The 69259-nt window shown below is 50.3% G+C and overlaps 4 protein-coding genes across 7 annotated transcripts in view; all 4 read right to left on the bottom strand.

Moving 5' to 3' along the window:
* The window catches only part of LOC118580104 (sperm motility kinase-like), a 1950-nt gene extending 1030 nt beyond the window's left edge, over window positions 1-920 (bottom strand). Inside the window, 2 exon segments of the mRNA XM_036181901.1 lie at window positions 31-82; window positions 84-920. Coding sequence (XP_036037794.1) covers window positions 31-82; window positions 84-920 — 889 coding nt within the window.
* A 13489-nt stretch (window positions 921-14409) lies between these two features.
* Abtb1 (ankyrin repeat and BTB domain containing 1) lies at window positions 14410-20890 on the bottom strand. Of its 3 annotated transcripts, XM_036182487.1 has the most exons (13): window positions 20214-20889; window positions 19774-19859; window positions 19457-19519; window positions 19327-19382; window positions 18157-18301; window positions 17863-18022; window positions 17716-17761; window positions 17335-17451; window positions 17129-17247; window positions 16870-16968; window positions 16616-16783; window positions 15086-15286; window positions 14410-14997 (listed from the first exon to the last, which is right to left on the bottom strand). In XM_036182487.1, exons 6-13 carry the CDS (start codon window positions 17914-17916, stop codon window positions 14791-14793), a joined length of 1011 nt encoding a protein of 336 aa, XP_036038380.1. In that variant the 5' UTR covers window positions 17917-18022; window positions 18157-18301; window positions 19327-19382; window positions 19457-19519; window positions 19774-19859; window positions 20214-20889; the 3' UTR covers window positions 14410-14790. The 3 variants fall into 3 exon arrangements, with proteins under 3 accessions (XP_036038380.1, XP_036038378.1, XP_036038379.1); XM_036182485.1 differs by lacking the exon at window positions 19774-19859 and having other exon boundaries at window positions 20214-20890; XM_036182486.1 differs by having other exon boundaries at window positions 19457-19859; window positions 20214-20274.
* Window positions 20891-21012: 122 nt separating this feature from the next.
* On the bottom strand, window positions 21013-54348 carry Podxl2 (podocalyxin like 2). Of its 2 annotated transcripts, none has more exons than XM_036182016.1 (8): window positions 54212-54348; window positions 45088-45360; window positions 28706-29505; window positions 28225-28299; window positions 24067-24223; window positions 23620-23681; window positions 21972-22151; window positions 21013-21431 (listed from the first exon to the last, which is right to left on the bottom strand). In XM_036182016.1, the coding sequence occupies exons 1-8, from the start codon at window positions 54270-54272 to the stop codon at window positions 21219-21221; spliced, it is 1821 nt and encodes a 606-aa protein (XP_036037909.1). In that variant the 5' UTR covers window positions 54273-54348; the 3' UTR covers window positions 21013-21218. The 2 variants fall into 2 exon arrangements, with proteins under 2 accessions (XP_036037909.1, XP_036037910.1); XM_036182017.1 differs by lacking the exon at window positions 54212-54348 and adding an exon at window positions 53941-54057.
* An 8075-nt stretch (window positions 54349-62423) lies between these two features.
* Window positions 62424-69259, bottom strand: part of Mcm2 (minichromosome maintenance complex component 2) — a 16764-nt gene continuing 9928 nt past the window's right edge. Inside the window, exons 7-16 of the mRNA XM_036181321.1 lie at window positions 68706-68840; window positions 67859-68050; window positions 67106-67199; window positions 66400-66650; window positions 66173-66299; window positions 65795-65907; window positions 64452-64700; window positions 63582-63764; window positions 63268-63423; window positions 62424-63024 (exon numbers count right to left, since the gene is read on the bottom strand). Of these exons, the coding sequence (XP_036037214.1) occupies window positions 62914-63024; window positions 63268-63423; window positions 63582-63764; window positions 64452-64700; window positions 65795-65907; window positions 66173-66299; window positions 66400-66650; window positions 67106-67199; window positions 67859-68050; window positions 68706-68840 (1611 nt within the window). The 3' untranslated portion in view covers window positions 62424-62913. The remainder of the gene's footprint in view (window positions 63025-63267; window positions 63424-63581; window positions 63765-64451; window positions 64701-65794; window positions 65908-66172; window positions 66300-66399; window positions 66651-67105; window positions 67200-67858; window positions 68051-68705; window positions 68841-69259) is intronic.

The following is a 69259-nucleotide window of genomic DNA, read 5'->3' as shown; positions in this document are numbered from 1 at the left end:
AGAGACTCAGTGATTTCCTCAGATTTATACCCCATGACTGCCATGGGCCTGACAATGCCAGGGCTCGGGGTGCCTGGTAGAGAATGTGGGGAAGTAGGTGGTAAACAAGCCTCACTGTTCCTGACCATGGGGTGCCTCATGATTTGGCCTATGGTGAGCCTCCTGTAAGGGTTTATAATCAGCAGTTTCAAGATGAGATCTCGAATATCAACGGAAACATGGGGAGGCACCCTGAAGTTTGCAGTTAGGATCTGCTGTATCACCCTCACAGCAGAGTAAGCTTTGAAGGGAAAGCGCCCAGTCACCATGAAGAAGAGGAGCACACCTAAACTCCAAATATCAGTGGTGCGGCCATCATATGCCTCCTTTCCAAAGAGTTCCGGAGCACAGTAATTTAGAGTGCCACAAAACCCACTAAGCTTCTGCCCAGGGATGACCTTAGCAGAGATCCCGAAATCACAGAGCTTGGCATTACCCCTGTGGTCGAGGAGGATGTTATCGGCCTTTATGTCTCTGTGGATGATAAATTTATCATGGCAATACTGCACTGCATGCAGTATCTGAGTAAACAGCCTTCGAGCCTCGCTCTCCTCTAAGGACCCCAGTTCCAGGACGTGATGCAGCAGGTCTCCCTCGGACGCATGCTCCATCACCAGGTAGGTGGTCTCTCTGGTCTGGACCACATGAAACAATTTAATTATGTTGGGATGGGCAAGGGATTTCATGATGTTGATTTCACTCTTGATAAGCGAGGCGTATTTCTGATTTCTACAAATTTTTACAGCCACACAGGATACAGTGGGGATATGAAAGGCCAGTTTGACCTCTGAAAACTGTCCTTGGCCCAGGGTCATCATCATCTTATACTCAGCAGTGAAGGTCTCCTCAGTAGAGCAGTGGGCCTCCCTGCCCTGCTCCATGGTCAGGTCCTCGTTGATATGGCTAGAACCAAACTCTCAACGGGAAATTTAAACAGTCCCAATCAAGCCCATGAGACTGTTTATCAATACGAATTCCTACATCGAAAAGGAAAAGAAAGTCAGAGATACTTCAGACAACCTAACAGGGACTCAATGCTCAGGAAGAGAAGAAAGCACCTTCCAAAGCAGCAGACAGCACAAGAAGACAGAGATCCAGTAAGTAGGTATCAGGCAGAAACAGAGAATAAAAAAAAGGGTCACAGAAGCTAAGAGCTGCTTCTTGGGAAGGATAATTAGCCTCTTACCCGAGCTCAGCACTCACTGAGAGAGAAGGCACTAATAAAATCAGAGGCAAGAGCAGTTGATAAGACAACAGACACCCCCAAACCTGAGTGCCTGGGTGGGGAGATGGCTCAGGAGTTCATAAGACCTGTATGTGGTCCTCAGGACCCAGGTCAGGTGGCTCACAACTGTCCTAACTCTAGATACTACACCTCTGGCCTCTGAAGGCATCCATAAATATGTGTGCATGTGCTCATGTGAGGACACATGAACACTCACAGGCACTAATGATAAAATAGTGATAAAAGTCTTTTTGTATTATTTCTTTTCTATGACCTAGAGGTCAGAAGAGGGCATCAGATGCCCTAGAAGTGGAGTTTCAGGCAGTTATGATGTGTCATGGGAGTGCTGGGAGGCAAACCTAGGTCTTCTGCAAGAACAGTACATGCTCCTACCTGCTGGGCCATCTCTCTAACCTACCCCACCCCCAAATTAATCTGGTTTTTTTTTTTTAAAGATTTACTTATTTACTATATGTATACAGTGAGTGTTCAGCCTGCAGGCCAGAAGAGGGCACCAGAACTCTTATTGTAGATGGTAGTGAGCCACCATCTCACAGTTCAGTTGCTGGGAACTGAACTCAGGACCTCTGGAAGAACAGCCAGTGCTCTTAACCTCTGAGCCATCTCTCCAGCCCCCATTTAATCTGTTTTTTAAACCCACAGGGTCATTCTTGTTGACTGGAAAATGTGCATGAAATTTAGAAACTTCTAGATACAAATTCAACTTGAGATGAGATGGTAAACAACAAGACTGAAATATTTATGAAAAAAGATTGCACAGAAAAGCCCAGGACCAGGCACTTGCTCAGGAGTCATTCCAGCCCCTAAAGAATAAATGTCACAAAATAGAAAGGACTAAACAGTTCCAAATTCATTCATGCCAAAGCCAGAAAAGGACACTATTAAGAAAAAAAAAAAAGGCTGTTTCCATAATGAACATGGACGTGAAAGTCATTAATAATAGTACTAACACTTCTCACCAAATTCCACAGCACATTAATAAGGCCATACTTGATGGTTAAAACACACTCACAAGGATCCGTGCAAGGATTGCTCTGCATGCTTAGAGGACAAACAACACAATATAGAAACAGAATGAAGGGCAAGAGTGCCACAGTCAACCCATGGGAAGCCATACAGGATGCAACTGGGGCTCTCAACAAGGACAGACTGGAGCAGATGCTTTACAGGGAAAGCCAGTCCTTCAAATGTGTCACTTGTTTCCTCTCCTATGTGGGACTGGGGAGCAGGAGGGGATTGTCAACTTAAAAAGGGGCCATTAGGAAAGAGGAGGAGGAAGAGGGAGAAGAAAGCATAACAGCACCAGTTAATAACATGATTAATGTGATCAAAATACATTACGGGTGTTCCTGTGATTGTCATAACTAAATTGCTTATGTGTGCCATATTCCGTACCAAGAAAAGGCTTTAAACAGGAGAAATAAACCAAGGAAAACATGATGAAAATAAGTGCAGAGGTAAAGAGAAACACAGAAGGGCTGGAGAGATGATTTAGTCTCAGAGCACCTCCTGCTCTTTCATAGAACCCCGGTTAGATACCCAACAGCCACATGGTGGCTCACAACCACCTGTTCCTTGAGTTTCAGCTAATCTGTCTCCCTCTTGTGACCTCCACAGGTACCAGGCTAGTGGTGCACAGACATACATGGAGACAAAATACTCATACCCATAAAATAAAAATATCAAAATATTCTTCCACAGTAAACATAGCCTAAAAATGAATAAAAACTGGTGGACAGTGGTGGTACATGCCTTTATTCCCAGCACTCAGGAGGCAGAGGCAGAGGCAGGCAGATCTCTGAGTTCAAGGAGAGTGTGGTTTATAGATTGAATTCCAGGAAGGCCAGAGCTACACAGAGAAACCCTGTCTTGAATTACCCACACATACCAAAAACTATAGAAATTTAAATAAAAGATAATAACACGAAAAAGTAAGTGCAAAAATAAAGAAAGCCAATAGACAAATTCACTGAGAACAAAAAACCAAATAAAGTCAACAAACTTGGAGAGAAACTCACAATGTCGGGGTCCTAAAGCTCCCGAAAATCTAAGTAGACTGTTTCTTTCACCAACGCAGAAGACCACGTCTCTCCAACCAACCAACAGCTCCTGCACTGGAAGGACAGGAGGCAGTCTCAGCCAGAGCTGTGAGTGCACAGGTGTCTCTCATTGTGACATCACAGCAAGACATGGACCAATGAGGGCTCGGCACAGCTCACTGGTCTGGCCAGTGGGGCAGTAGGGGCCTGAGGAGCCTGGTTACACTCAAATAACTGTCACTGTTGCCCAGTGACCCACCTCTTCCTGCTAGGCCCACTTTCGGAGGTCCAAAAATTCCCCAAATGGTGTCACCTGGTGGGATTCTTTGTGGGGCATTGACACCCAAACCTTAACAAGGACCCTTCCACTTTAATAATCAAACAAGGAGTCATAAGAAAGACAGCGGCTCCAGAGCACTGGCCCTGCCTCGGTTACAGACTGATGTTGTCTCCTAGTAGGTGGAGAGTATTTTGCTCTTCATTTGGACCCTAGCCTTCCGTGACAAGTTTGTAATAACTCATCATGTCACACTCAAAGAATTCAACTTATTCTCTTTAAATTCAGATTTATGGGTCCTATAGGATGACAGCTCCTGACTACATTGGGATGTTGTGATAAAATACTGTGTTCCATGGCACCCCAGGACCTAGGACTAACATCTGTGGGGCTGAGAGAAAGTTGACACCATTTGTCACATGGTCCCCATTGTTCCTGAGATTTCTCACCAAAGTCCACGATCCCAGAAGACAGTGACCTGATATGTTCAAAATGACCAAGAAAGTGCTTGTCATCCAGAACCCTAGAGACAACATGAGAAGGAGATGGAGGCCTATCCTGGCATCCGAAAGCCTTCTGCTCTCCAACAAAATGCCTTAGTTTGTCCCTTATAAACAACAGAAATCGGTTGCTTATGTCTCTGGACATTGACAAAGATCAAGATACCAACAGACTGACTGTGTAACAGGGCTGCTTCTAACTCTAATTGGTACTTTGTATGTATTCCCACTTGGTCAAGGAAAAGCATGAGCTCAGTCTCTCAAGCCCCTTTCTAGAGGCCACATGTTCTGCTGTGTGGCAAGTCTTTAGTGCTGTGAGTCCCCAGATCTTAATACTGATGTTTTATGACTGACATTTCAACAGAGACCTGGCAGGTCACAGACACAGACTCACACTTACACACACACACACACACACACACACACACACACACACACACACCTCACAATTAGACATGATACAACCAGCTGTGTCCAGCCCGAGAGGAGTCCTTCATGGCAACTCATGAACATTATATACGAGCTCAATGGGAACGGCAGGGAATTCTGTTATGGGATATTTGATGGCACTGAGAAACTCAAAGACTGGTAATAAAATTAACGTTGGGTCAGGTGGTGGAGCCAGCAACTAGTTGACAGGAATTAGCCATAAAGATAAAGGAGGAACCAGGAATACGGATAGAGAGATGCACAGGAAGGAGGAATCTCATCTCTGATCTGTTTGGCGCCATGACTTTTGACCTGCCAGACTAAGTTAACCACCTAGGAGGAGTCTTTTACTAAAGCACAGACACAGTGGATATCCTTCCTCAAACACCTTCTACCTAGGCAGTGGGGATGCCCGCCTTTAACCCAGCACTAGGGAGGCAGAGCCTCTCTGATTTCTGAATTTGTGGTTAACCTGGTCTACAGAATGAGTTCCAGGACACCAGTGCTACACAGTGAAATCTTGTCTTGAAAAACCAACTCCCTCCCCCCAGAAAAAAGAACAAAAAAGGAAAAAGAATCCAATGTGGCCTCTCAGTCCTTGGAGTAGGGGTCCACAAAACATAGAAAGGAAGAGCCTGACATTAAAAGGAAACACTAGAGACTTGAATCAATGGGCGGAGTGAGTGAGATGAGAGGAATGTGTTCCAAGTTCATGTGTATGTATGGGAAGGTCACTGTGAGATTACACACTCAAGATGACAGCTAATATAAACTAATGCATGTTTTTTAATTGTGGAAAAGGATAAATCAAAGTGAAAATGACATAGATCAAGAAAGAATACAAAAATAAAGTGGGAGATTATCAAGAAAAGTAAGAGTAAGGACAATCATTCCTGAAACCAATAAATGAATAGATAAACAGGAAGCCACAAAAGCAGTGGCCTCAGAAGGGAACTGGGAACTCACTCTGATGAGGTTCAGCTGCTGTGCAGAGTCCTCGTGTCGCTCACCAGTGTGGAGATCCACCAACCAACAGCTACCACACTGTATGGACAGAAACCAGCCCTAGTGTGTTCTGTATATGGCCAGATGTCTGTCATTCTTCACAATGGCTCCTTGTAACATTGTAGCAAAAGATGCACTAACCATGTCTGGGAACAAATCATGCTGATTTCCTCAGTTTCTGCACTCCAGAACAGGGAAGACATGGAAACAGGAAAGGCAGGTACCTAGGGCAGTAGGGACCTGAGGAGGCCGGTTACATCCAGTTCTCTCCTGTTGCCAGTGACCAAATTCTTCTGGCAAGGCCCCCATTCCTAAGGTCCACACCTTCCCCAAACAGTGACTCCTGTTCAAACACATGATTCTTTGTGGGACATCTGCCATTGAAACCATAGGAAGGAGACTTTCCACTTTAGTATAATAGAAGGAATGGTGGCCATGCCAGCAACAGGCTCCAGAGTGTTGTCCTTCAGTGGGTTGTGGACACTGATATTCAGCTATCAGTGGACAGGCAGCATGGTTCCTCTTCTACTTGCTCCCTAACACTTTAAAAACTATCCGCTTATAAAGCTCTTCATATACACGCTCAAGAAAGTCAATCCCTTCTCATTAGACTCAGATTATTGAGAAATGGATGGTCGTCTCTGGTTGACGTTGGGAGGCTGTGATGGCTAACCTTGTCAATTTGAGTATATTAGAAATTAACTGAAACCCAGGCAATTGGGTACACCTAAGAGGAATTTTCCTTGGCTGAATGATTTGAGGTGGAGACTCCCCCTAATTCTGGATCCTAAGAGTCAGCAGATCCACCCTACATCTGGGCCACACCTTCAGCTGGCAGAAGGAAGCTTGTACTTTTTCTGTCTGCTTGCCCTCACTCTCACTGGCAAGTTCATCTAGTCTGAGCCCTTCCTTGCCAGTGTTAGAACCTACTTCTTCTGGACTCCAGTGTGACTGAAAACTGGAAACTCCTTAGGATATTCCTGGGACTCCAGCTCCAGACTGGGTTCTGCTAAGTCAGCCAGTGTCTTAGTTATTGTTCTATTGCTGTGAAGAGACACTATGACCAAGGCAGTCTGTAAATGAAAAGCATTTAACTGGGGATTTGCTTACAGTTTCAGAGGGTTGGCCCATGACTCTCATGGCAGGGAACATGGCAGCAGGCAGGTATGGCGCTAAGAGCTTACATCCTGATCTGCAGAGCAGGGAGGCGAGAGCGAGATTGAGCCTGGCCTGCACTTTTGAAACCTCAAAACACATCCCCAGTGACAAACCTCCTCCAACAATGCCACACCTCCTAATCCTTACTAAACAAGAACTTGGAACCAAATACAAAACCTCAAACATATGAGTCCCTGGTGGGCACCTGCTCCCTCATCCAAATAATCATTCTTAGTATCCCAGTGAGTTGATAGTTGATATATTGAAAATAAGCAAGAAAAACAAAGTTGCTGAGTGGTGGTGTCCTGTCCCCCCTCATTTAATTCTAGCATTTGGGAAGCAGAGACTGGAGGATCTCTGAGTTCAAGGACAGCCAGGGCTACACAGAGAGACCCTGTTGAAAAACAAATACAAACAAACAGAAAAGAAAACCAGAGTTGTCTATACAGCAAATCATCCTTTCCATAGCTGTGGGTGATGGAGCCATATCCAGGCATTCTGTTTTCTTGCTGATCTCCAAAAATTCCTCAGTTTTGGTAAGTTATAAAAATAAAAATTGATTACTTGTGCTTTTGGAGGTTGGCAAGTCTAGATTAAGGCACCAGCAGATTGTGGGTGGAGTGAGGGCCGCTTTCTCCATCTACTGTGGTTCTGTGTTGTGTTTTCTCACATGGTTGAGAGAGGAATTGAATTCAGTCCTTCAAGATCTTTTTAAAGACTGCATATTCTAACTCTTCAAAAACTAGCGTCCTGTGAATGTGATGCTTCCCCCTCTAAAGCCCAAATCTCCTTCAAAAGGTCCAGTTCCTCTCTCTCTCTCTCTCTCTCTCTCTCTCTCTCTCTCTCTCTCTCTCTCTCTCTCTCTCGTTTTGTTTTGTTTTTCGAGATAGGGTTTCTCTGTGTAGCTTTGTGCCTTTCCTGGATCTCGCTCTGTAGACCAGGCTGGCCTTGAACTCACAAAGATCCACCTGCCTCTGCCTTCCAAGTGCTGGGATTAAAGGTGTGCACCACCACCGCCCGGCCAATTCCTGTGTCTTAATGCTAACCCCAAGCATAAGGAGCCTTTCTAGTCACTGTAAGAATGTTCCTTATCTTGGAAAACCCAACCATAAAACAACTGAGGGAATTCTTGGTCATGGAGGAACTTCTGGAATCTGGATTTCCCAGCTTAGCATGATAGCTAAATTCCTATGTAAGGCCTTGAACGAACCTGAGGATGAACCATTAGCTGGAACCCCAGAAAGTGACACAGGCCATAAACCTCCTAAAACAAGCATATCCCTGCACCTAGTGCTGGCAGCCCTGACTCTACTAACCCCTTTCTAGCACAGCAAGTTTATTATTTTAGGGGCTAGCACTGGGAGTTTATGATTTTAATTTATTTTTAGTTTATGTGTGTGAGTTGTCAGGTCCAAGGGAAACTCCATCTCCCCAAATTCCAGAAGGAACAAATGGCTATCTGTAGTGTCTATTAGTATACCCAAGGGCGTGCTGGCCTGCAGGGTCCCCCAGCATCGTGAGTACCTGTGACACATTTCAAAGTCCATGCATCCTCCTGGCCTTTTCACCTCCTCCCCTTCCCTATGCTCGTTCCAGCTCATGGGCTTCCTTCCCCTTGAAAGGACCAAGCAGATGCCATAACAGACTGCTCAGTCTCCTCTCAGAGATCAGTCTTCAATGTCAGTTTCCTGAAACTTAAGCAAGCAGTTTCTGGGAGGGCCATGACATAGTCCTTACAGTAGCTCCCTTTCTGCAGGTTCTCTGACTGCTCATTACTGTCTGGGACCCCTCACCAACTTAGAGCTATGTGCATGAGTCAAGGACAGAGCCTGGGCCACTGAATCAGCCCCCACAGTCAGCCTCCATGGCAACTCAAGGACAAAGGCTGGGACTTTTCAGGCCTGCCCAAAAATGATAACTATAACCTTCAACCAGTACATTCAAAGGCTACACACCCTCACCCAATTATATGATGCCAAGGCTTGTACCACCCTGCTTGCGGTTTTTCCCTTTAAAAACCCCTCACTCTGAGAATTCAGGCCTGTCCTCCTGCACCTGCTGCATCAGAGTGTTAGACAGGGATCAAGCCCAGGCTTGCTTGTTATCAATAAACCCCTGTGTATTTTGCATCAGATATTGGCTCTGTGGTGATCTTGCTTGGGGGTCTCGTGATGTGGGCACAACATTTGGGGGCTTGTCCAGGATCCCCCGTGATGCCCAGACCCCAATCCATAGGGTTCCTAACAGGCTGGTAAGTTCCTGTGTCTGTTTGTCTCTGTGTGGCTCTATATTTTCACTTTCTAAGGTGTGCTAGACCTGTGGTCTGGTCCAGTAATGATCAGTGCCTGTGGCAGGCAGCCAGAGGACATGCTGGAGGGCTGGGATCATGGAGTCCTTGAAGATGTTCTGGACCCTGGAGACAGCGACATGGAAGCCCCCGAGGTCTGTTTAATTGATGGGGATGTGGAAGTCCCCGTCTGGACAGTTTTTAGTATGAGCCTGGAGGGTCACGGCCCCCAGAGCACATCAGGCCGTCATTGTTCTGGAGCCTTGTTGGTTGTCCCATTGGGGCAAAGTTTTTTTCGTGTGCCCTTGGTCTTGTGTGTAGTATGTTAACTGTTCTCATTGTTGACTTGACTGTGATGGACGCTGTGGGACAGTTCCCCTCTTCTCCCCTACACCTTTGCCTAGCCCACTGGAAGGATGTGCAAGCCACTGCCCACAATAGAGGGTACTGGGTCTCCCTGACTGAACTGAGATAAGCAGGTAGCTCCTGCCAGGTGGGGCTTGTGTACTGCAAGAGGGGCCATCTGTTAGACGGCGCTCACTAGCTGTGAGGGTCTCAGTGCTGATGTACCAGTACTTGGATTGTCTGTGTAACTGTTATTTGTTTCTGTCTACTAACCTCCCTTATTTTCCTGGAAGAGAAGAGAGAGGCACAGCAAGGGCCACCTCCCTCCCTCCCTAGCTCTCTTACTAACAGACCTGCAGCCAGCCAGCCAGCTGCTCTCAGGAGGGTGAGGGTGCTCTCAGGAGGGTGAGGGTGCTCCTGTACAGTGCACAGAGACGGATGGGAGCTGTGGGCAGGGTGATGGAGAATTGACTGCTTGCAATTGACAAAAACTGTGTGAACACTGAACAGAGAATCGGACTTTAGTCAGAGGAATTGACAAAACATTTTTTCAGAAACACTGGCAGCCAAGCTCTGTGCCCACATCCCACTCCCTTCCTTCCTAAGCCAAGTTCTTCACTGTGATAACTTCAAGGCTCTTCTGCCGGCCAGCAGCTATCCCTGTTAACCCTTTTCTGTTCTGGTACTGCTTAAAAGAAATGTTGAATATCAATCAAGCCAAAGATATATTACATTTGGGGGAAATTATGCTTTTGTTTCCACAGGAAAAGAAAAATACATGGACTTTGGTGAATTGGTTACAAATTATTGTTGGTTAAGATAAGAAAAAAAGTATCAAATTCCAAGTAGAAGATAGCTCAATGAATTAAATTTTAAAGAAAGATATTTTAGGATGTAATATTTTTATAAGATATGAAGGCCTAAGGTAAGTTTGAGTTAATGATTTTTGGTTTGAGGAATTAGTTTAAGATGTAAAAATTTAAAAGCTTAAGTATGTCGTGAATGTTTGAGTATGTGATATTTTGGGTCTGAGGAATTAGTTTGAGGTATAAAAATGTGTAACTTTAAAGTTTAAGTACTTTAAAGCTTAAGTAAGTTGTGAGGTTTGAGTATAAGTAAAGTTTGTGTGGGGTCTAAGACGTAAAGGTTTTAGGTGTGGGAATATAAAATGAAAGTTTTGGAAAGAAGAAAGGTAACTTAAGATATGTAAAGTGCAAGTTATTGGGGTATGTTTAAGCAAGTTATGAAGGTCTGAGGATGAAAAGGCTTAAGTAATGATAAAAGAAAATGACTTGAGGTATATGAAAGAATGAAACATGTATCAGATTCCTTTCCCTTGCTAGTCTGCTGTTTCATTGAGACTCCAAAGGGTCATAGCTTTAAAAATGGCTGTCTACTCTGTAAGAATGGATGCAAATGTGGCCACATGTATGTTTGGTTTTGAATGTCTGAGTTTGCATGTCTGTAGCATGAATCTTAAAGGGTCTTATTAATTTAAAAAAAAACCAAGCAAGATATTGGGGTGAATGCTAGAAGATCAGAGAAGCCGAACAAGCCACAGCTTCCTCACCTTGCCAGTTCCTCAGCTGATCCTGTTTCCTCAGACTGGCCAGTCTCTGAGTCCTAATATCGGAATGGATCTCAGCTGAACTGCTGCTCAAAAACCTAAAAGCTTAACCAGGCTCTAGTCCCTCATCTTCACACCTTAAATACCTTTCTGCTTCTGCCATCACTTCCTGGGATTAAAGGAGTAAGTCACCATGCCTGGCTGTTTCCAGTGTGGCTTTAAACTCACAGAGTTCCAGATGGATTTCTGCCTCTGGAATGCTAGGATTAAAGGCGTGTGCTATCACTGCCTATCCTCTATGTTTAATATTGTGGCTGTTCAGTTCTCTGACCCCAGATAAGTTTATTAGAGTGCACAATATTTTTGGGAACACAATATCACCACATGTCCTCTGTGTTAAGGAATACAAGTTAATACTAGTCATCTGGCTATCCAGATACTCGTTTGAAGCGTAAACTGTTAACTCTTATTTAATTATAATCTACTTAAAGAAGAAATAAAACAGAACCTGAGAGGACTAATATAGCTGCAAGATAACAAATTAGCCTGGTTATTGTTACCAAACTTAGAGATGTTTTCAAGATTAGGTCTAGTTTGGCTCAGATATATTTAATAGATAATAGTCCTCAAACCTGTCAAAGATTGATGAATATGGCATTTAAATTATTTGATAAAAAGCTTACTATAGCCAGGTGGTGGTGGCTCACGCCTTTAATTCCAGCACTCAAGAGGCAGAGGCAGGCAGATCTCTGTGAGTTCAAGGCCGGCCTGATCTACAGAGTGAGTTCAACCCTGTCTCGAAAACCAAAAAAATAAAAACAAACAAAAAAACAAACAAAAGATAAAAGAGAGGCCAGGCCTGTCGGCAACACACACCTAAGGGGGAAAATGGCAATAGATACAGGTGTCACTACCCTAGAAAAACCTGTTAGCTAGTGGTTCATAGGTCCCAATACCCTTGCATCCCTGGACAGAGTCCTATCATTGGTACTTGTGAAATGGGGAATGTGAAGGAGCCTTAAAATAGCTTGATCACACAGCAGCCATGACAGGTTTAGGGGCCTGGATACAGTTTCTGTGACAGGCTTACTGACAGGCAACACCCAGATCCAGGAAAAGCCTTAAGCTGATACCACCCAGGGATCCACCCAGGGGTGAGGAAGTACCTGACATCCCAAACATTCCAACCATTAGATAAGGTGGCCAGGTATCCTAGAGTCTAGCACACACACACCCATTTCTGTTTTACAGATACCTAGTCGATTGTCAGCCAATCAGGGTCCTGGACCCTGGAAATCTCCTCACCCTAACCTCTGCTTTGATAAAAACTCTGCCCCACCTGAGCTCAGGCTCTCTACTCTCACCGCTGTGTCTGACAGACAGAGGGACCAAGCTCTGGAGCTTGAAATAAAGGCTGTTTGCTTTTACATGGGGTGGGGGGGGGACCTCTGTCAGCCATCGCAGGGCTTTTGGCCCTTTGCTTCTGCTAATCACTGTTGGCTCTTATGTCATTGACGCCTTAACTAAATGATGATTTCTGTCTGGGTACCACTAAACTGGGGATGCTAGAACCCCAGTATCAACCCCTGAACCAAACCCATGACACACTTGCAGATGGCAACCACTGACTAAGGGGAGGCTCACTTTGATGGTGAGATTGGGAAACCACTTACATCCTGGTCCAATTAGTCTCCAAAATAATCTACTACCCTGATGATAATAAAGTCTTTTACCAAAAAGAAACATCTCCAAAATTGGGGGATTAAAGACAAAGCAGATGCCATAACAGGCTGCTCAGTCTTGTCTCAGAGATCAGGCCTCAATGTCAGTTTCCTGAGATTTGAGCAAGCAGTTTCTGGGAGGGCCGTGAACAAAAGGCATAGTACCTGCAGTAGCTCCCTTTCTGCACATACTCTGACCACTCAAGGTTCAGTCAATTGTTTACTGTCTCAGACCCCTCCCCAACTTAGAGCTATGTGCACGGTTCAGTGTGAATGTGTGAGGCCAGCCAGCCTCCATGGCAGCTCAAGGACAGAGCCTGGGACTTGTCCAGGCTGCCCAAAAATAACGGTAACCCCCAACCAGTAAATTCAAAGGCTACACACCCTCACCCAATCATATGATGCAAAGGCTTATACCACCCTGCTTGCGGTTTTTCCCTTTAAACACTCCTCACTCCGAGAGCTCAGGGCCATCCTCCTCCACTGTTGTATTCGAGTGTTAGACATGAACCAACCCTGGGCTTGCTTGTTATCAATAAACCCCTGTGTGTTTTGCATCAGATATCGGCTCTGTGGTGGTCCCGCAATGCGGGCACATCTCCTACTTGCAACACTCAGGTTTCTGCCTTATGCTAAAATGAGGAACTGGGCGCGCGTGTGCTGTGTTTGGGGAACTCGTCACCACTCTAACCCACAGCCTGGCTCTCTGGAACCTGACTGCAGCATCAGTAAACCTGAAAATAGGGATCCCAGGGCACTTGGAATTCCTTCGCTTGTGTTATTAATATCTGATGGAAAATGGAAACTTTCTGATTTCAAATAACATCTGTTCAAAAGACGGACTTGACTGAATCATCACACATGGGAAGAAATGCATGCTGTTTTAAAGATTTCCCTTTACCTTGTGCAACCAAGGCCATACATCCTGACCTGGTGTGGCCTGAGTTCCCATCCTCCCTGTCTCAGTGGTTTCAAAGTACATGCTGAAAGATGCAAGTCACCGCCACACCCCTGCTTGGCTGGAACCTCCCAGCAGGTAGCTCCGGCGTGTGCTTCACAAACACCCAGTCGTGCCACAGTCCAGGGATGGCCCTAAGCCTCCTCAGATAAGCACACACTGAACTCATCTCCCCAGCTTGGAGCTCAGCAGCAGCCCAGGCCCTGGTAGGGACAGGTACAAAGGCAGAGCCAGTGAGACTCTGCCATCCATCTACTCCCCGCCTGCCCCCACCAACCCCTGCCTGTGGTGGGTTCTGGAACACCTGCCTTCCATCTTTGCAATACTCTGCTTGAAAACCTGACTGAAGGCAACTTGGCCCAGCTTGCGCTTCAGATCTTCATCCATGACCAACATACAAGAGCAAAACGTATGAAAAAACATTGGTGAAGGACAGGGGGAAAATCTAGAAAGTTCTGGAAACACAAAGATGGGCAATCTTTAACATTCTAGGGTAACAAGCACAGCTGGTTGTTCAGGACTAGAGCCAAAGCAGGGATCTATGTGGGTGAGGGAGGAGGGTCATGATCCATAGACCTGAGGGCATCTAGGGAATTGGTATCTGTCTAATGTCTTGGTCTGTGTCGTTAGGTCATGGAGTCAGACCTGCTGTGGTTAAGTGGCAGGGGGAAAGGCCTACTGGCTCGGAACCTGTTCTCTAAGCCTCTGGGTCACCCTTTGTGGAGTGTCCTGCTGAGACTGCCCAAACCCCCAACCTACAGTCCCCAGCTTCTCCTCCTTACCAGCCCCACACCCCAAAGCTGTTCTCCCAAGCTGTACCCCAACACAGGAACAGGTCTCCACAGTGAATTCAAGTTTATTGCCATACACACTTCCTGCTTCCTATCCAACTCTACATGGAAATAGTCAAAGCCAGTGAGGGCTGGGTGAGGGCCAGGAGGGAGTAGGTGGGGTGCTGGGCGAGAGGGGACTGAGTTCAAAGCCTACCATACCCCAGCTTTCCCTGAGTGGTGCCAGCCCCAAGTCTTGGAGCTTATTTGTGCACTAGAGGAGGAGGCTCATCCCAAGAACACCTTGTGAGGTTCCCAGGAGCCCAGTGAGTGCCCTCTGTCCACGGTAATGCCATCAAGCATGCAGGAGCAACAGTTGCTGCATGCACACACCGTACATGCTTGTCACCATGGGAGCCCTAGCTGCAGGGCTGCCAGATGGCAAGGGCTCAGCAGTCTAAGCCAATGGACACGAGCAGGTCCTCAAGTGCCCGCAGCCGCTGCTGCGCCTCTTCAATGGCACTGTAGGTCTGGACTGTGCTGGCCACATGGAAGCGGATGTCATCAACAAGTGGAATGGAGTCTGTTTCTTGCCGGGCGGCCACGGCTGCTGCCTCTTCCTGCACCGCCTCCACAAAGTCCTCTCGCTCCACCAGCTACAGAAGAACAGGCTCAAGGCAGGCTGTATCCCAGCACAGGCTGTATCCTACCCTCACAGCCTCCCTTCTCTGCACCCCTGCCCACCTTTTCAATGACCTTGGCCATGTACTCAGTACACTGGTCCTCCAGCCGGGCCAGGCGAAAGAGCTTGGCTATGCGCCAGACACCCACCACGTTGTCCTCCTCCAGCAGCTGGGCCAGGATGCGGCCACAAAGCCGCTTCAGGCCAGGTAGAAGGTACATGTCAGCCACACTGAGCACGTCATAGACCAACTCAGGGGGCAGCTGTGGAACAAAAAGGGACATAGAGACACCAGTGATCACCAAGGGCTCCAAGGGCCCAGGGTGGAGGCCCCAGTGGCAATACGAGTGACACAGCTCTGGAGCCTAGCCCAGGTCTTTGAGGGTACAATGCGGGGAGGAGATTGGGGGGAAGAGGGTCCCATGCCTAAGGCAGGCCAGTGCTTAGGGCTGGAGGCCTTCCAGGAGAAGCAGTGTGGGTTCAGTCCTAGACTTGAGCTCTTCACACCCAGCTGTGGGGTTCTAGTAAAGTGAGCTGGAGATTCCGGTTTCTAGTCTACAAGCGTGGGCATGGCTCCTTCCACTTGAGAGACCACACAGATGTGAGCAGGGGACAGCTAAGGCCTTGGCTGAGAAAGACCAAGGGTCCAGCTTCAGCCTGACCTTGGGTGGCTCGGGGATTGAGTAGAGGGAAAAAAGGACTATGCCAGTACACTTCAGAATGCCAGCCTGCCATCTAATTGACCTGTGGTCATATGGTCACATGCACAAACTTCAAGGAAATGCATTTATCTTCCATCTTCTTAGGGGATACACCAAAGCACTGAGCAGGTATGTAACTAAGATCACAGAGCTCCCAGATCACAATCTCCTGTTGGACTGTGTTCAGAAGCCAATCCCCACTCTGGGCTAGCACAAATGTTCTTGGGGAACAAAGCTCCTTGAGGGGGGAGCTTGTGACTCAGGATGACAGAGTCAACCACAGAGTGAGTGGCAGATGATGAGAAAGGAAGTGAGGAAGCAGGCAGAAGGGAGGCCAATGGCAGAACCTAACAGAGGGGCAGGCTGACGGGAGCTGGAGGGCCAGGACAGGGGTCAACAGGAAGTGATGCAGGTACACATATCCCTGTGGCTCCATCTCAATTGTAGAGGACAAAGCCAAGGTGATGGGAGCCATAGCCTGAGAGTCAGGGCCACCATTCCTACAAAGAACTTTCCTGGAGCAGAGAACGCCCAGCTGAGTAGCCCTGTAGATACCACATGGCCCACCTGGCCCAAAACATTACCTTCTGTGGAAAGGTCTGCAGGAATGCCCTGGAGAATCCAGACAGAGAGACACCTGGGTCCCCAACAAGCCACCTGGTCTCTCAAGACCAATGGAAAGTACACTTCTCTCCTGCATGCTGCCCTGCTACTGTGCTATGCACATATACACCAACACAGGGGACCTTGGCACTGTCCACTGCCACTCACAGGGCCTGAGTCAAGAACTCTAGGGCTGCTAAGGGCAGGGATGACCCAGGAGCCCAGAACCCCAAGGACCTTGACAGCCCAGGGCTCCATTCCCCACTGCCCTCCCACTGGGTGCCACACCTCAGTATGGTCACTGTATACATAGTACAGCACATGAGTGAAGATCTCTGGGGAGATGCCATGCAGGGTGACAACTGGGGGCTCCCCATGGGCCGTAGGTTCCTCGCTCTCTTGAAAGTGGTCATCCAGCAGGGCCCGGAAGTAATCGCTGCGGCCACAGAAGAAGGCCTGAGGGAAAAGAGTTCAGAAAGTAGCAGGGCTGGAACCTGTCCCCAGGGAGCTAACCCGAGTAGGGATAGGAGGAGGACAGGCACCTTGTGGCAGAGGAAGCTGGAGTCAGCCACTCGGAAGCAGATATCAGGGCAGCTGCTGAAGCCATCGGGACATGGGAAGGGCAGCTCTCCTAGGTCACCCTGGCAGAGGAAAGGCACCCATCAGAGCAAAGCTGGTTGTGAAAGGGAAGCAGCTTCCCAGGCTGGCCTAGGAGGGGAACCCAACTCTGTGGGGCTTACCCTTCACAGCCCCTTCCCTAGACACCCTTCCTGCCCATCAGGCCAGCATGCCCTTCAGTACCCGCAACTCAGGTGGCAGGGCACAGCCAGCCAGCAGTGCCATATCCTCCCGCAACCGGGGATCTGCTGGAGGGGGCTCAATAGTCAGCACCTTCACACATGTGCCAGGCTTGGAAGCCACTGAGGGAGAGGACAGCAGGGGTTTAGAGAGCTCCACCAGCACTACTGGCTGTAACCCAAGACCATGGCCTGAGACCCTGTACACACCGAATTCAGACACCTTCTCACATTTAGCCTCCAGGTCCTCGAGCAGGTCCCTCAGCTGGCACTGCTTGGCCAGGCGTTCACAATCACTAACATGCTCCACACCGATGTCTAGGCAGCCTGAGGGTACAGGGGGCTGGGTCAGGACTCAAGAGTGATTCCTACTCAATGCCCTGGTTTCTTTATCCAGGAGGACCTAAGACCTGTTCAGTCTGTGGATGGGATGTGTTCTTTCCAAGCAAGCGAGTCAGTGCACCCTGCCGGAGTCAGGATGCTTGCATGCCAGGCACACCCCTCCTCCCCAACGATGAGTAGCTTAGAAGGGGCACATCAGCTCAGGGCCACCTTGGGTGTACTGCTGTCCCAACTCAGGGGGTCAGTCACCTGTGTACAGGTACTGCAGCAGAGCCCCAAAGGCCACGGGGTTGATCTGTGGGCAGAGCAGAAATCAGAGATCAGAGGCCACCACCCAGCACGAGCTAACTGCTCACCCAGAAGTCAGCACTCTCCCATCAAGGCGGACAGACGCACCAGCGGGTGCTTGAGAACCACAACGCTCTTGCCCTTCCACTTGGTGTCCAGCATGTTGGCGAAGTAAGTACTTCGGGCACCTAGGACACAGCGATGCGCTCGGAACGGCTTTCCGTGTACTACGAAGACCACATCACTGTGGATGCCCTGTTCCAGAAGCCTGGGGAAAGCCAGGAAGGGACGAATCACTCAGGCAAATGCAGGTGCATTAAGACCACTCAACACACCCCGCCCACCCGAACCCACTGGGTGCGCAGCAACCCCACCAATGCTGCAAGCTCCGCCCCAGCTCACCGCTGCAGGAAATCGTCGTAGTAATCCCGCCTCCTGCAGGATGAGGTGACCTGTTTGTAGTCTCGCAGTGCACGGCGAATGGGGTCACTCAGCGCCCCATAGAGGCACCGCTCTCCATCAAAGGTGTTGGCCTCACAGCGGGCTCCTATGATGCAATGCTCACCAGTCAAAGTTAAGAGGCACTGATCTCTGGCTTCCCCCACCTCCCCCTGGTAGAGTCCAGAAGTCCTAGAGGCCCTCCTTCCTTCCCAAGGTATCCCAGGCAACCCTTGAGTCCTTGTGAAGGCCAAGGGCACACTTAGATGTAGGCATATTGACGAGTACATATCAGACGATTCGCAGCCTAAGTACAGACTGGATGGCGGGTCGGGTATACATCCATCTCGATGACTAGCAGATCTCTGCCCCGACTGAACACTAGTGGTGCACATGAGCACCTTAGTATGCGACAGGGGCCATTATTACAAAACAGAACCAAGGGTGGCAATGCCGGTGGCTGCTACATGGGGAGGCTGTGCAGGCCAGTCAGGTGGCTGAGTACAGGGACCTGAATTAAGTGAGAGGTGCACAGATCTAGGTAGGAACTCCAGTCTAAGCAGGAGATACTATAACTGTAAAGACCTGAGGGAGGAGATGGCTCAGTCCAGTGGGGCACTAAGGGACCAGGTGTTGGCGGGCAGCCAGCAGGTGGGAGACCTAAGGAGAAGGTCCTGTGGAGTTTCACAGGCAAGTCCAGTTTTATCCTTTTATTTTGGTCTTTTAAACAAAGTCACACAATGTAGCCCTGGTTAACTTTGAACTTGAGATAGTCTTCCACTCAATTCTCCTCTCTCCCAGTGATTGAACTACAAGTGTGAGCAACCATGCCCAATTGCTTTTCCCCCAAACACTCCTGAACTCCATTCAAGGGCTACTGTGGAAAAGATCCTCCTGCCTGCAATATGAGGATCAGACTGTAGGTGGGGCAAGAGATCAGTTTAACAGACCAACGGTGGTATGGTCCAGACACAGCCCTGGGACTGCTCTGGGTGTCATGGGTGACATGGGAAAGTGGAGAGAGGGTTAGAGGGTACCACTTGTTGACTTTGGGGTGTTAAAAAGAAACCAATGGTGCATGCAAATGTGTAACAAGGTCTCAGAGCTTACAGTCAGGCTCTGACCCTCTCTCACCGTTAGCCAACAGGTAGCGCACCAACTCCTCATGCCCACAGAGGCAGGCATAGTACCTAGGAAAAGAGGGCAGCTGTCAGTAGGGCTGACCCACCCTAACCCACCCAGCTACCCCACAGCTCACACTCACAAAGGGGTGCTGTCCCATTTGTCCCGTACGTTCACCTCCACGTCTCGCTGCTCCAGCAGGTACCTGGGCAGGAAGTTCAGAGCCTGGGTCAGAACTGCTTCTGATCTGGGATAGGAGACCAGGTAGGGGAAGGAGCCCACATTTCTCTGGGCTAGGGACCCCTCTGAGAAGGGTGAGTCCTGGGAGTGCACAGGCCTGCAAGGATCAGCAACTGCGAGTTGGGTGGTAGCTTCAGGGACAGAGGCCAAGCCCAAGTTAAGAAGGCTGAGAACTTGGTCTTGTAATATCTGGGACAGAGAAGGTGATGGGGCCCCTACTTCAGCCTGGGGAGGTGAAGGCAGAGAAGCCAGAGAAAAGCTGGTGCAGGCACTCTGGGAGTGGAGAGCAGGAGACAGGGGCAGATCTAGAGAAGAAGTGGAAAGAACAATTGTTAAGATGCTGAGGAGAAGAGGTCAAGAACTAGGAAGCCATCATTGGGACGCGGCGGCCCAAGGAGGATATCAAGGCAGGACCTGGGTTCTCAGAGTTGCAGTTACATTGAGGGAGGGGTCATTAGCTCTGAAGTGGCATCTGGTGTTGGGGACAGGCCTAAGGAGGCTTTGGGACAGAGCTGCAGCCTGGCCTCCTCTGATGAGGGCCAGGGGATTTGGAAAAAAGGGCTCGGTCAGCTTCGGGAGCCCCACGGCTCCTGCCCCGCACACCCATGCCCGACGCACTCTGCGGACGCCCGCCCGCCTCCTGCACTGCAGGTCCTCACCGCACACGGGCCACGTCTCCCTTTCTGCAGCTGTCAAACAGGTCGTTGGTGTCCATGGCGAGGGAGGCTGGACCCCCGGCCGAGCGATGTCGGGAGACCTCTGTGCCGGGACGGATGTAAACACTCACCACCCCGCAGCTCGCGGCTCCGCCTCGCAATGCCGGACTGCGGCTCCGCAGCGGCGCCTGGCGTCCGGAGGACCGCCCGGCTTGAACCCCGCTTCCGCGTCCAGAACGCCTCTCACCAAGGCCCCACCCACTAACCTTAACCACGCCCACTTAGCCTTTAGGGGACCTCTAGCCTGGACTCCACCCACTCGTCTAGAGCACAACTCAAACCTCCAGGTTCCGCCCATTCGCCAGAGGAAAGCTCACTTCCAAAACCCCTACTTCGACAGAAGCGCCTCACCGGAAGGGAAGTCCGCTCCAGGCCCCGCCCACCTTGCAGGGGTTCAGCCCTGAGGACTACACCTCCCCTGGCCCTAGCACGCTGACCCTTAACCACGCCCATCCACCCTGAGACCTGCGCTGCTCAGGCCCCGCCCACAAGCCGGGGCCTCGCCCACTAGGACCTTTCCCTGACCGCGCTAGGCTCAACTCAGCCACCTGGGTTCCACCCAGAAGTCAATACACTCCCTAGACTCTATCCACGACCCTAGCCACGCCCACAAACTCCAAGAAGTGCCAGCCCACCCGCGCTTGTCCCCGCCCACCCACCCGGATGACCTTACGTGCCCCGCCTACTCCTTCCCGCCCCCCTCCCAGAGCACCACCCTCCGGAAGCAAGAAACAGGCGTGGAGGCGGAGCGGCCCGCGCGTCTTGGCGGCTTTAATGGAGTCCGGGCGCGGGGAGCGGGCCGCCCTCGGGGCCGGGCGGGACGGGGTGGGAGCTGCGCCGCGGTCGCCTGCTGCGGTGGGGAAGCAAAGTGGCCCTGCGTGGAGGGCCGGGAGGGACACGGGGCCGCGGCGTCGGGTAGTCCCGCGCAGTTGGCGCGTGGCCGGGCGCTCACAGGTGTGTGTCCTCTTCGAACATGTCCGAGTCCTCAGGGTCGCGCTTGCTGCCCATGAGCGCGCTCCAGCTGCTCGGGCCATTGATGGCCCCACCGCCGTTCAGGCTGGGCTGCTTCTCCTGCATCTCCGACTGGCTGTCGCTGGCCACGTCCAGCGTGGGGTTGTCGTGGCAGCCGTTCTCCACAAAGCGCAGCTCCTCGCCATGCGACTGCGGCAGCGGGAGAGCGAGCTGGGCACAAGCGGCGGCTGGCCACGCCCCCGGGGGTGCGCTGGGGGCCCAGTAGACCAGTTCCTGCAGCTCTAGCCTTACTTCTCTGCACTGTTAAAGCTGTGACCTCCCTGGTGTCACCTGATCCCTCCCAACAGCCCATCATAGATATGAGACTCCCTGAAACTCAGAGCACATGGGCGGGGGTGGGGGGAATGATGACCAGGGCCTGTCCTCTTTCCCTATTGCAGATTACACTGACTCAAAATGTGCACCTGCTCTCAAGCCCTGAAGCGAGGGACACTGGGGATAGGAAGAGCTGGAGAAAAGGAGGGGACCCCTGGCGAGACTGGCAACCCTTCATTGTGTACCTTCTCACAAAGAAAGCCACAGTACCAGCCTCAGAGAGAGGCAGACGCAGGCCGCAGCCCGGCAGTGGTCACAGCTGATGTGGTACGGGTCACCAGGTGAGGCTGCTGAGTAGCACTGGCTGATACTGGCAGCACTCCACCCTTTCCAAGCCCTGCCTGGCCTACTCACCACGTGTTTCAGCTTGGGCAGCCGACGCTGCCAGCAGTTGTAGAGTAGGCCAAGCACGATGATGATGAAGCAGATGACCCCAATGATCACCAGCACCACAAAAAGTGTCCCGTAGTCACTGCGCACCTGGGTGGCCCGCGCCTGGCAGCTGCTGGTGGTGGAGTAGTTCTGGATGCCAATCTGGGGGTGGGGGGATGGGAAAGGGCCTCAGCAAAAGTCCTGAGAGCTGCTAATATTACAGGGGTGGAGTTGGAACCCCTGACAGGCCTGAGGCCTGGGACCTGGACCTGTGCTGATGGGCATTCTGTTCTGTCCCTATTGGTTCATCCAAGAATAGCCCCCAAGCTCTCCCAGTGGCCACATCTCAGGTCCCTCATATCCTCACGGATTTCGGCCGTGCCCAGCACGGAGACTGTTCACCACAGACTGTTCTGATGACAGTTGTGGCCCAAATAGATGAGGCCCCACACCTGTCCCTATCAATTACACAAAGCAAAAAGGTATCTGGGGGACACTCAAGTCCACCCCTCAGCCGGTGCCCCAAAGCATAGCTTCCACTTTAGGGGTAGGTGGTGTCATTCAGGCAGCCTGGCGTCATTGGGGGCCATGTGGGGATGCCAACTGCAGCCCACAACGGGGGTGCCCAGCTTCTTCCCTTTCCCAATGGTAAGATGGCAGGTGGCATGGGCCCCCTGCTGCAGGCTGCTCTGGCTGGGCAAAGCTCCCTACAGACCAGCTTCAGGTGAAAGAAGGGAACCATGGAAGGTGGGGGTTATCTGGGAGCTCTGGGGCAGAGGCCAGGCTTCGGCTCTTCCCTGCATTATGGAAACCTTGTCAGTGTCCATTGTCCTTCTGTGGTCATGAGCCAGATCTTCAAGGCTGACAAGAGCTTTGGGAGTTATCCAGGCAGTGCAGCAGCTGTCTATCGGGCAGGCTTGGTCCTTACTACCTGGGTGACCCCAGGCAAGGCACCTGACCTCTCTGGGCTTCAGCTCTCCCTTCTCATTTAATCCTTAAACCCCGCGGAGGGGAAGAGGGGACCAAGGGAGAATCCAGTGTAGTCTGGCCCTTGTAAACCTTGTGTATAGCCCAGAAACACATAGCATCTTTGCAGTGTGACATCTTGGATATTGTCAAACACTGCAGAGACCCTCCAAAGAATGCACAGGTCATGGGTCAGGAGAGAAAGCAGGGGCTGAGGTGAGGATCAGGAATATTTGGATATGTGGGCCTCCAGTTTATATGTTCTGTAGCCAGCAGGGGCCAGAAGACCACACCTGATCAGAGCCACCTCTAACAAGGGAGGGATGCTTTCCAGTTCCAGACATTCCCCACTACCCCAGGTTCCCCTGGAGGGGCATTGGGAGGGACAGGGCCTATCTTGTTCCCCCTCCATTAGGTTCTGATGATACTTCAGACACTGTCCTACTTAACCCTTCTCCCATGGCCACTCCCACTATAGCCTGCAGGTGTGCAGTCCTTCTGCTCAGTTGGTTGCCTGCACGTGCTCTTCCTATCTGGGGATGGCCAGGGGCCCTGAGGCACACCCCTGTCCTGGAGCAGGCTGTGAATTCTTTCAGCACTTTTGAGAGTCAAGGATGGGAAAGGATGCTGCAGAGGCTGCCAGGTCAAGTCCCTGTATGCTTACCTCCTCCAGACTCCTGCGGATGCCACTGAGCATGGAAAGAACATCTTGAGTGGGTACCACCCCTGCAGAAGAAATGCCATCATCACCACAGCACCCCTGAGGTGTCTCCATATCACCCAAACCCCTCCTAGGGCAGCCTGTCTGAGCCTCTTCTGCTACACTTCTGGTTCTAATCACGCCCATGTATGTTCCCTGCTGACCTACTTCCCACCGAGTTGATTCCCTGGGACACCATATGACAGGTGTGATGCTAGAAGCCCAAGGGTCCCCTCTCACAGTGTGTGGTGTCTATACCTGTCTCCTCACCAGAACCCAGGCATCACTCCACCCAGAGTCCTACAGTAGCACGCCGCTCTCTGGGGTTCCTAGCTCTTACAACACTACCTGTTCTTTCCTGGGCCCCCAGTATGAGCCTGTGGAGGGACACCTCTCCCATGTCCTCCTCACCCTGCTCGCCCACAAGTGTCATCAGCAGGTGCTGCTCTTTCTCACTGGGCTTGCTCAGAGAGATGTGCCAGTCCCCACGCTGGCCACTGCGGTGGCGTGGCAGTACCTCCTCCACCAGGGCCAGCAGCTGTAGTCCCCGATGCCGCCGGAACACTTCCTAGGGGTTCAGAGGAACCAAGCTCAAGGAAGTGTGGTAGCCTGACCCCATCTGGCCTCAACCCATCTTCCAAAGGCCTAGATGGTCCCCTGGCTAGCCTGGTCGGCTCTGGGACCACCTGAGAGCATGGTAGAGGCAGAGACAGCTTATTGGTTCACTTGCATCTGCAGGAGCCATGGTGTGAGCCTGTCCCAGGGCCACTCAGGTGGAGGGGACATGGACTTGTCCACAGACAATGACACACCTTTAACTGGGGTTTGAAGTACCCAGGCCTCTGGAAGCACTGCCCATGATGTCCATGGCAAGTGTACAGTTCTGGGGAGGACACAACACTAAGTCCCCACAGCCACCAGACAGCAGGGAGCCCGATAACAGGGGGTGGGGCTCCTCTGCTGGTCATCTCACCATGTGGCCAGCAATGAGCCTGGAGAGAGTAATTGAGTGCTCTTATAACAGGGATTGGAGAGCCAATAGAGATGGCTAAGAGGACCCTGGGAACCAGCCAAGGTGTGGGGCGGGGCGAGGTGGCTCCTTTCCCCTCAGACTGTCTACTTCATCATTTAGATGATGGTGTTAGATATAATTACACAATGTAACACGGAAATGAACCCAGCCCTCCACGCAAACTTAGTGTAGCGGGACTAGAGGCCAGGCTGCTGCCACAAGGTTCATGCCTGCTGTTTGTAAAAGAGACCCTCCTTGGGGCCTCAGATCCTGTTCTGCAGCTTCTTCCTCTTGTATATGGAAAACCTCGACTCCATTTCTTCCAAGAGTCCCATTTCTTTCCCCAAAAGGGAAAGAGACCTCTTTCCCAGATGCTCAGTTCTCCAGGGTGCTGTGGGAGCTGGGCTGTCAGAAGAGATCTCAATAGCCACCTTGGGTGATACCTGAGGCAGAGACGAACTACTCTTGGGTTCCCTTGGTTGTCATGCCAACCTGAAATCCACCAGGTTGACTTTCATGCTGGGCTTGTTCCTTGTTTTTACAGTAAATGCCCAGTGCAGCTCAGGTCCAGACACTCTCTAGCTTCCTGGTCAGCAGTTCTGCCCCACAACAGTCAGACAAGCCCAGGGTCAAGTGGTCAGTGTCTTCACTAATATGGAAGGGCAGGACAGGCTTCTCTCTGCCTGTTCTGGGACTCAGAAGCCTTCAGTTGCTCTACCACACATGTTCCACCCTTTACAGTGTAGCAAAGTCTCCCAGACTCAGAGTTAGCTAGGGAAGGAAAATCCCTGGCTTTGTAACTAAATGCACCAGGGTTCAAATCCTGCAGTTTCCTAGCTCTGACCCTCAGCAACATTCTGAACTTCAGTTTCTCCATCTGAAATAGGGGCTACCTAACACCCTGGAGTCACTCAGTCACAAATTCTGGAACAGTAGCTGTCCCTTTGGATCAGCCTTGCTTATAATCCAGCCCTCTGCACTAAAGCAGGAATTCTCTGGTCCTCCCCATGACTGCCAAACGCCTCCCCCACCCCCTTTTGGTTTTTCGAGACAGGGTTTCTCTGTGTAGCTTTGGAGCCTTTCCTGGAACTCGCTTTGGAGACCAGGCTGGCCTCGAACTCACAGAGATCCACCTGCCTCTGCCTCTGCCTCCCGAGTGCTGGGATTAAAGGTGTGCACCACCACCACCACCTGGCTACCAAATGTCTTTTCCCAGTACTTCTTGTGCCAGGCAAAGGATCGGATCCTTCATCTCTAAAGCAAAGATTCTCTTGGCTTCTAGAACGCCAGGGTCAGCTTGGCATTACTGCTTCACCATATTCTGGGCCTGTGCCTGCTGATCTCTGCTGGCTCCCTTCCTACCTCCTATGTCTTAGGTAGAAGATACCAGAAACTGGCCAGTCTGCACCACTCTTCCAGATGCCAAATGCAAAATTCTGAAACTGTAGCTGCATCTTGTAAAACCGTCTCTGAGGGATAGCAGGTACATTCCTCCCCATCTTTTCCTGGAGACAAGAGCTGAGTGTGGCCCACCACTTTGGAAACAGTGTCCCATTCTCTTCAAACACAGGTCAAAAGGAAATACTGGAATACTGGATGAGAGAGAGATGAAGTCTACACATGGTGCTTGGAGATGGATACACCAATAGCAAACCATCTGTCTCACTGCCTGGAGAAGTGCATCTTCTCTTTTCTGTTTTGTTTTCTAACCCCTATTACCCCATGCTGGAGATAACCCAAGGTCTTGAGTGTGCTGAACAACACCACAGAGCCACACCTTAGCCCTGGGAGTTCATGTTTTCAAGAGAGTAAAACAGAGTGCCTCATGAGGCTGTCCAGCACTACTGTGTAGGGAGTTATCTGTCCTGCACGCCACAGTTAATGAGCACTGGTGTTCATGTAAGCATATCTTTATGTTCATGTAAGCATATAATTATGGAGACACCCACCCTCTGGCCTGCCTTGGCTCCCAGAACACTGACAACAGTTCTTCATATTTTTAGTAGGACAGTCTAGTCACCTGAGGAGGAAGGACCTAATGCCACTGACATTAGAGACTTCCAAATGAAACAGCCCAGGCAGCCCACCAGCCTAGGAGATACAGTCCTGGCTACCATGGTCAACCTGAAACAGCCTTGGGTGTGAGAGGAGGGAGGAACGGCAGTTGAGGAATTGCCTAGATCAGGTTGGTATGCAGGCATGTCTGTGAGAGGTTGTCTTAGTGATTGATGCAGGAGGGCCCAGCCACTGTGGGCTACACCCTTCCCCAGGCGGTGGTCCTGGGCTGGATTAAAAAAACAACCTTGTTAAGTATGAGCCTGGGGGTAGGGGGAAGGATGAAGCAGGCCGTGTTCCTTCATGGGTTCTGCTTTGGGTTCCTGCTTTAGTTCATGCCCTGACTTCCCCCAGTGACAGACTGTTGCTTTTCGTCTGAATGTTTTATCACCCCAACAGAATAAGATAGGACACCATCTTGATCACATGGAGGTTCCATATCCCAGAGGGCCCATTAATGGCTGGCTCAATGGCAGATGGCCTAGCACATGAGCTATGCAAAGCTTTGAGGGCATTTCTGTCTGTCTCTGTGTCTGTCTGTCTGTCACCCTAAAGAGCTATGAACAAACGCTGACAGATGTTGTTTATGAATAAGCTTGAGAAGAAATAAAGTGACTAGGGAGGTAGTAAACATCCTTTCTGAGACTGCATCTCACCACGTAGCCCAAACTAGCTTTGATCTTCTGATTCCCCTGTCTCAGCTGCCACAGTGCTGGTATTGCAGGCATGAAAACAACTCTGGGCTGGGCGGTGGTGCACACCTTTAATCCCAGCACTCAGGAGGCAGAGCCAGACGGATCTCGTGAGTTCAAGGCCAGCCTGGTCTACAGAGTGAGTTCCAGGAAAGGCGCAAAGCTACACAGAAAAACCCTGTCTCAGAAAAAAAAAAAAAAAAGATATGGTTGGACAACAGTGGTGCTTGGCTCTAGTCCCAGCACGTGGAAGGTGGGTGTGGAAGGTTTGATTGAACCCAGAGATTCCAAGCTATCCTGGCCGATATAGCAAGATCTGTCTTGACAAAACCCTACAGACAAAAGAACAGGTCTCGATCTCATTAGAGAATAAGGCACATAGTACACAGGAACAAAAAGTCCCTTCAAACTGAGAAGAGGGAGGGGCCAAGAATGCAGCTCAGTTGGTAAAGTGTTTACCTAGCATGGATGAGACCTTGAGTCTGATCCCTAACACTGAATAAAACTAGGCCCTGCAATCCCAGTACTGAGGAGGTGGAGGCAGGAGGATCAGAGTTCAAACTCACCCTTGGCTACATAAGTATGTTTGAGGTCAGCCTGGGCTAGAAAGAAAAAAAAAAACAAAAAACCCAAAACTCTAGGAAGCAAGAAAGAAAAGAGCCCTAGAATTTTTAAGTAGGAAAGACCTCTTTTTGGTTTTTCCTAAGTGGTAGGTGCTGGCTCAGCTCAGGGCTGGGCTGGTCTCTCACAGCCCCACTGTGGCACCTCCCTCTGCCCCTCTGGCCCTCCTGTGGCCAGCTCAGCACTCACACAGTCTACGTTCTCCGTCATGTTCAGGATGATATAGTTCTTCCCAGCCAGGTTGCTCCAATCCTTGCAGATCACCTGTGCAGGAAACAGAGCAAGACACAGAGACCTCTAGAGAGAACTCTGGAGAGCAGGAGGAGGTGCAGGCCTGAGGCCTGAAGACAGCGATGTCCTCCTGAACTGCCATGCCAGGGAACCCATCCCAAGTGCATAAGACTAAAAAGGGGTCACAAATGAGAAGAGAGGCTTGGCCTGTCCAGAGGCTTCACTGTTTGTGATGTCCTTTTGCCCTTGAACTTCTGGGGACTGAACACTTCTTCCCCTCCCCTGCAGCCTGTGTGTATGACTTGAGTACGTGAACACTAACAGTTGAGGTGGGAAAGGTGTGGTCAGCACCCACCACATTGCCCTGCTGCTGACAGCCTGAGGACCCTGGGGACAGTAGATATTCTTACACAGAGGGTAGCGTGCACCTCCGTCTTACCTGAGTAGAGTCCCATGGTGTTAGTGAGTGAGCTTCGGCTACCTGACCCTCCAGGGGCTTCTCACTGAGACCTTCTTGTCCCCAGGTAGCAGAGGAAGGGGTTGATTCTGTGTCTTGGGGTTCAGGTGGGAAAGAGTCTGGGGTCCTGGGGTAAAGGTGACCCTCACTGGGGACCTCGGTCCCACTTGGAGCCACTGTTTGTGGGAATGAGGAGGGTGGCAGTGCCCCCTGCTGGCCATCTAAGTCAGCTGCTCCCAGGGTGGCTTCCTCACCAGCTCCCAGGGTGACCTCAGACTGTACCCCCAGCCCCCCAGCTGGCCACTCGGTGCCCCCAAACTCCTGGCTATAGTTCTGATCCCCCCGGGCCACTGTACTTGGGGTAACTGATGGCACTGAGAAAGTGGGCTTCACATTGCTCTCCACCTCCATGCCTGATGTGGCCCGGTCCCCAGAATCCTCCTGCCTGTGTCTGCTGGCCCCAGGACCCTGGCTGCTGGTACTGCTGACACTGGGTGAAGAGTCATGGGCCTGCATGGTGGCTCCTTCTGGGGACCCGCTCACGGGGAGCAGCTCTTCCTCCTCCTCTGCTTCTTCCTTCTCCCTCTCCTCTTCTTCCTTTTCCTCCTCCTCCTCCTCTTCTTCCTCCTCTTCCTCTTCCTCCTCCTCCTCCAGAGGCATATGCCAGGGAGGCTCAGCAAGATCCGTCTTGGGCAGGATGGAGGGGAGGTTTGGCAGGTCTTGAATCTGGCCTGGATCTTCCATGGAAGCCGCCTTCTCAGTCAGGTCTGGGAAGACATAGTCTAAGGAAAGATGGAGAGCTAACTCACAGACTTCGTCAGCCATGGGTGGATGACCTTTATAGAAACAGTGGCTCCGAGTGGGACTGAGGAGTAAAATAGTGGTGTTCCCATGGGGATGGAAGGATACAGGGATGCCAGATTATAGGCAGTGATGGAGAAGAATGGGGAATGAGCTGGGGAGGAGAATGAAGCCAGCCCACCAGGACACAGGGAGCTGGCTGTTCATGTTTTCCCGTACAGTAATAAAAATATAATACAAATTTAGGGGCTAGAGAAATGGCTTAGTGTTAAGAGCACTGGTTCAATACCCAGACTCACACTGCAGCTTACAACCATCTAGAACTCCAGTTCCAGAGGATCCAACATGTTCTTCTGCCCTTCAAGGGTATTGCATGCACATGGTGCATAGATATAAGTGCAGGCAAAACACTCCTTAGAGGTGGATTCATTCAGATTTGTTCCTGGTCAGATCAGAGGGCGACTTCTGCTGTCTACTCTGTTCTGTAATTGTGAGTGAATCCACCTCGCAAGCAGGAGCAGAGAGCAGGGCATGTGACTCTTCTCCAGCCCCTTACAAGAAGTCACTTTATAATGCCAGGAAGTACCTCCTCCTTTGGGCCCATATAGCCCAAGGTCATGGGCAGAGCAAATACCACTACACACACACACACACACACACACACACACACACACACACACATAAAATAAAAATCTCCCAATAAATAAATAAATATCTCCCAATCAAAACAAGATGAGACTGAAGAAAACAGGTTATGATAATGTATTAGTCACTTTTATCATTGCTGTGACCAAAAACTTGACCAGAAGAAACTTAAAGGAAGATTTGTTCTGATTCATAATTTGGGGGGGGGGGTACAGACTGTCATGGCAAGGGGGACATGGCAGTGAGAGTGTCCATAGTAATGAGACCTGTGTTTGAATGTACAGCACCCACATAAAAAGATAGGTGTGGGGCTGGAGAGATGGCCCAGAAGTTCAGAGCACTGGCTGCTCTTCCAGAGTACAGCAGTTCAGTTCCCATCCCCCACATCAGGGGAATTACAACTGCCTGGAAGTCAAGTTCCAGAAGATACAACACCCTCTTCTGGCCCCTGTGGGCACTGCACATGAGGTACACATACACTCAAACACTCAAACACACACACACACACACACACACACACACACACACACACACACACACATTTATAAAAATAAATCTTCTTTTAAAGGCCAAGTTTGATGATGTGCATCCGTAATCCCAGGCTGGGGAGGCAGAGATAGGTAGATTCCTGGTGCTCACTAGCCATTCGACCTAGCCAAGTCATTGAGCTCTGGATTCAGAAACCCCACCTCAAAAGAGAAAAAGGAGCGGGGCAGTGGCACTCGGGAGGCAGAGGCAGGTGGATCTTTGTGAGTTCAAGGCCAGCCTGGGCTACCAAGTGAGTTCCAGGAAAGGCACAAAACTACACAGAGAAACCCTATCTCGAAAACCTAAAAAGAGAGAGAGAGAGAGAGAGAGAGAGAGAGAGAGAGAGAGAGAGAGCGCAAAAGGAGATAATAAGGTGGAGAATGATTGAGGAAGACACCCAATATCAACATCTGGCCTTCACATGCACACACATATGCATATATACCAAATGTACACATATGAACATGTATTCATATTCCCTCTCCCTTCCTCCCTCCCTCCCTCCCTCCCTCCCTCCCTCCCTCCCTCCCTCCCTCTCTCCCTCCTGCCTCTCTCTTCTCTCTCTCATGGGGTTGGGGAAGGATGTGCTTAGCAAGAGCTCTACCACCGAGCTATGTTCCCAGACCAGGAAGTTTGTTCTGAACTAGGAATTTTATGTGCAACTAAACTATCTTTCCAATTATGGTTGCTAAATAAAGGCATTCCATACATGCAAGGACTTAAACGTTTTACTCTCCATGAATTCTCAGAGAGTTATTCAAGGGTGTCTTCTGGGGGAAAAGGAGACATAGGAAATTAAGAAACACAAGAAGACTGTCAATACAATAAATCTTAGAATAGAGGTGGTACTGTAGGTCTAGGAAGCAGTTGGTAAAAATAGAACAAGAATCTAGAGAGAGCTGAGAAGAATAATTGCCAAAAAAAATTCTTTCCTTGTAGTAAAAAGCATGACTTATATGGTGGCACGCTCCTGTAATGCCAGCATGATGCAGGAAGACTGTCGTGAATTTGAGGCCGGCCTAGGCCACACAGTAAGTTCCAGGCCAGCTTAAGCTACAGAATTAGACCCTGTTTCAAAAAACAAAATAGCAACAAAGAAGGTCCAGCTTAGAATCTGAGCCATCTTAGCAGCAATGGGAAGCACCATGAGACACATACGAGCGATTAGAATATCCTGGCTGCTGTTTCTTATGTGTGTGTTTCGAGAAGTGGAGCCTTGGTCCCTCAAGGTCCTCCTCCTCCAGCTTTGCACAGCACACAGCCTGTAGAGAAGGAGGCCAGCTCCCCGCACAAGGAGGCATCTATGACCTCCAGGGCACAGGGACCACACACCCACGGAGGAAACCCATGGCACCCCTGAAACCAAGCAGCCTCCTGTTGCCTTTGTAAGCACTAACGGATCATGAAGAGTCACAAGACATTTGGGGAAACCAGCCCGAGGAGCAGCAGTGAGCGAGCAAAGCAGCCGGCCTGGAGAACGGTGGAACATAGAAACGGGAGACAATGAGAGGGCTTATTCAATTTCCAGAGACCCAAGAGGAGGTAACACCCCAAAAGCATGAACATGAAAGAATAAAAGCGCCTCACTACAGCCAGGCATAGTGGGTACTCCTGTAATGCCAGTACTCCAGAGTTAGAAGCTGGCAGGTCTGAAGTACAAGCTGTACAGCAAGTTCAAGGCCAGCCTGGGCCTTGAGAATAAACAAATAAATAGCTTTAAAAAAAACTGTATGCCAAGTATTATGAAACATGCTTATTGAGGCAAGATTGCCAGTAGTTTGAGGCCAGCCTAAGCTACATAGAAAGACCCTGTCTCAAAACAAACAAACAAACAAACAAACAAAAAACCCAAAAAAACAAAAAACAAAACCACTCCAATAAAAGCAAGAACTTACAATTGGGCTGGAGAGATGGCTCAGAGGTTAAGAGCACTAGCTGCTCTTTCAGAGGTCCTGAGTTCAATTCCCAGCAACCATATGATGGCTTACAACCATCTGTAATAAGAACTGGTGCCCTCTCCAGGCATGCAGGGATACATGCAGGCAGAACACTGTATACATAATAAATAAATAAAAATTTAAAAAAAAAAAGAACTTAGAATTGCTAGATCTATTGCAAACTACAATGCAATGTTTAAACCATAACTGAACTTGCTGGGGCGTAGTATAAGGGTGTAATGGTGCTTAGGAAACAGCGCGAAGTCCTCACAAGAGCCCACTGGGATGATCCAACCTGACAGATAAAAGTACAGGTCAGGGAACTCACTGCAGCGCCTCAGGAGACACAGAGCAGAGGAGTGAGTGTGGGGAGGGAAGAGAAGATTCAGGACAGGCCCGAGAGGCAGAGCTGATGCAGGATGTGAGCTTAGCAGATGACAGACATCAGCACTGTGGCCCCTGACAGAGTTGCTGAGTCCAGAGGGGGATTCAAAAGAGCCTTCAGGGAAACTTAAGACAGCCAATGGGTAGCAAGGCAGCAACCTGGGTAGGGGGGGCCCTCATGATCAGAGTTCATCAGGTGAGGAAGTCCTCAAGAGGGCTTGGTGACTAAAGTAATCCCCAAATGGGGTAGGTGGGGCAGCATTGAAACCAAAGTGGCTGAGACTACCCACAGTCGACTCTCACACTGGCAGGCCCATTCATGCTTGATGTGGAGGCCTCATGAGGCACCTGAGTCCCCTCCCGACTCTGAGAATATATAACAGTTAACAACAGCTGGGGGAGAGAGACTCTTATTCCGTGGTGTTTCCCCTAAGTTACCCGATTAAACTCAGCAGGACTTGGGTGGATACATTTCTCTGCTCTGTTGACTCACTCGGGAACAGGGTCACAAATAAACCAGAGATGAGTTTGGGAGAGGGCAGTGGCACTGTCTCTGCCATGGGTGACGAGACAGGCAAACTGAGGCTGCTCCCTAAGAGGGGGACATCCTGAGGAATCCCAGGGTGAATGTCTTCCTCTGTGTTGCATGGGGTCATATGGCCCCTTGATGAATGGGGTCTGCTCCCCCAAACAGATAATGACTAGAGAGTATATTGTGCTCCCTGACAGTCGCATGAATGAGATGGGAGCCTGGGCAGTCTGCGGCCACAGAATGCCCTGCGCTATGTTCAGACAGGTCACGGAAGCTACCCCATCTGCCCAGAAAAGACTCCTGTCTACAGAAAGGACAGCGGGGAAATCACACACAGATACTGTCCTCTGCGACAGCCTCTGATTTGTCATAAAGGGTGGAGGGAGGCAGAGCCAGAGGTGTTGGCTGCTGTTCTGTACACATGGCGAGGACACAACACAGAGGGAGTATGAATTAGATCTGAGCTCTTCCTGAGAACTGTCGGGGAGAATCAGGGAAGAGGAGAGGGAGAGAAGACAGCCCGCAGGTCCAACCTCTAATACAGAGGGAGGGAAAAAATCTAAGATTCAACATGCAGACAGGGCCTTACTAATGGCTTCCAGGAATCTAGGGGGCTTATGGAGTGTGCTGCCTCTGGACTGCGGGATCCAGGAAGGACTCTTAAGTTAAGGAGCTCCTCCCAGCCCGGCTTGTGAGGTGGCAGGAGGAGGCACGGGTGCTGTGGAAGCTGAATAATGACTACTAGACGTCCCTGCAGACCAATGTTAGCTGACTTGAGGCAGTGCAAGGGTGACCAGTCCCTGGCAGACACTTGGTATCACTAGCTGAGGTCTCTGTGAGTACCAGACACTGAGAGACAGAGGGAAAAGACAGACTTTACCAGGGAATTGGGTCTGAAAGGTGTTTGATGGCATGAGAGGGCTGACTTGGACCGTGGTCACAGGAGAGTTAAGAAGTTGATGCAGCAGTGTGCTGGGCTGCCTCTGTCAACTTGACACAAATTAAGAGTCACGTGGGAAGAGGGAATCTCAACTGAGGAAATGCCTCCATCAGATTGTTCTGTGGTCATGTCTGTGGGGCATTTTCTTGATTAATGATTCATGTGGGAAGGCCCAGGCCCAGTGTGCACACTGCCACCTACCCCTAGGTTGGTGGTCCTGGGTTGTGTAAGAAAGCAGGCTGAGCAAGCCATGGGGGAGCAAGCCAGAAAGCAGCTTCCTCCGTGGTTCCTACCCTAACTTCCCTCAAGGATGGACTGTGATGTAAAGGTATAAGCCAATTAAACCCTCGCTTCCCTTGTTTGCTTTTGGCCATGGTGTTCATCACCGCAAGAGGGGGTAGACCAAGACAAGTTGGGACCTCTCAAACTGGTGTGGCGCTCTAGTGGCTTCACTGGCCCCATGGTGGAGTGAGATCCTTATGAGGTCGGAGAGGCTCTGGCAGAGCTGAAAGATTTAGACTGGAGTGAAAATCGGGTTTGTAAACGCTGCAGCTTCAAGGGGGGATGCAATGGCAAAGGATGAAAGGATCGTGGAAAGGAGAGGCGGAGATGGTGCAGACACTTGCCTAGGAGGCACAAGGCTCTTCCATTCCAGCACGGCAAAGAATTAGCCAAATAAAAAACAAGTAACTGTGATGGACAGCCAGAGGAAGAGCTGCAAACACAGCACGCGGTCGCCCTCTAGGACAACATCTGTGAACTGCAGCAGCTCCAGGCCGGCTCCGACGGCCCTAGTCCATCAGCTCCGGGCACCTGGCTTCAGGTTACTAGAGTCCCCGCTGAAGCCAAAACCCAAAAGCCTACCTAACACTACCCAAGGCACCCAGATGCAGTCACAGCCGACAACTAGGAACTGCCCAGGAGACAAAGGGCCGTTTCCAGCCAGCCTGTGCCCAAGAAGTCATCCACAGAGTGGGGGCCACTGAAGAGAGGTGAATCATCTCTCAGACTTGAACCACCCCAACAAGATCAAGCTAGGTCACAAGACACAGCGGCCATGAACGATCGGACACCTCCTAAACACCTAATGGCACAGAGGCTCCCCTACTTTCTTCTGGAATGGCAAGGGAATAATACTGTAAAATTACAGCGCCACTTTGTGGCTTTAGTTTGAAACTAACTGTTCCCTAAGTCCCAGACAATAAGGTTTCCAAACCCTACAGACTGAAGACTTGCTTCTCAGATGGGGAGTCCAGGAGTGGAAAACATGGCCTCTGAGTGTGAAGAAGCTTGTCAGCACTGTGGCGCTCCGGCTTCTGTGGAGTTAAAGTCACTTCAGAATCATTTTGTTCAATACCCAGACTCAGGACCCACATGAGAAGGGGAGTGACCAGCTGTCATTTTTCTGTCCACCGCATCCCATCTCTGACCACAGCCACAGTGGAAAGCTGGGGCTGAGTCATAGAAGAGGCTGCAGTCCAGGCAGGAGCCATAATTCTAGGAATCCTCACCTCAGGAAATGACCTGGGGTCTGTGTACCCCACACCCACCCTCCATGGTGGGATAGTGTTTCCGAGATGACGTCACAGCATAACAAATGAGAAGAAGTCTGGGATGGCTCATCTTACATGCCAACCTGATAGGATTTAGAACCCCCATGGAAATAAACCACGTGTCGGGAGGGGGGAGTTTCTAGATTGGGTTAAATGAGGTGGGAAGGAGTATGGTTAATTTGGCCAAACTCTCCTGTGGCAGGAGTCCCAGACTGAATAAAAAGGAGAGTGAACTGACCTGAAGCATTCCTGACTGTATCAGCTGCTCTAGCCTCCTGCTACCGTGCCCTCCCCACCATGACCGACTGCCCCCTCTCAGTGTGGGTCACAATAAATCCTCCCTTCCTTCATGTTGCCTTTGTGAGGCATTTTCTTATAGCAACAGGAAAAGTAGTGAACGCCTGCCTTCGCCTTCCCAGAAATCTCCTGGAGTCACACTGCACACGCCTGTGCCCCGCTGAGAGAGAGCAGTGGCTGCAGGGACAGCTGTCACAGTCACCACTAGGTCCCAGCCACACGAGCCTCTAACACTGAAAGCCCCACCTTCTGGCAGGGTAACTGGCTGCAATGAATTACCTTCTGGAACATTCCTGGCCTCCTTTAAAAAGCCTTTCTCTCCTGCTGTCTTTCTTTCTTCTACCTTCTTTATCCCAACTGGGACTCTTTGCAGCTTAGGCCAATTTCTGTTTTACTTACCGAGAACCACCTGCTAAGTGTCTTGCGGGGAGAAATTTTCATATTCTCCGAGTTGCTTCCAATTTTACCATCCTTATCTTGAGGCCAAGGGACTAGACTTATTCTTATCCTTAAGCTTCCCTGTTGATATTCCTGTCTTTGGAAAGCCCGTGGGTTTTTTGTTTGTTTGTTTTGTGGCTGTTTTATTTATTTGTTTGTTTATTTTCGAGACAGGGTCTCACTGTGTTGCCCTGACTGTCCTAGAACTCACTCTGTACACCAGGTTGGCCTTGAACTCAGAGATCCGCCTGTGTCTGCCTCCTGAGTGCTGGGGTTAAGGGCGTGCACCCCCACACCCGATTGAACACAGTTGAATCTAAGAGCTCTGTCTGAGAGCAGAGACCCAACGGTGCCTGCCCAGTGAGTTCTGACCTCGGTGTGTGAGGCACCAGCTGGGGGCTCCCTGGAGCAGAAGAGCAGGCAGCGCCACAGGGCAGCTCCCGGGAGATCCTGAGGCTCACTGGCAGCCCGCGCATGCTCTGTGAACTCTGCTCTCCTCAAAGGGCCTGCTCCTCTGCTCCTTTCTATTTCTGTCATTTAACATCACCACTGTGCTGGTGTTTGCTTTCTAAATATATCATGCTGTATGTCTCTCCTCGGCTTCATCCAAGCTTTGCACAAGTCCCTCCCTCGATGTACTATGGCCGCTGGACCTTATTCTGCCCCTCTCCCCAGGGCAGAGTGTTTGCACTAAACACATTTGGCATTAGCTGAAATATTAATGGACTGACCTCCCTATTCAAGACCTGGAATTAAAACAGGCAACAGGGCCAGAGACTTTGAAAGTTCACTTTAAATGTCCTTTCTGGTTAATGTCAAATCCCTGAAAATTGTCCCCCTAGTGCACCTGCCAGCCAGCAATTCAAGCGAGCATTAACATGGAAACACCCAAAAGCCAAAAGAGATGTGTATAGAACATAGGGGCAAAGGAGAGAGGCCATCAGTATGACTAAATTGACTTTCTAATGACCAGCCTCAACAGTATTCGAGGAAATGGAAGCCAAGGCTGGGGTTTCACTCAGTGGTGCACTGGCCTCACATGCAGGAGGTCCCGGGCTCCATCCCCAGCACAGAAAAGAAAAAAGCCTATAGCATCTAGATGGTTCAGTGGGTGAAGGCACTTGCCACCAAGCCTGAGTTTTATTCCCAGGACCACAAGGTCGAGGAAAAGAGCTGACTCTGGAAAACTGTCTTCTGACCTCTACATGCACACAAACATGCTCACATAAGGTGAACATGCAAAATACATACATGTACACAAAATAAATGTGCAATACAATTTAAAAGGAATCTAAACCTGGAACTCTAGCACCCTAGACTCAATCAAGGGGCTCACACCTATGCTTTCAGGATCTACCACAGCTGAGTTCACACCGTGAACGCTTAGAGCCCACAGATATGGTCTCGTGGGAAACTGAGGCAGGAGAACTGCTGGATCCTGAAGGAGACCCTGACTCGAAAACAAAGCCTGGCACCCTCCAGCTCCCTGCTGCAGCAGAGTATGTTACAGAGTGTTAGTGTCCCATTGGACCCTGGGACACCATCGGCCCTCACTGAGAAGTTACAGGGGTGCTTGCTGGTCCAGGACACTGATGCTAAGGGTTAGACCCCGGAGGTGTGTGTACCACAGCTGTTTATCGCCAGACCTTTTAAAAATCTATTTCCTGTAAGGGAAATAAAGTCTGAAGAGACCCCAACACAATATTGTTTGGTAACTTTAGGTGATGAGAATATGGGCCAGTTCTATTTTCTTCTTTTATTTGCATTTTTAAAAAAATGTATATGCTAGTACTTATTACAAGCATACAAATGAAGAGCTTTTATTCCTGCGGCCAGGGTACAAGTGTTCCTTCAGTGCCTGGCAGCTGGCTCTGCCTTATGGGCCTGTCCATCCCAGTGAATGGACTCACGTGGATACAGTAACTGCAGGCTCAGACCACGCAGCAGCAGCAGCAGCAGCAGCAGTGATGGCTCAGCAAGGATTTGCTGTAGGAAACCACCTCCAGGCCCCAGCAGACAGCTGCCTTGGCGTCTGGTTTCTACACGCTCCATTCCAGGCAGGCGTAATTAAAGAAGTCTAGTAAGGCCGATTCCATCTAAGGAAGGGTGGCTGATTTGAGATTTAGCTCTGCTGCTTCTTCGCAGGGTAACATTGTGCCACTTTTAAATCTCTGACCTGGTTTCCTTAGCTATAAAACAGTGATGACGGCTGCCCTGCTTCTGCAATCCATGAGCTGCTCGGAGTGAAAGCCCTTAGGAATCAAGGGTCTACCCGAGACACTGCTGCTCATGCCCCTCCGCTGCCCCTCTTTCTGTGAGTGTGATTCCACTTCTCCTCTGGGGACACACCTCCCCTCTTCTTGGAGTTAAGGGACCCCCACCCACTGGTTTTAGGGTAGCTTACCCCAGCCCTTGCCAGTCAGAGAATTCTGGTCTTGGGACAGGACAGGCAAAGAAAGGTTCAGGGCCCAATCTGACCCAACCTGACTCTCTGGTCCTGGGAATGCAGAGCTCACTTTCTATGGTGATCACCAAGGGACAGTGACTTTTCTGGGCAGTCTACCCAGATTGAAGCCAATAGAACCAGATGGAGCAGGGTAGCCCAGACAGCCCAGGCTGGCACATTGCATCTCCTGCTGGTACTGCAAGCCTGTTTCTTGTTCCATAAGCCCACAGAGTCCCTTTTCCATAGAAGCCTGTGAATCTGTGTGAATGGGATTTCCCCGACCTGCTGGCCTCCGGGGGTCACCCATCCCTTCTCTGGCAGGATTCTGACTTTTTCCCTGGGACCATCTCAGAATGCACGTCCTGCCTCGGAATAGGACGTGCACACAGGGTGACAGCCAGGGCTGGGATGTGTCATGGTCTGGGTAACCCCTCTGAAACTCACTTTGAAATGTATTGTCCAGAAGCCAGCTGTGGGAGTTGTGTACCTGTAACTATAGCATTTAGGAAGCTGAGGCAGGAGGATTGTGAGTTTTGGCAGTGTGGGTTTCCTTTGGGAAGGGAGAGGGTTTAATTGTGGTTATGACAGTACTAATGGGCTGCTTTCTGTTGTAGGATCAGAAGGTTCTGGAAGCCATGGTAGGAAGGCCACACCTGGGAGGGCTTTGGGTCTCATGGTCCTGTGGCAGAACAAAGCTGGAGAGGGGATGGAGCTGCTGTGTGACACTAATGTGTGCTAATGACACTAGCCATCCAGAGGGGCAGCTCCAGCCCCTCTCCAGCTTTGTTCTGCCACAGGACCATGAGACCCAAAGCCCTCCCAGATGTGGCCTTCCTACCATGGCTTCCAGAACCTTCTGATCCTACAACAGAAAGCAGCTAAGGATGGACAAATCAACAGCTATTGTTTATCACTAGCTTTAACTCCACCTCGAGCTTGCTGGGGGTGTGGATACGTCACACCCCCACACCCCCATCCCACCCCACTTGGGTAGGATGTCTGCTCTTCCGGAAGGACATCGGCCGGAAGAGCCGCTCTGAGACAGCTCACTTCCTCAAGCCTGGGGTGTAGAACTCTAGGCCTCTGACTCCTCAGGTGCAGGAGTGGAACAGGACAATGGTGGTGAGCGATGCACTGCCCTTTGGGTCCTCCTGAAGAGCAGCCTGCCTACCCACTGCCTTCCTAGACCCTAACTCTGTTCCCATCTCATCCCTCTCGCAGAAAGGCCGGCCAGGCAGTGCAAGGAAACTGCACTGAGGGGCTGCTAATGGCAAGTAGAGATACCTTTCCAGCAGGTGGATTGGAAAGTGGGGTACCTTCACCCAGCAGTGGAGAGTGGGATGGCATGGGACACTAGCCCCATATTACCTGCCAGGCTACACACCATGGACCAGGCACTATCAGCATCACAGCCCCCAGCATCTGTTCATGGATAGAGTGACTGTCCCCCATTGAGCTGGGTAGTGAAGGACAGTTACCTAGCAACTAGGAAGCCAGGGTGCAAAAGAGCTTCTGGAGCCAATGGGATGGGAAGGATCAGAACTGCTGAAGGAGCAGAGTCGAGCCACTGCCAGTTAGGATAGGATACTAGGGTTGATGCTAGTCACAGGAGAGCCCCTGCCTAGCCCGTCAGCTCAGCTCTGCCAGGCAGGAGAGGGCAGTGCAGGAGGCAAGGTTGCACTGTGGAGACCAGTTTCTGGTGGGCTGGACGTATGGGCTACATTGTACATTACTAGGGTTCATCCAGTGTTTGCACAGGAAGGCAGCTGCTCCCTGGGATCATGTGGTGTAGAAAGGCAGGACACCACGGGAGAGGGAAGGCCACTAGCAAGGCCACAGTCAAGAGGCCAGTGGTGTGCTGCCTACCTCTGTCTTCCCTTCCTGCCATGCAAGGACTGTGTACCATCACTTGGTGTGACCGAGATGAGAAGATAGGAACACCAAGTGAACCATATTGAGCTTTAGAAACCATGGCATCGCTTGAATTCAGTGGATGATGGTGAGACTTCTTGTCAAAAGGCCTGGAGAAGCCCAGGAAGGAGATAGAGACTTTCCCTGGACTCAGGCCCTGCTGTGACCCCAGGAGTCAGTCCCAAGCATGCCTGCCGCTCTCCTACCCACCAACTGCCTGCCTTTCTACAGCAGGAAGATCCTTAGAGGCCCAGGACATCAGAATGCCCAGGACAGAACATGGGCGGGTCTGCTGAAATGAGTCACAAACCCAGAAAGAGGATGAGGCCCTCTGGTGGTGTGGATGGCAATGTCCCCATAAACTCCCATCTGAACACTTGGTCCCCCGCGGATGGCACTGTTTGGGGAAGCTGTGAAACCTTTAGGAGGTGGAGCCTAGCTGGAGGAAGAGGGTTGTTAGGGGCGGACTTGGACACTTCCTTTCCACTCTCTTTTGCCTGTTCCTCCATGAGGTGAGCAGGTGAGGTGTCCCAGATACATACTACTGCCACATCCCCCCCCCCCACCCCATGGTGGGCTGTATCCCTTTAACTCTGAGCCCAAACAAACCTTCCTCTCGTAAGTTGCTTCTCAGAGAGTATTTGGTCATAGTAACAAGAAAAGTAACTAATATGGGTCTCTACCTCCCACCATATGCTAAAATCGTTAAATATAGAGGTACAAAAACACAGAAGAGCAGCATATATCTCAGGGAGGGAAAAACTTCTCTAAACACAAAGCAGCAGAAAGCAACAAAAACATTGAAATATAAAACCATTTTCGATGGGCGGTGGTGGCGCACTCCTTTAATCCCAGCACTTGGGAGGCAGAGGCAGGTGGATCTCTGTGAGTTTGAGGCCAGCCTGGGCTACAGAGTGAGTTCCAGGATAGGCTCCAAAGCTACACAGAGAAACCCTGTCTCAAAACAAAACAAAACAAAACAAAAAACCAAAAACCAAAACAAAACAACAAAAAAACCAACCAAACAAACAAAAACAAAAAACAAAAACAAAAAAAACCAACACACTCCATTTTCAAGGGTCTGGACCCCTGGCAGCTCTTTCAGAGGATTTGGGTTACATTCCCAGCATTTATATGGACAGATCACAACATCCTGGAACTCTAGTTTCAGGGGATATGATGCCCTCTTCTGGATTCCTTGGGCTCTGCACACACATGCTACACATTAAAAAAAAAAAAAGCAGGCATATTCATAGCATGGAAATAAACAAAATCTTCAAAACTTAAAAAAAAGTAATTGACAAACTGTAAAAATGTTTCTGTTTGTAAATGACAGACATATTTTCTTTCTTCTAAACGAAGACTGCACAGTGGCAGAAAAAAAAAAATGAGCGCCTCAGTAGGGAAAAACCGTGGAAGCGGTAACAGCAGCAACCACTGTAGAGCACTTCCCACCCCAAACCTGTGCGGAGTGCTGAGAACACATGCTGCTGTTGGTGGGCAGGGTTGGAATGGCAGAACCTGCCTTCTCTCAGCCCCAGGCTTCAAGTCCAAAACAAAAACTTTATTTCATTTATTTTCACTTTATGCATATGAATGTTTTGCATACATGCATGTATATGCATCATTTTCATGTCTGTTGGATTCCCCGGAACTGGGATTATAGATGATTAGTTGTGAGCCACCTTGTGAGTGCTGGGAATCAAACCTGGGTCCTCTTGGGGAGCAGCCAGTGCTCTAAACCACTGAGTCATCTCTCCAGCCCTGAAAACAATATTTGATATTTCTATTCATAAAATATATTGTATAGAATATATTATATCATCTACGTTCAGAATATATATATATATATACACACATAGAGATTTAATGGTGTATATATTATTAATGAATATATATTTATATTGTTTGGCCATTTACAAAGATCATTATAATTTTTCCTGTCAAATTGAGCAAAATCCTCCCCTCATGGGGTTCTAGAGATGGAAGAGAGGCCCTTGTGCACGATCAGGGAGGCAACTCTACCTTGGAGCCTCATCTCCAGACCTTGGCTTTTTTGAGACTGGGTCTTGCTATATAATCTAGGCTGGCCTCCCCTTCATGATCCTTCCGCATCAGCTGCCTGAGTGCAGCGACTGCTTGGGCCATCACATGTGGCTAACTGAACTCAGAGTGGGAAGCATCCCAAGCCCTGGTGAGTTCCTCTGGTGAGTGCATGCTGGAGCAAAAGCGATCTTTCTGGGGGTCATTTGGGGATGTTGCCAGAGCCCCCGGAAGAGCCACACACTTGACGGCAGAGCCGTTCCATTTGCCTTCCAACTGTCTAAAACTCTCCTCTGCCATGGCCCTGGACTCCCCTGGCCCTGTCTCTGACAGGCTCCTCAGTGAGAGGCAGAGAGTAAGGACAAAGAGGCACCTGAATATGGAATCCTGGATGTGGAGCAGGAGGAAGGCCAGAGGTGGTCACCTTCCCATTCCTTTGTACCTGAGGGTGGTGGCATGCATCTGTGGCCTGCCCTGGACTCCTAGTGATCCTCTCACACCCTGCCAGACTTTTGCAAATCCACTGCTTTGTCTCTTAGGGCTATCTGCATTCTCTGCCTTCCGCTCCTGGGTGGGATGCTGACCTAGTGATTTCATTCTAGACTTTACCCCGGAGAAACAACCAGGAGAGTGGAAAAAGTATGAGAGCATTGCCGCAGCAGCTAAACCTGGGCACAGCAGGGGAGGACCTCGGGCCATCTGACAGCCATGCGTGAGCTACTACACAACTCTTAAAAATTGGGTGCCAGGGGCCGGAGAGGTGGCTCAGAGGTCATGGGCACTGGCTGCTCTTCCAGAGGACCTGGTTTGATTCCTGGCACCTACATGATGACGTATAACTGTCTGTAATCCAGTCTCGGGGCAATCTATCCTATCCCCATCTTCTGGTCTCCTTGTGAAACAAGCAGCAACACAGAAATATATGCTGGCAAAATCCCCATTCGCATAAAATGAAAGAAAAGGAAATTTGTAAAACAACAACAACAAAAACCAGGTTGTAAAAAGATGATGAGTTTAACATGGAAATACATTGGAGAAATATTTCAAATGAAATAGAATGTTCCTTGTGGTTCTGGCTTTTTCAGTTTCCTGTTGTCAGATTGTGGGTGGCTTTATTTCCTTTGAATTAACTTTGTTTTATCTTTTAATTTTCTACAGTGTTCATCTCCTCCTCCTCCTCCTCCTTTGGAGACAAGAGTCTCACTCATAGGCTGACTGGGAACTCACAGAGATCCTCCTGTTTCTGCCTCCTGAGTCTGGGATTAAAGACATGGCCACCACACAGCACTAATATTTGTGTAATTTTTTTTTAAGATTTATATATTTTATTTTAGTGTACATGAGAGTTTTACCTGCATGTATGGCTGTCTGTGTACTGTGTGGGTGCCTGGTACCCCGGGAGTTCAGAAGAAGGCATCAGATCCTCCTGGAACTGGAATTACCGAAGCTGTGAGCCACCATGTAGGTACCAGGACTCAAACCCAGGTCCTCTGGGACAGCAGCCAGTGCTCTTAACCAATTTGTGTTTAAATCACAAAGTATAAACCTACTTGAGTATGTCATAGTTTAGGAAGAAGATTTGTGGCTGAATTTTGATAACACAGATCACCTTTCCTAATCTTAAAAGGGCGACCCCACAAGCCAAGAATGTCACTGCAGAGGCCAGGGCCAGAAGCACTGCAGCTTGGTTACCAGCCCCTGGGCTGTATGTAGCCAGCCTGGTGCCTGGCCTCGGTAAATAATAGCTGCTATTAAAGAGAAACTTAGTCTCAGAGATGTGGCCCTGATGGCAGATGGATGGCAGCCTGGAGGACAGCAGAGGGGAAAGAAGGGAGTGGAACTGCCCCACGGCCCCTGCCAACATGGACCACTCCTGGTATCCTGCAGAGAGATAAGTGAGCAGAGCTACCTGCAGTGGGACCCAGGTCCAGGCTGGTACCATTCAGTTCCTCCTCTTCCCAGAAGTACTGTGGTGGCTGCAGGAGCCGGGACTCCTCGCTGTCCTCACTGGGGAAGCCTGAGCCCGGAGCTAGGCCAGCGCCCAGGCCCATGGCCTCACTGGGCTCCTCCGAGTCCAGTGGCTCAAAGTCAGTGGGCAACAGAAGATCGAGGAGGGAGGTGGAAGTGAGGCCCTCGGGGCCAGGCTCATCCATGCTGGCTGCACAGGCACCCAGGGAAGCTCCTGTAAACAGAAAACCAGACATCAGGAAGGATGGTGAGGACAAGGACTGGCAAGACATACCACAAGGATGGACACCTCTCAGCACCGGGGCTTCAGGGAGACCTGAGATGCCCTTGTCGTGTTTAGCCTGCCCTGTGACAGTGGCAAGAGGACCAGCAGGGAGTGAGGACTTGATGACCCTGCTCCCCTCATCCCCAGGGTGCTCAGAAAGCTCATCTGTCCCAGTCCAGTAGCTCTGCCAGGCACTGCAGGTACAAATTCGAGCCAAGGACTTTGCTCCACATGTGACAATGTTCTCGAAGTTTGCATCCCAGCCTGAAACTCTTCCAGCCTGTGCTCTGATTTGCATCACAGCAGGTCTCCTTTGCACAGTTTAATAACCCATGCAAGGTTGCAGGGCAAATTCACCAGCGACGGTGAGTCTGTACATTTATTTAGAATTGTGGACTCCCCTGACTTATCAAAACAAAACAAACAAAGACCAGACTACAAATTTAAAAAGGATCATCCTCCATCTCTTTCCCTCTGCCACTGAGAACGGCAGAACTGTACTATTGACCAATTTCACAGCAAGCTCATTGCATGCTTTGGGAAGTTGCTCAAGGCTCCCAGGTGTCACCTCTTCACCTAGCAGACCAGGAGGTTGATGGAAATGCCCTCTGCGTCCTTCCTAAGACTAAAACACCAGTGGTGTGGGGAGGGCAGGTCAAAGCCCCCCGGCCCTTGCCCCTGCACTGGATGTGGACTGTGACCTGCTGTGTTGATAATGAAGGGAAATTTCAGTGATGTTTATAATAAAAACAAGACCTCATATTTTCAGGGCCATGTGCAAAAGTGCTTTACAAACAGTATCTGAATTTTAATCGCCTCACCCCCTGATGAGGAGGACAGCACTTGGCTGCTGAAGGAAGAGAAAAGACCACAGAGTTCCAGCAGAAACTGGGAAAATGTCAGGTACATTATGCACCTGTCAGTCAGCCCAGGACCAGGAATAGCACACTGACCTATAGTGAGCATCTGGCTGGGGTCAGTGGGGAGAAAGAGAGCCAGAAGGGGAGGCACACAGGGTACCAAGGAAATAAGCTTCCCTGCTTGAGCTGAGGGGCTCCAAGCTCATTCATCAGTCCTGCCTTAGTATCCACTGTAGAGCACGGGCTGTCACTCCAAGCCCCCAGTCCCAGAGGCACTTACTGCAGGTGGGCAGAGCTATCTATCCCAGTGAGTCTCCGGGTACTATGTGCACTGCTGTACAGGGACCTGAAGAAAGCCCAGAGGCCCAGGATGTCCTCCACCTAGAGAGCCCTAAGAGCGGACAATGGGCTGTATCTTCACCTTCATTAAAAAGGCTGAGGTCACACCTGTAATCGCAGCACTCTGGAGGCTGAGGCAGGAGGATTATAAGTTCGAGGCCAATTTAGGCTACATGGTAAGATCTTGTCTCAAAAAACCCATATGGGAAGGGAGGCAGGGAGGAAGGGAGGAAGGGAGAAAGGGAGGAAGGGAGGAAGGGAGAAAGGGAGGAAAGAAAAGGCTGATGTTAGTAGCAGGGCTCATCAACGTCCCGTGTGGCCTCAGAGCCAACTGGGGACTGACTGTGGAGGCAGAGGAGACCAAGGTAGAACCACAGGGCCATGGCTGCCATGCTAGTCTCTTCCACTCTGTGGCTCAGAGACGCCACACCTCTGAAGTTCGACTTTGTGGTTCCTCCCATGAGGCTAAGTCCCCACACCTCAGACCTGCACCACTGCACCATCTTCACAAGACTCAAGGGCTGTGCGTGCTTTATTCTCTTAGGACTTCTGGCCAACCTGCCCAGGCCAGCCTGCTCTAGAAAAAGAGCCCATGTAGAAAACAGCCGGGCTAGCAGTGCCCCAGCCGAAGCCCCGTGGGACAAAGCCAGCCAGGACAAGCTGACGTGGAACTTGAAGGAGTCTGGCTGAGATCAGAAGTGCCAGCAGATTCCAGCCTGCACTGCCAGTCCAGAGTCACGAGCTAAATAAACGGAATTTGTTCAAACCCAGTCCCTTCCAAACCTGAGCCAGTACAGACAGACTCACGGGGTGGCAGTGTGTGTGAGTTAAACAGAAAGCTAAGCCACAGATAAGCTTTGAGGCCAGTTATTCTGCAAGGAGCCCCAAGAATCCACATTTCTAGAAAGTTCCCAGGTTGATGATTCTAGTTTGGGGATCACATGCAGAACTTCTGGGTTTGGGGGCTAGAGAGATGGCTCAGTAGTTCAGGGTCCTGACTGTTCTTGCCAAGAACATAGGTTCAATTCCCAGGACCTACATGATAGCTCACAACCATCTATAACTCCAGTTTGGGAGGTCTAATGCCCTCTTCTGGCCTTTGCCAGCACTACGTGGTACACGGTGCACAGATACATGTGCAAGCAAAACACCCATACACATAAGATAATAACAAAAAGAATTTCTGGAGCTTTTTGTTATTGTTTTACAATTCACATGTATTCATTCTCCCCCTGCCCGGGGTGTGTGTGTGTGTGTGTGTGTGTGTGTGTGTGTGTGTGTGTGCATGTGCACACATACATGGAGGTCAAAGGACAACTTTAGGGAGTCAGCTCTTTCCTTCTACCATGTGGGCTGGAGACTGAATTCAGGCCATCAAGCTTTGTGACAAATGTCCTTACCTACTAAGCCATCTTGCCATCCTAACAAGTTCTAAGTCACAAAATTTGGGGGTGACTTGTCACACAGCCCCAAATTTGGCACAGCTGGTACACTGGGAAAGGTTGTAAGTGGAGTTCTTCCATGTCAGAATAGGGTGTGAGCAACTGAACTCCACTCATTCATTCATTCATTCACCCAACAAGTCTTTGCACACATGCTGCTTTGCACCAGGCATCATACAAAGGTCAGGCAGATGCAGAAATAAGAAAGATACAGTCCCTGACCTTCAAAGCGCCAGTTTCTAGTGGAGCCCAGGAGGAAGCCAAATCATCAAAGCATAGTGTAACAGGTACCTAAGAGGCCTAAAGACGCACGCACAGAACGACAGCATGGTGCCTGCGCTAACAGAATACAGGAGAAGGAAGGGAACGGGCAGGAAGGGCTGCCGGGAGGAGGGGAGCAAGGCTGGGACAGTACCTGCTCATTCCTCATCTCATTCTGCAGGGTGGACAACGGTGCCCCCAAGGGAGCACACCCCCCCCCCACTCCACACGTTACACTTCAACAAAGCAGTCAAGGCTGCATTACTGGAATGAGGTCCACACTGCTCACAGTTCAAAAGGTCAGTTTCGGTAGGAAGGACTTGGACCCATACAAAGGCCAGCATCTTGAGAAGTCGGGGGGCTTCTCCAAGCTCCACCTCCTAACATGCTGGCCCATGAATATCCTTGATTCCTTCCTACCAACTCTCTCCAGAGGCAGTCCCCAATGGATCTCTTAGGTATTTCAGGATTCCCTTCCAATGCTCACTGCTCACATCTCTCCGCTGCACTATCCTCTGGAGCAGAGTGCCACCAGGACCTAAGTGTACATATGACTCACCCAATGTTCCTGGCTCTGTATGGATGAGTAATGCTGTTGGTCCACAGACCACATTTTGAAGAGCAAAACTCAGAACAGCCTTCTGACAGCCAAATCTGTACCTACTGCCCCATCACAAAGATGACCCAGTCAGATCCTTTAAAGCAGCAGAGGCACTCTCCATCAATGGACACACCCTAGTACCTCTTCTCCACTCTCCAGTCACAATTATTCCCCACTCATGCCCTGTGCTTTAAAGTGAGTTTCTAGGGATTTCCAGAACATTATATCTTTGCTTTCTTTATACGTGCTATGCCTTCTGCACGAGTATCCATTTATTCCATCTCTCCCCCACATAATTCTCAAAGATTTATTTTTATTTTCCTGGAATGTGTGCCCGCATGTACTACCTGCACATAGTGCTCATGGAGTCAAGCTGAAGGGCATTAGATCCCCTGGACCTGGAATGGTGAACCTCAATGCTGGGAACTGAATCCAGGTCCTCTGTAAGAGCAAGTGCTCCCACCTGCTGAACCACCTTTCCAGCTTCCTCACCTGCTGTGCTCTTTATTCAGGCCTTTGGACACAGCGCTCTCTTACTCTCTCTCTCTCTCTCTCTCTCTCTCTCTCTCTCTCTCTCTCTCATATGTGGTATGTGGTGTGTGTGTGTGTGTGTGCATGTGACGGTGTGAGTATGCACGCACATGCAGAGGCCAGAGAAGAATGTCAGATGAACTGTGTTTATCATTCTCTACTTTATTCCCTTGAGCTAGGGTCTCTCCCTGGCCAGCAAACTCCAAGATCCACCAGTCTCTGCCCCAATGCTGAGGTTACACGCATGTGCAGCCATGCCCAGCTTTTTCTGTGGGTGCTGGGATTCTAACTCGGGTCTTCCTACTTGTACGGCAATCACTTTTGTCCACCTAGCCAACTTCCCAGCCCCAGATATTTTCTGAGCAGCCTTCCCTGGTCACGTGCCTGGGCAGGGTGCCATTCTTTGTTATCACAGTCTTGGCCCTACAGTTTTCTCAGCCACTGGCAACAGTCATATAACCCTCCTCAGATGGTAAGCACGTAGTGACATTAGTAGCACTGTAGTGTCTACTTCCTGTATACAACAGGGCTCAGCAAGCCCTTGAGTGAATAATAATCATTGGGCCGGACCCTCCTGTTTTACAGATGAAATCACTGAGGACTCATGGGATTAAGTTAATAGAAAGAGCTGTAATTAGCTGCTTCTCCCCACAGGAAGGTCTTGCAGATGTTCTGTGAAGGAGGTTTGGGAAGCAATTATTTGCTGGGCTGAGCTGCTTAAGACAATTTTCAAGACAGCATAGCTATTCCAAGGGATGTAAGTGCCAAGGAGGGAAGCCAGCGCTGAGGACTAGAGGGCACCCCTTTCCCCTGGACACTCTGCCTGGGGTTCCCACAGCAAATCCAAGCTAAGTCCAGGTAGAGAGTTCTGCCTCCCTGAAAAGTGCCTCCAGAATGCTATCCATCATGAATCTCTTATTCACAGGTCCACAGGGGCCCTGTTTAGAAACACTTCTATAAACTGCCCTTATTTATTTAACACTTATTTTCTAATTTTAAAATAAGTGAAACAGACTTACAGAATCCTGTCAATACAGTGCTAATTAAAACTGAGACTTGCTCATGAGGAATGTGCCATCTTATTGTAGGTAAAATTCATACAAGAAGGTCAGCTACAGAACCATGTGGTCACTCCTGAGCTTTTGGTCTGAGCCAAGTGGTATGCCAGGCCCTCCATACAAAGATGGACACCGGACCGTCTCTGCCTGCAGGGAAATTAGCAGTTTGGGGGAGAACTGGAATCTAAATTGTGTACAAGCTACCAGCTGCTACAGCAGCCCTCGTTTGCAGAAGCAGCCTCCCCAGGGCTGGGAACAGGGATGGCAAGAAGCCAAATGAGAGAAACCAATCTGGAAAAACTCATTCATGCATCTCAGGAAGAAGAAAACGTCAGGTGATGAGGGATGTGTGTGCAAATTAAACCCTGAATAGTGTACAGGTTCCCAGGGCGCTTGAGCAAGCCACACTTCAAGGCCATGAGGAGCAAAGCTTTACCCACATGCTGTGTCTGGGCAGGGCTGCTCGGAAAGACACTGCTTTAGCAATAGCAGGAGAGAGTAAAGTTGGTCTTCCTCAAGAATCTAGGACTCACTCCACATGGGTCCTGAAGAGATGTGGCCTGCTCGCCTCAGAGCCTCGGCATTACCTCCTCAGAATCTGATTTAGCAGGGTGCAGTGGCACATGCCTTTCATGCCAGCATTGAGAGGCAGAGGCAGGTGGATCTTTGTGAGTTCGAGGCCAGCCTGATCTACATAGTGAGTTCCAGGTCTTCAAAAGCAAAACCGAACAAAGAAACAAACAAAAACCAAACTAACTTAAGTGTGCCAGAGAAGGGACCACAGTCAGCTGGACCTGAACTGCCCAGCACTTCAGCGCCCCCCCCCACCCCGCTCCAGACAATAGAGTAGGAGCTGTGCACTTCCCATAGGGGCGAGGTGGGGGGCAGGTGCTTCTTGGTCAGCCAGGTCTGTGTGCAGAGCACTGTGGCTGGGGGTACCCTGGATCTGCACCTTGACACCTCCATGCCCCTGGTGGGAGCCTCCACTCCCCGACTCCATCTGCACTCCAGCAGCCAGCACCCCCTGCCCCCTACACCAGCATCTCTTCTTCTTCATCCACCTTTCCTGGTGGTCTACAGGCATTAACAAAGACTGAAATCTCACTTTTAAAAAAGGGGGTGGCCTGATATTTCCCCGGTTTTCACTCTTTCCCAGCCAATTTTCATTCTCTGGAAGGCATGCTCTGTCTTTACAGAGACCTGGATGTTTTCTAAGGCTTTGGTAGTGGGCAATTATTTCGGCAAAGGGGTAGGGGGGTACTGCTTTTCAGACCTGCCCACCACAAGAAGACACCAGAATAGGTGAAACTCTGTCCGTTCTGCAGATAATTATGTTTTCATTTAATAATTAGTCTGCCTCAGTGGAGACCCCATCTGACTTAAAATCCCAGAATTATGCTCCCCATGTGATTCATTTTCTTCCTCAAGCTCATTGCATTTTCTGGTACTTCATCACCCCAAAGGGAAGCAGAAAGGAAAAGGCATACAGGAAGGGATGAGGGGGATCGGCCTCAAGGGAAATCAGATCCAAACAAGCCCAGAAAAGGGGGCGATGGAAACAGGCAGACATCTTAGGGTCAAAGAAAGTCAAGGCCCCAGAACCCTGTGTATCTCCCCACACCGCTCCCACTCAGCCCTGGCAGTCTGGTCTGTCTACCCCCAGCTGCACACGGCCCTAGTCAGCAGCTTTCATGTCAGATCCCCCTAAGCCCTTCGCAGACACCAGCATGGGAGGTGGCTGGGCAGCATCTGCCACTCTGCCCCCACAGCCCAGAGTGGCAGCCACAACAGAAACGCTCCAGCACCACCATCCTACACCCCATCCCCCACCACCACTCCACCGATGTATGCTGTGGAGTCACAGTGCTTAAGTGAAGCATTCTTCTACACAAAGGTATAAAAAAGAGGCACGCTGACAGACACACATGTGCCTGCACAGAGCTAGGGGCACGCTCAAGGAGAGTGTGGCAGGAGAGAGGAGGGAGGGGGCTGACCAGCATCCTACTGGTCACTAGGATGAAGGCCACAAGAGCCAGGCCTGGGTCCTGCTGGCAAGACCGGTGTGGCTGAGAGAGAGAGAGAGAGAGAGAGAGAGAGAGAGAGAGAGAGAGAGAGAGAGAGCAGATCTTGCACAGAGGATGCAGGTGGACTGTTAGATGTCTGATGCCAACACCAATGGATACCCGCCACCCCTGTGTTGTTAGGTCCTTTATTCCTCTCCAAGGGTAAAACACGTGCCCTTGCTAACTCAGCCTGCTCACAGCAGGCACAGCAGTGCATTGTGAGGAGCCAGTCCCCTCTCACTCGGCCTTTTGTTTTATTTTATTGTGTATGTATTTGTTTATTTAGAGACAGGGTCTTGCTCTGCAGCCCAGACTGGCCTTGAACTCCCAATTCTCTGGCCTCTTTAGGTTCCCACATGCTGGAATTACAGGCACACTCAACCTTGATCACTCTCCCCAACTCCTCAGACATCTTCCTGGGGTTCTATCATGGACAGTCCCAAGTAAGGGCCCACCACATGTCCATATCGAGCAAGGTTGGCCCCTCCCCTCACACAGACCCCTTGGAATTGGCATACATTGCACAGGGTTGTGTCTTGGTGGGGTAACTGCCTGAGCATTGGGGTAGCCAGTCCCATGTCCGTCTCCACTGGAGGGGAAGTGGCGCAGGGCTATTCACTGAGTCCTGTCGCCCACCTAGCCCAGCACCCTACTCCTGCACCGCGCCCAACTCAGGCTGGGGTCCCAGCTCCACCCTTCTGTGAGAAGCAGCTCTACTATGTCCCGATCTGACCCACCACCTTTGCAGTCAGCCAGCCTTCCTCCGCCTCTTCTGTGGTGGTGGCTTGCCTCTGAGCCTGTCAAGCTCTTGTGCCCGCCCCCTACACACACACACACACACACACACACACACACACACACACACACACTCACGCACACCCCTGACTGAATCTCATGTCTACCCTGGAAAGCTGTCTCTTTTTCTCTCACGCAGACATACCCATTTCTTACCTGCCTCAGGCCCGATCTGTCACACAACCACACTAACGAGGCACCCTGTGCGACTGCTGAATGGAAAACCACGTACCAAGTCTCACACACAGCCCCGTGTGGCGGGCAGTCGCTGTCGCAGACCTACCCCTTTGTCAGCTCCTAATAAAGTTGCCCCGCGCAGTCGAGGACACGCGTTCACAACGACACGCACACGCCTTCCCAGGCAAGCTCCACGCACATGTAAACATCCACCTCGGCCACGCAGCTCGCTCTCAGCCCTCCGGCATCCCTGACCCACACGCCATGGGGACCCGCTGGACCTTTACCATGCGATTTCTCCAAGGGTGTCACCGTGGGCTTTCACCTCCCTGCTGCGCCTCCCTGAACCCCCTCGCGCACACACGCACACGCCCCTCTGCTCGGTGGCCGCAGACTGATCACCTGTCACCTGTCACCTGGCGAGGGGTGGGGCACGGGCACCTTGGTGCAGCGGCCCCATCGCATCGTCCCCGAGCGCGCGCGTGGCACGGAGCATTCAGCTCCCCGGACACGGCGCCTGGGGGGGGGGGGGTGTCCTCGCTCCAGGCCCCGCGCCGCCACCTTCTCCCCGCGCGCGGCCGACCCTGCGCGCCCCACAGCCTTTGTTCTGTGGCGCTGCCAGCACGGGCCCTGTGCGCCCTGCACCCTCGCGCCGCGGCCCGGCCCCACTCACCCGCGGCCAGCAGCAACAGCAGCGGCGGCGGCAGTCGGGCGGCCCGCAGCGGCCGGGCCATGGTGCAGCGTCGCCGCCCGCAGCCGCAGCGCCGCGGCGCCCGGGCCGGCGTCGGGGGCGCGCAAAGCGAAGGCGGTGGCGCGCGCCCGCCCTGTTGGCCCGCGTACCCGTCACTCACGCGCCCAGCCGCCCAATCGATGCAGTGGACAACTCGGGGGCGGGGTCCTGCTGCGGAGTCTGGCTTCGCACCTGCACCTCCAGCATCTTGCACTTCGCCACCCGGGGCGGTGGGGGTGGGGGGAGACATCCCGGGAACCAGGTCCCGCACCCTTTGTGCAGCAGACCGGCCAACTGCAACAAAGGAGAGAGAGGCCAGGATCAGCAGAGGGCTGTTGGGGCATGTGACCTGAGGTTCTGAAGGCCTGGGAGGACCAGACTTTAGTGGGGAACCTGGGCATGAGCAGAGAACTGAACTCTGTGTCAGGTGTAATTTGTTATTTATTTGCGTTTTATGTGTGTTTTGCCTGTGTGTATGTATGTGCGCCGAGTGCACGCTTGATGTCCACGGATGGTTGTAAGCCACCATATGAGTGCTGAGAACTGAATCCTGTCAGTTCATGCTCAAAACATCTGAGCCACTACAATGTAGTTTAGCCCCCAACTTCCAGTTGGCTCTCACAGCCTGAGCAGATTCATCCCTGTCACCAGATATCTTGTGAGAGCTGCCTTTCTCTCTGGTCTGTGCCTTCCCTTGACTTCAAGTTCACTCCTGTACCAAGCATGATGGAAGCAAATAAGGCATTGCAGGAACATTCCTTAGCATGAGGTCCCAGAGCCACAAGTGTAGGAAGGAAGGCTGGTTAAGTACAAAGAGCAGTAGGCAGCAGAGGGGACCTTGAGCCTGCTTCTGTAGAGACACCCTTACAGGATGAATGGATGTTGGATAAGCTGGGTTTGGGAGAAATCATTCTAGATACAGAGGGAGGCTCTGGCAATCTCCAAGATAGAAAGAAATGTGCCCTGCATCTATTGGAACATATCTGTCCAGTACCCATAATTTTGTGGGATTTTTATCTTATATATAGTAAATTAGGAAAACACTTGTGCAAAATAACAAATTGTAGCCAGACATGGTAGTGCATGCATGTAATCCCAATAGTAGGAAGGATGCAGGTTAAGACCAGGTCTGTCTGAGCTACATTGAGTGTCTGATGTGGGAGGGGCACTGGAGAGATGGCTCAGCAAAGTTTGCTACTCTTCCAAAGGACTCAAATTTGGTTTCTAGCACCCACATTGCTGCTGCCTATAACTCCAGCTCCAGGGAATCTGATGCCCTCTTCTGATCTCTGTGGGCACCTGCACACACATGGCATATAATCACAGGAACACATACACATACACACACACAATGAAGAGACTGGAGATTGGCTTATTGGTTAGAAACATTTGCTGACTCTTGCGGAGAACCTGGGTTCTGTTCCCAGCACCCACATGGTGACTTAGAACTGGTGTTAACTCCAGTTCCAGGGGATTTGGCACCCTCTTCTGGCGTTTGTGGACACCATGCATGCATTCGATGTACAATCATTCAGTAAGACACTCATACGTAAAATAAAAACTAATACATTTTAAAACTAAAAATCTTGTTTTTTGTTTGTTTTGTTTTGTTTTTTGAGACAGGGTTTCTCTTTGTAACAGCTCTAGTTGTCTAGGAACTAGCTCTGTAGACCAGGCTGGCCTCAAACTCATAGAGATCTGCCTGCTTCTGCCTCCTGAGTGCTGGGATTAAAAGCATGAGACACCACTCCCTGGCCCAAAAAACTTTTTTAAAAGATTAAAAAATGTTATTTATATTTTATAGCCCTGACTGGCCCGGAACTCCCCATGTAGATCAGACTGGCCTTTACCTCACAAAGATCCCTCTGCCTCCACCTCTTGAGTGCTGAGATTAAAGGATTGTATCATCATGCCTGGCCTATGCTGGATGTTTTTGTAAACTATATTCACTCCTCACTGCAGGGGATGTCATTAGATAGAGATGCACTTGGATCTCCTAGTCTATTTAGAGAAACAGGATTTGAGAAGGCAGGGGCAAGATGTGAGCTCCAAGGGAAAGAACAGAGTGGACACAGTCTGTCTGTCACATTCAGGGGAATGAGCATCATCACTGGGAGAGTGCAGAAGACAGATGGGTGGCATTATGAGTTCTGTAATTTATCCATCAATGTGAAGACCCCGAACACAAAAAGGCAAAGTGGTAACAATCAGAATACAGGACTGCAGACCCTCTTATCCTTCACCTAGCCTGAGGCCAACCTGACTGCACAGCCTGTATCATTTGATGGGCAGTTTAGGTGGGTCAGGTTCTAGAGAACAAAGGATTATGTGTGTCAGGGTAAGTGTAGACTTTGTCCTGGAAGAAACTCATTTCTAAAGTAGGAATCATGGTCTTATTAGGTCTTGTAAACAGTATTGGACAAGCACTGGAGACAAAATAAACAAGCAAACCACCAATGACCAGAGAGGAGGTTGTTGCTGGTATCTGGGTGATGAAAGTCTAACCTGGGCTAACCTGAGTTAAAGTCAGTGGGACACTGGCTGCATTCCTGCTGAGCTACACCTGGCCTACCTCCAGAGAGTAGCACCTAGCCCTAATCCATCCTTTGTTTAACCAATATCTTTTGTTTCTCTTACAGCCTTATGTGACTCTTGTCTCAGAGTCTCCCAAGGATCAGGGGCCTATGCAAAATTTGGTTTAGGAAACCTGGAAAACCGTGGTACCTGAGAAACTGAGGAATTTGCACTTGATATTTTATCTTAGGGAGCTCCTTTCAGGTTGTTTTGAGCCTACGGAAAGTAACTGGTTAAACTATAAATAGAGAGAAAATAAAAAAGCCCTGGGTGAAGGGAAGTGCTTCAGTCCTTAGAGGCTGGACCCCCCTGCAGCTGAGAAAGGCTAAATTCACTCTTAAGACGCCTCTGAGTCTTCTTTCCACAGATCCACGTGAACCCACACACCTGTGCTGCGACACTGCGACAGAACACTGAGATGGAACCGATAGGACTTGGAGAGTGACCACCACACTGGCTAGTGTTGGTTGACTGGTATTTTTGGCGCTTTATTCTAAGGACAGAGTAAAGCAAGATCAATGATGTTAGTGAAGAACTGATTTTGTACAGTTTCTGTGCAAAGCCAGGCCACCCAGAGGACACAGGCATAGGATGCTGGGACTAAAATGAAATGTCCAGAATGTTAATGGCCTTGCTCTTTGAACGGTCTGAACCTCACAGTGACCACTGCTCAGTGGGGAGTGTCTAGAAGAGCTGTTAGGGCAAGTATCTAGTTTGGGAAAGAGGAGAGCGAGGCATGGGGCCAGTCAGCATCTCCCCCGACCTGGGCTCCTCATCAGACTTCTTTTATGGACAACGTGGACCTGTGTTATTATTTGTTTTGCTCTTTTGGGGTCCTGCCACCCAGCTCCCAAATAAATCACACACAGAGGCTTATTCTTAATTATGAATGCCCGGCCTTAGCTTGGCTTCTTTCTAGCTTTCCTTAACTTTAAATTATCCCATCTACCTTTTGCCTCTGGGCTTTTTCCTTTTCTTACTTCTGTATACCTTTCTTCTCTTACTCCATGGCTGGCCGGCCCCTGGTGTCCTCCTCCTTCTCTGGCTACTTCTTTTCTCTCCCAGATTTCTCCTTCTATTTATTCTCTCTGCCTGCCAGCCCCGCCTATCCTTTCTCTTGCCTTGCTATTGGCCATTCAGTTTTTTTTATTAGACAATCAGGTGTTTTAGACAGGCATAGTATCACAGCTCCACAGAGTTAAACAAATGCAACAACATAAGCAAAAGAAACACACCTTAAAAATAATATTTTACCACAGACCTGTGTCCTCCACATCATTCTTGTTAAGTACAAACACGGTCTAATCTCTGCCATCTCTGGAACCTTCCTCCTTCCACAAGACAAGCTGGTGCCCTGGGCAGACACCTGCTTCTGCTTCTGAGAGTGAAGGGAAGACACATGCAACATAGCCAGAGGACTCTGCCTCGTGTTCTGGTGGCAGGCAGGAACACAACTGTGAGGAATACTGAACAGTAAGAAGAAAGATGGCTCAGCAGTTAAGAGTTTTTGCTGTTCTGGAGAGCCAGGGTTTGCTTCCTGACACCCACATCCATTGAAAACTGCCTGAAACTCCAACTCCAGATCTGACACCCTCTCCTGATCCCTGTACATGTGTGTACACACATGGCATATACCATGCACACATACATACATAAAAATCAGTATTTTTTAAAGGTATACAAGCTGTCTTAGTGAGGGTTCCTATTGCTGTGATGAAACACCATGACTAAAGCAAGTTGGGGAGGAAAGGGTCTATTCAGCTTACACTTCCACATCACTGTTCATCACTGGAGGACAGGAACTCAAACAGAGCAGGGACCTGGAGGCAGGAGCTGATACAGAAACCATGGAGGAGTGCTGCTTACTGACTTGCTCCCCATGGCTTGCTCAGACTGCTTTCTTGTAGAACCCAGAGCCACCTGTCCAGGGGTGGTTCCACCCACAGCGGGCTGGACCCTCCCCACATCAATCACTTCGTAAGAAGCTGTCCTGGAACTCACTCTGTAGATAGTTCAGCCTGGCCTTGAACCCAGTGATCTGTCTGCCTCTTCCTCCCAAGTGCTGGGATTAAAGGTGTGCACCCCTGTGCTCATCTTGCTGCAGTCCAGTCTTATGGAGGCATTTCCTCAATTGAGGCCCCCTCCTTTCCAGTGACTCTAGGTTATGTTAAGTTGACATAAAACTAGCCAGCAGAGAAGCAAATGAGATTTAATCAATGGAGGAAACCACAGGCCCAAATGCATGTACTTCTAAATAGCTCTTGAGTTAGAGTACATCATAGCATAAACCTCAAATCTTCTCAAAAATTAATACCATGAGAATGTTGTATGTGGAAGTCTAGGGATGCAGCCGAAAGCTGGCAGAGATACCATAACTGCAAATACATGTATTTAATTTTTTTTTTTTTTTAAAAAGGTTAAAAGTAAAGCCGGGCATGGTGGTACCCACTTTTATCCCAGCACTTGGGAGGCAGAGGCAAGCGTCAAGGCCAGCCTGGTCTACAAAGCGAGTCCCAGGACTGCCAAGGCAGTTACAGAGAAACTCAAAAATCCATAAACAAACAAAAGTCAAAAGTGAATGAACTAGGGGTTGGGAATTTAGCTCAGTGGTAGAGCACTTGCCTAGCAAGCGCAAGGCCTTGAGTTCGGTCCTCAGCTCTGAATTAAAAAAAAAAAAAAAGTGAATGAACTAAATGTTCCATCTAAGAAGCTGCTTTTAAAAATCTTCAGAAAACAACAAATCACTAAATATCTATCGCTGAAAGAAAAAAAAAAAAAAGAACTGATAGAACCAATTGCTAAAAGCCTATTATTAAAAAATATAAAGGAAAGCCAAGTACAGTGGCTCATGCTTGTAATCCCAGTACTTAGGTTGCTAAGGCAGGAAAATTACTTTGAGTCCCAGGCCAGGGCTGAGCTTGTCTCAAAAATAAAAATAGCATGGTGGCATATGCCTTTAATTCCAGAACGTGGGAAGCAGAGGCAGGAGGATCTCTTTCCAGGCCAGCCAGGGCTACACAGTTAGACCTTGTCTTAAAACAAATGAGTATGTGTGTATATGTGGTAGGGTATAAATAAAGCAGAACACCTACAGTACCAGAGACATTAAGACAACAATAAAAAGTACCAATTTGATTTTTAAAATGGTAAGAAAAGCAACACGACTTACTGATAAAATTTTAGCAGTCTAAATGACACTGGTGAGAAGGCAAGGCACCTGCCACCAAGCTTGACATCCTGAGTTCGATTCCTGGAACCAATGGAAGAACCAAGTCCTGAATGTTGTTTTCTGATCTGTACCTGTACACACCTGCACATCGTAGCACATATTCACCTGCACACACATATGCACAAATAGAAGTCTAAATGAATGCATGTGTGTTCATGTGTGCAGGCCAGATGACAACCTGGAGTGTCCCCACCTCAGGCAGTGTCCGCTGTTTTTCTTTTTGAGATAGGATCTTTCACTGGTCTGGAACAGGCCAAGCAGAGTAATCTGGCTGGCCCCTGAGCCTCGGAGATTGCCTGCATCTGCCTCTCTGGTGCTGTGACAGACACACCTCTGCACCCGGCACTTTTTGTGCGTTCTGAGAACAGAGCTCGTGTCCTCAGTGTTTTAGGAACTGAGCAATCTCCCCGGCCCCTAAATGAGTGCTTTTCAGTAAAATTTATGTTTAGTCCGTCCCAGCAGTAAAGCTAAAGGGACCGATGACAATGAGGAGACAAAGGAGACGAGCAATCTTCCCTCATAAAGTATTCAAGCCCATTTGGAAGCCACGTACCCACAAAACAGTGTCTCCAGAGCAAAGCCCATGAGCATCCCAGTTCACTCCGTGCTAGTAAAACCTGACACCAAAGCAGCCAAGAGAAATACATGGCAGAAAGCCTGAACCTGTCTCACCTAGCAGCCACAGCCCAACTTAAAATCACAGGACACCGCCTGCAGCCATTCATCCCAAGAATTACTGTCACAGCGAGGCAGGGATAAGCTCAGGGACATGACTGGTAAGGTAGGAGAAAAAGACACAATTCTCACTCTCAATTATGTGATTAAATTTGGCGGCTCCATACAAAAGAAGAAACAAAACTCTTGCAAGGATACAAATTAAGAGTAAACTTTTGGGGCTGGAGAGATGGCTCAGAGGTTAACAGCACTGCTTGCTCTTCCAAAGGTCCTGAGTTCAATTCCCAGCAATCACATGGTGGCTCACAACTATCTGTAATGAGATCTGGTGCCCTCTTCTGGCCTGCAGGGATATGTGCACTGTATACATAATAAATAAATAAAATAAATAAAATAAAAAATTAAAAAAAAAAAAAAGAGAGTAAACTTTCATGATCCAAAAGAGGCTCTCCCAGAAACCTACAATCAATAACCAGACTTCATGGTGTGTTACAAGTGTGTCCTCAAGCAGAAAAGGGATTGCTGAAACCCAAAAGGCTGAACATCCTGTAAGAGCTAACTGGATAAAGAAAACAGGTGAAATTAATGGGAAAAAAAAACTCTGGAAAACTCATAAGCCTCCTGAGTTCAAGGTTGGCTAGAAGCAGAGTCTGCCCCGTTATGGTAACTACTGGGAAATACAGTGCAGGAGGCATGTGTGTGGCTCAGTGCAGCTCTTGCAGGACACAGGCAGGGTTCTGGCTCTTATTCTGGCACTGCTTAAAAAGAGAAAACATTGTCTTTTTTTTGGGGGGGGGGGTGTTTCGAGACAGGGTTTCTTTGTGTGGCTTTGCGCCTTTCCTGGAACTCACTTTGGAGACCAGGCTGGCCTCGAACTCAGAGATCCGACTGCCTCTGCCTCCCGAGTGCTGGGATTAAAGGCTTGCGCCACCACCTCCCGGCATATTGAAACCATTCAGTCTTAACAGCACAATTAAAAGCTAGAATGAGGCAAACCAGACATGTAGAAGAATCTAAATGCAGAGGCTCTGTAGCTTCCTAAGAACCAGCAACAATGGATGAATGTATCTTGTCTGGACACAAGAACTCATTAATATAAAAATGTCAGTTCTGTGTGCTGTAACAGCCGTGTCTTGTGTTGGTCAACTTTCTGTTTCCACGACCAAGCAGATAATCAACTTATTAGGGGGTAAGGTTTAGGGTTCATTGCAAAGATTTGCCTGCAGCCTGTTGGCTCAAAGTGTATTGAGACAGAAATTCATAGTAGCAGAGACTTACTGACCTCATAGTAGTCTGGAAACAAAGAAAGGTTATGTCGGGGTCCAATAACCTCACTTCCTCTCACCAGGCTCCAAGCTGGTGAATTAACAATGAGCCAGACTGGTGGTGCATGCCTTTAATCCTGGGAGGCAGAGGCAGGCAGATCTGCAAGTTGAGTTCCAGACCAGCCAGGGCTACAGGGTGAGGCCTTGAATTAAAAAACAATGAGCTTATATTAGTAATGCCCCTTAAGGAGACATTTAAAACCCAAAGTGCAGGGCACATCCACAAAGCGGATCTAACCAGATCTATGTCTTGTTGAAACTGAGGGCAGGTGGAAAAGGCTTCAAAGAAGCCCAAGAAAGCCACATTAAACCGGAATCAAAATAACACTAGTATTTAGATTATATTCAACTTTATTACAAAATAAACTACAGAGACACAAAACTGTACAAAAAGTGAATGAAGGCACTGGTTAGGTGGGAAGTAACAGGTTCAGCAGTGGAAACCAGCGAGTGCTACACTGTCAGGGGAGCAGAGGCTTGGAAAATGCTCTGCAAACACCTCTAAGTTGCTCTTTGGCTAAAAGAGGAAGAAACAGCCCAGAAACAAAACTCATGCCGAAACAGCAAGAGTTCTGGTAAAGTCCGTCACCTGAACAAACCCTCATCCTGAACACCAGCTATGAGGCACTCAGCGAGGCTGCTGAGCCTTGGACAGAGGGTCTGGTCTGGCCAAGAAGAGCTCTCTAGAGGTGAGCAGAATAATAAATACAGTCATGTCACACCATAGCCTGGGCCCAGGGGGTCATGGGTAAAGATGTGCATCTGGCTATCATCCCAACCTCACAGAGCACCGAGCCCCTGGTGGCCAAGCCGCATCCAGACACAGGGGTCCAGTGCTGGCTTCAGAACTGCTGCAGGATCATCTTGCGTTTCAGGTCCCGGCTGAACTTGTTGATCCTGAAGAGCTCACTGTCGTAGAAGGCGGACAGGTTGTGGATATTGATCTGCCTGGCCTGGAGAAAGGGCATCAGAGCCATTTAGTAGGGGATACTGGTAGCCCTTGCCTCTGGAAGGGCTACGCTGGTTCAGAGCGCCAAACCTGAGCTTTACCAGCCTCACAGGTACTGGACAAGGCCGCTGGAACCTGTGCCCCTGTGCCCACCTCTACCTCATTTGCCCGTTACCCAATGGCACAACAAAGATGGCCGCAAGCTCCACAGCGCAGCAAGCCCTGGCCCGACCCTGTTCTTACACACCTTGTCCACCAAGTCCTTCTCAGGAATTTCGATGGTGTCCTGCTGGGCCCCAAAGCGGTTGCGTTGATATGTTACTTGCTCAGCCACCAGTTGCTTCAGTATGAAGAGCAGAAGTTCATTGTTATCTCGCCGGAAGGAGAGGTACCGGGCAAAGGTCTGCAGAAGGGGCCAGAGGTCAGAAGCCAGCTCACTTGCCGGTCATATCGGGCCACCTTCATGGCTTGAGCTGCCAGGGCAGGGGCTCCTACTATAAGTCAGGCCACAGCCCCCCAATGCCTCAAATAGGCCAGGAACCTGGTCTCACTCACACCCACCTTGCGCATGCTTCGCATGACACTGAACTTCTGTGTGTCAATGAAACTCTCCAGCATCACTCGGATGGCCATGTTGACATCATCTTCCATCACGTAGTCCCGCAGGTGCATTCGTGCGTGGGCCTCTGCCATGCGGATCATGGACTCAATGTGGCGCACCGTGATGGGGATACTGCCCGTTGCCTGTAGAGAACAGTGTGGGGCCTTCCTCAGGACGAGACAGCAGAAAAGACTAGAGGCAAATGCCATGCCGCAGAGCCAAGCGGCCAGTGGCGCAGCTACAGCTGAGTCAGCTCCAATGCCAGGTACAAAACCAGGCCTACGGTCACACTAGCACCACTGCCTAGTCTGCCCTTACCTAGTTCGAATCCCCCTGGTCTGTTACACCTGCACCTAGCTTACACTGGACATTATATGATCAGAACAATGAGAGAGAAGCCATCGTTTCTGTAAGAACCAAGCTGATGCTCTGAAGACAGTGGGTAACATTGGAAAAGACAAAAGCAAAACCCCCAGCTGGTGTCTTGGTTAGGTGTGGTTTAAAATAGTCAGTGGCCTTGCACTCCCATACCAATACAGAGAACCCAAACCAGCTGAGCTCCCATGTTGATTTGGGCAAAATTTATGTTAACACAGAACTTAATCAAAAGACCATGACCCTCTTGCACACAGGTTCACCTGTAACCCAATGGTTAAGATATGGAAGCCTGTTTTTTTTTTTCAGTACTGGAGATGAAACCAGGGTCCTGTCCACACAAGGCAGGCACTCACCACAGGGCAACACCAAGCCCCAGAGGTTGTTACGTAATATTGCTTGCTCTGCCCCCGCCCTGGGTCTGGGTCAGAAAGCCAGCAGTGTCCCCCACTCACCATGGATTCCTTCCTCAGGTCACTGTACATCCTGGCCACTTTGTCCTGGTCCATCTGGTTAAGCTTTGGGTGGACTCTCTCCTTGGCATAGATGATGTACTTCTTCAGGACTTCCTGAGGCAGGGGTTCCACACCATACGTATTGGGCATGGCTGGCTCCAAGACGCCATTGGTCAGCCCCTCGTCCTTCTTGTTGCTGGGGTGGTGCCTGACATGGCTGCCAACCACAAAGCGAGCCAGCATCTCATCCTAAACAAGAGATGGGGGTGGGGTACCACATAAGGATGGGATCAGGAAGACAGGAAACGCTACACACAAGGAGAGGGCAGCCATGCGTGTTTGAGGCCAGGCGAGCTTGTGAGCGTGAAGAGCCGTAACAGGCTTAGAGTAGCAGGAAACACCTGTGGTCTGAAGACAATCCCAGCTGCTCAGGAACTGAGGGAAACAGGAGGCTTCTTTATTTGGAGCCGAGGACCGAACCCCGGACCTTGTGCTTGCTAGGCAAGCGCTCTACCACTGAGCTAAATCCCCAACCCCTAACAAGAGGCTTCTTGAACCCAGGAGTTGAGACCCTGTCTCAAAAACCAAACCATCAGAAACAATAAAAAAAAAAAAAAAAGGGGGCTGGAGAGATGGCTCAGAGGTTAAGAGCACCGACTGCTCTTCCAGAGGTCCTGAGTTCAATTCCCAGCAACCACATGGTGGCTCATAACCATCTGTAATGAGATTCTGGCGCCCTCTTCTGTATACATAATTAAAAAAAAAAAAAAAAGAAAGTAACAAGCTAAGAAAAGAAAAAATAGGGGAATGTAACCAAAGAGAGCCCAGTGGCCAAGAAGCCTCTCACCACAGGACAAACTGAGAGGCATCTGGTGGTGGTGGTGGGGGCACTCCAAGGGAAAGAGCACATTTAAAGCCCAGGGCTGCGTTTTTAGAGAGAGAGCAGGCACGTGGGTTCATTTAGCATGAAGACAGCAGCTGCAGAGCTGGCCAGCCATCCCTACCCAGCAGGTGCAGGGAGCATGTGGAGCACACGGTGGCCACAAAGCAGAGACTCTGTGGGGAGGACAGGGCCATGCCATCTACTCTTTCAACTGGCAGGCAAATAAGCAACCAACCTAGGCAAGAGCAGCCCCTTGGGTCAGAGGGCAGAGCTGGAGGAAGGGATATAGGACAGGGTATAGTCTGTGACTAGACTGGGGGTTCAGCCAGGGAGGGACTGGGAAGCCATAGAGGTCAGGATGATACTTGAATATGAGGCAATGTCCATATAGTGCCCACCCCATGTCCAGCACACAGCACAGCCCAAGCTTCAGGTGGCACCAGGGGATGTGGGAGCGTACCTGAACTGGGTCAATAGTGTCCCTCACCACACACAGGACATCAAAGCGGGAAATGATGGGCTCTGTGAGGTCTACATTCTCTGAGAAGGTCAGTGAAGGGTCATAGCGGCCCCCTGAAACACAAGGAGGCAAGCTCAGTTGTTCATCCACTGCCCTCAAGCTGTGGAAGCTTTTCTAGGACCAGCATGCCTTTTAGGCAGAGGTGTGGGGAAAAGGAGGGATTCAGAGACACTGCCTGATTCCATTAGAACCAGAGCTGCTCCAAAGAAAAGCCCCAGGGGGATCCTGGATGCTAGCCACCTACTGGGTGCAGCCCCACCCCCTGGCCCCGTGTGGTAGGACTTAGGGTCTGGACTCTGCATCCGGTAACAGGCATACCTATGGGGTTGGCAGCAGCGATGACGGTGCAGCGGGCTTGCAGTGAGGTGACGATGCCGGCCTTGGAGATGGAAATGCTTTGCTGTTCCATGGCCTCGTGGATGCTGGTCCTGTCCTGGTCATTCATCTACACAACAGAGAGCATCCCAGGAGGCCCCATCACTATCCAATAAAGCCCGCCCACCACTGAGAGCTCAGTCCCAGAGCCCATCAGCCCAGAGCCCTACCTTGTCAAACTCATCAATGAGACACACACCCCGGTCGGCCAGAACCAGGGCTCCAGCCTCTAAGGTCCACTCTCTGCTGACAGGATGCCGCTGAACATACGCAGTGAGACCCACGGCTGAAGCCCCCTGGCCAGTGGTGAAGATGGCACGGCTAGACACTTTCTCAATGTATTTGAGGAACTGAGACTTTGCGGTACCAGGGTCCCCGCACAAGAGCACGTTAATGTCACCTCGAACCTTGTGCTTTCCACCTGCAGGAGGAGGCAGGGGTGGAGATAGAAGGCATATATGTGTAGGAGGGAAGGAGGGCCAGAGGATCCCCTGACCTGCTCCTCAGCAAAGCAAAGGTGGGTCTCTGCAGGGGATACCCAGCCCCAAAACCCTGGGAGGCTGAGTCCAGAGCAATGAGTTATGGAGCTTTGGGACACAATCAAACTAGCACACATGTCACGAAACCCTGAGTGTGCCCTGCACACCTGAGAGGGTGGTGAAGTCACAGCCTGGGACTAGACCACAGCCAACCAGCAGAGACATAACCTACTATAGTGGACCAGGGTGAACAAGAGCCCACGCTCACTGCAGCCTCTCTGGTGAGGCAATAAATACCTCACCACAGGCCCAGGCAGTACTCTTGTTAACTCTGATGTTTAAAAACAAAACAAAGGCCCTATAATCCCTGCAGGGAGAGCTGGCAAGAGGGGCTCACCTGGGTTCTTGGGCTCCCCTCCAAACAGGGCCAGAGCCAGGCCTCTCTTGATGTCTTCATGCCCATAGATGGAGGGCGCAATGCTGGCAAAGATCTGAGGAACGGAGGGAGACCCGTGAGACTGGAACCAGCCGGCAATGAGTAACTTAGCCCCTGCCTTGGCTTCTCTCAGTGATGGACTATCATCAGAGAGTGAAAAGCCAAATCAACTCTTTCCACCCCTCCCTGAGCTGCTTTTGGCCATGGTCTTGATACAGAAAGCAAACCAGGACAGGCTCTTTCCTTTAGAGCATAGATATAGCCATAAATAAAACCTCTCTGAGGCTCAAAGCAGCAAAGCTGGCCATGCCTGACAGCTGTGGCAGTGGGGCAGAGGACAGTGCTGTGAAAATCCCTAGAAGTACGCATCAGAAACCGAGTTTCCAGTGCAACCCTATTAGGGGAGCCTTGGAGAGGTAATTAGGCCAGCGGGGCTCAGAACCGGTCAAAAGGAGCTGAGTGTCTGCCCTACTAGTACACGGAATCTTCTGCCATACCATGAGGGCTCTCTTGCCCCAAGTGGACCCTCAATCTGGGACTTCCAGCCTCCAGAGGCAGAGCTGGGGCTGGTTTTCCCAATGACAGCATTCCCAAGGTCCTCCTGCAGGGTGCAGCCTCCCCTCCCCCACCAGTACCAATATTCAGAGACCCAGCCTAGGGGGTAGGGTGCCTGGTTCCCAGAGATTCCAGATGGAGCCCTGCCCGGCCACCTGCCTTCTCTCCAATCTGCTGGTCCTTGGAAAGGCCGGTGATCATCTTCACATCCTCATCCGTTAGCTCACCAACGGCCACTTTGTTGTCCTTCTTGGCAACATGGTTGGCCAAGATGACAGTGGCAAAGACTGGAAAGCCATTGGCGGTATTAAGTGAGCCATCATAGTTATTGTGGTAAATGCCAGTCAGCTCCTGGGAGGGGGGAGGTCACATGTCAGAGGGTGCAACCTGGTGTCCCCACAGGAGGGTCTTACACCCATGCTGTTTTGCCCCATCTCCACTCCAAGCTCTCTGTGCTGCAGAAAGATGAGCAACCCAGGAAGTATAGTATGGAAGCATGAGCTTTGTCTCACTGTGTTTTACATGTGTGTGTGTGTGGGGGGGGGGGGGGGGGGGAAGAGAGAGGCATTAAAGTCTTCATCCTCAACTCGGCATAACTGCAACGTGTTAGTGAGGTCATTTAGGGTGTGCCCTTGGGAGGGGATACCTAGACCCTGACACAACTCCCTGCTCCCAGCTCTCTCTTTCCCCATGAAGTGAGCAACCACACTCCCTCCCCACCTCACATTCTTGCCATAATACACTGTGCAGCTACATCCACAGTCAGAGTCCCCAAGACCACGGACTTGCTCTGGCACTGACCCAGGATAAATCTCTCCTCCTCTAAGCTGATTGCACCTCTATGGTACTGTCACAGCAAAGCTGAGTTACACCCATCACTCTGACCAGTGGGAGAAAAGCTCTCCTCCTGACTCAAGAGCTAATGCCAGGCTGAGCCCCCTTCAGACACTGGTCCACTCCCACTGGCCACAGGAGATCCCACCAGTTCTTGGCAGCATCCACTTACTATCTCGTCTCCTGGCTTGCAGCTGTCCACCAGATCAGCAAGGAGAATAGCATCCTTGGAGCGGGGCAGCCGGCCGGCCGCCACCTTGCCGGGACTCTCCTGGATGCGGATACGCTGGTAGTTCTGATAGATGGTCTGCTCGGAACAGAAAAGATCATGGTTCCTGCTTTCTCCAAAGCACAGCTTTCCCGTGTGCTCCAACCTGACTGCAGCCCCCAATGGATAAGCAAGCCACAAGTTCACAGAGACCAGGGACAGGCCAACTGAGACCCGGTGAGTCTCTTCATCTGCATCCATCCCTAGGCACTGCCTTCCTCCTCCTGGGCTCCAGCCTCTGCTCTACACCCTGGAGCCTAATTCATCGGTGTCCACACCTTAGCCCAGTCATACGTAGTGTGATTCTTGGCTGAAGGGGGTGCTGAGCTTTAAGCACGATCTTACAAAGATCAAGCCGGGCCACGTGTGTGAGTACCTACAGCGGCACCCACAACAGCAGAGCAGGACCACATGGCGGAGTTGTGCCATATGCCGTCCCATCCCACTAGTTTACTTAC

Source organism: Onychomys torridus, chromosome 3 (assembly GCF_903995425.1).
Source record: "Onychomys torridus chromosome 3, mOncTor1.1, whole genome shotgun sequence".
In the NCBI taxonomy this organism is placed as follows: domain Eukaryota; kingdom Metazoa; phylum Chordata; class Mammalia; order Rodentia; family Cricetidae; genus Onychomys; species Onychomys torridus.
This window is presented reverse-complemented; position numbering and strand designations above follow the sequence as displayed.

What these genes read in the sequence shown, in the direction of transcription:
- Abtb1 (XM_036182485.1), bottom strand. Translation starts at nt 20,269, where the DNA reads ATGGACACCAACGACCTGTTTGACAGCTGCAGAAAGGGAGACGTGGCC. An exon ending in GGAGACGTGGCCCGTGTGCG is followed by an intron (nt 19,520 to 20,213) that starts GTGAGGACCTGC and finishes CTTCCTGCCCAG; the next exon opens with GTACCTGCTGGAGCAGCGAG. An exon ending in AAATGGGACAGCACCCCTTT is followed by an intron (nt 19,383 to 19,456) that starts GTGAGTGTGAGC and finishes CTCTTTTCCTAG; the next exon opens with GTACTATGCCTGCCTCTGTG.
- Podxl2 (XM_036182016.1), bottom strand. Translation starts at nt 54,272, where the DNA reads ATGGCCCGGCCGCTGCGGGCCGCCCGACTGCCGCCGCCGCTGCTGTTG. An exon ending in TGACGGAGAACGTAGACTGT is followed by an intron (nt 24,224 to 28,224) that starts GTGAGTGCTGAG and finishes CTGAACCCCTAG; the next exon opens with GAAGTGTTCCGGCGGCATCG. An exon ending in TGCCCAAGCTGAAACACGTG is followed by an intron (nt 21,432 to 21,971) that starts GTGAGTAGGCCA and finishes CCGCTGCCGCAG; the next exon opens with TCGCATGGCGAGGAGCTGCG.